At 38.1% G+C, this 72,089-nt stretch overlaps 1 protein-coding gene across 2 annotated transcripts; it reads right to left on the bottom strand.

The window, feature by feature from the left end:
• Positions 1-21,219: 21,219 nt before the first annotated feature.
• Positions 21,220-68,989, bottom strand: LOC306944847 (cadherin-6; the record flags this gene model as incomplete). 2 transcript variants are annotated; one of them, XM_079533470.1, is made up of 11 exons in its annotated part: positions 21,220-21,710; positions 26,043-26,294; positions 26,382-26,499; positions 27,284-27,405; positions 31,977-32,113; positions 38,381-38,634; positions 40,076-40,263; positions 41,796-41,963; positions 44,063-44,182; positions 45,728-46,022; positions 68,762-68,989. In XM_079533470.1, 11 exons carry the CDS (start codon positions 68,987-68,989, stop codon positions 21,220-21,222), a joined length of 2,373 nt encoding a protein of 790 aa, XP_079389596.1. The 2 variants fall into 2 exon arrangements, with proteins under 2 accessions (XP_079389596.1, XP_079389597.1); XM_079533471.1 differs by having other exon boundaries at positions 21,220-21,704.
• Positions 68,990-72,089: the final 3,100 nt, after the last annotated feature.

Here is a 72,089-nt window from a genome sequence, read left to right as displayed (position 1 = left end):
ACCGTACCATGCCTCGTCCTGTTCTCTAGTCTTGCATGACCACTCTCCTTCTTCAGCAGGCAATGCTTGGGCCATACTCCAGAGGTGGCTTCCCACATGTGGGCCCATGTGCATGAACCATACAGGTGTATGTATCTATGTGTGTGTATGGAATGAAACAGATGAGTGTGTAAAGAGGTCTGGGACTGTGCAAGTGTAGGAGTGAAGGAGGTTCAGGGAGACAGCTGCGTGACTCCTTCTCCTTCTAGGCAGGTCTGTCATTTCTGGCTATAGGAATGGTCTGTTTATTCCATTTAACAATACTGACCTTTGTGTGGAATAGGTTGGCTTGTTGCAAAGCTAGGATTTGTGGCCTTTTGAGACTTCTGTTATTCAGAAGACTGTGGATATTTTTCACTGCATCAGACCCAAAGAGAGAGACTTCTGATGACCCAGTTGCCCTTATAACTCGTTTGCCCTTTAACTTTTGTCAGTCTAAGTGACTTTAAATTTAGTCATATGTTAGAGACTCTAAATTTGAAGAAAGTTCTGAGGATAAAAGACATTTTATGGCAAAAAGAAACTGAGCAGTTTTGAAAGTTTCTGCCTTTGTATTGCCTGTATTTAATGACAGTCTTGAAGAGATGCTAATTTTAAATTTCTAATGCAAGTTTTAGAAATAACTTCTCTTGAGAAGTTAAAAATATTAGTATTTTGGATCTATTGGAAGACACATTGCCTCAAATTATATTTTCTTTCACAAGAGAGAAGATTTTATATATATTACTTATTATAAGATGTTGCTTAATCTGTTCCTGAAAGAGCAATGGGTTTCTTTGTTGCAGTGTAAGAAATTGTGCCCAAATCTTATTTGATTTTGTAACACTCAGTCTCGTTGCACAATTTATTTTAACTAAATAGAGAGTTAGTACAGGAGATGATCTGAACGATACTTACAGATAAATGCACTTATTTTTTTTGTCCCTAGGTTGTTCACTGGAATGGGTTGCCCAGAGAGGTGGTGGGTGCCCCATCCCTGGAGATATTCAGATCAGGCTGGACAGGGCTCTGAACAACATGGTGTAGCTGTAGGTGTCCCTTTTCACTGCAGGGCAGTTGGTCTAGATGGCCTTTAAGGGTCATTCCCAATTCAAATGATTCTATGAATGAAGTTGGCCTTTATGGATTCCTTCAACTCAAATGTTTCTATGATTCTGTGACTTGTGTTGGCCCTGATTCTGCAGTGCTTATACCTGCAGGTAATTTTAAGCATGCAAGTGTTTATGTTGAGTTGTGCACATTATCTGGATCTTGGGACTCAGGTTGTTTCAACTTGCACATCATCACTGGCATGAGCTCTGAAAGTTTTATTTGTACTTGCATATCTCCATTATCTGCAATGAGAATGTGACTAAAGCCATAATCTGGAGACACAGAGGCTGTGCAGGTGGCCCTATAATTGAGTGAATAGTTCTGTAAATACACAAGCTCCAAATCCCGTTTGCTTTCCCTTGGTTCTATTGACTCTAAAAAAATAAATGAATAAAAAGAGAGAATTTAGTACTTTTTATGGTAAGTTAAACAGTGCTCTTCTTGACTTCATGCAGGAAAGGGATTTGCTGAGTAAGAAAGTTCTAATTTCACATAGTTGATTTTCATGTAAAGCTACATGAAGTACCAAGCACGAGAACAATGAGAGCAATGAGAGCGTAGTTGCATTAATGAAAAATAGGTTGTGATAAATTATTCAAGTAGATGAAATTACTTTGGATTCAGATGAAGTTGAAACTTAAGGGCCAGATCCTTTTCTCATATAAAATGATTCAGTTTCATCATTTTCAGGAAAGCAGTGAGAACTTGTATTGTTCAGTTGAGAGAGTTGACTCCATAGTATTAACTATGATCGGCAGCATAAGCAGTCATTTAAAACTCTGTGGTACATATTTCATCTACTTTAGGTGACAGCCATAAGGTGAATCTTTTAAATTCTGACATGGCATAGCCTTTCTTTCGAGATCTGTGGTGTGATTTTAAAGCAGGTGAGATAAAAGCTGTGCGTCTCCAAAGGCACCTTTTCTCTGATATTACAGGAAACAATGTAAAAATGTGCCCACTAAATAAATCATCAGGGACTTTCAGAATAGATCACATCCTTCTGTCTTAAAACTTGTAATACAGCTCAAGATGTTCACCTGAACTCAGCTTCTTTTGTTCCGCAATTTTTCTGTACAAGGAGGCATATGTAAAGAAGGCAACTCTGGAGGAGACCCCCCATCGGATGCTCTGTGAAGACAGAGAAAAAAGCTCCTCTTGACTTGTGGTGTAGCTCTTTGAGAAGTTGAACCTTCACTGATTCCTCTCTCATCTTCAAGGAGGAGGAGGAGAGGAAAGAAAAGGAATGACTGAGAGCTGTTCCTTTGCTGAAGGTAATTACCAGCAAACTGTAAATGTAGCTGGCTTTGCAGTAGCTTCTGCATTTAAATACCATGGCCAACATATGTCTGTGGAGGAAATGTACGAGTCTGGCTTCTGCTTCTCTAGGATAAAAACTGAGTTACCTTTGTCTTTGGCTCAAGTGCAGGACAGCAGAGGGATGCATAGACTGGCGTAATGGGTTTTTAAGAACATTGCTGAAATGACATGGAACTATGACAAGTTACATCTATAGAAAACGTGCCCCAAAATGAAGAACTCCTGTCAAGATTGTCTGCAGTACGGAACTCTAATACCAAAACGTGTTCTATCAAGTAGCAGGTACTGAGGCCTACTGCGATAATGAATGGAGGGAGAAGGCAACCCCTCCAGAGGCTGGTTCATGGCTTAGGCAGGATGAGTCACCTAGATGTGCTTCTCTCTTGTCTGAGAACCAAAGGGTGACAGCTCCTTTATCTTTGTGATTAGTCCTGTGCCCATTGTTAGTTAAGCTGAATCTGGACTTTAAAAGTGTGGCGTATAGCTCTAATTAAGACACAAATGCTCAAATTGAGTCAGCCTGGCATAGCCATCTTAACACTTGTCCTAGTCCTTGCTGTGGGGATGATGCATCTTTATCCCCATATGATCCCCTCCGCCATCCCCTTATGTGCAGATGTGAGGAGGAGTGACAGTTTCTTCTAAGTGAGAGTGTATTCAAATGTCAAGAAACTTTATTTTTAATGTGTTAAACTATATAAAATCCCCTGATAATATACCTCATAAATGGTATGAGACTAATTAGTAGAAAGTTAATGAGAGTGCATTCACAGAGGTTATGTCCCAGGGGCTCATCAGTGCCCTGGAAAACATGGAAGAGGGGTAAAAGCTGCAGCCTGCATTGTTTCTCTAGCACTGGCCATTAATTAACGCAGGAAGGGCAAGTTTAGAATGACAAAATGAGGAGATAACTGTTAAGAGACTATGAACTTTGTCTTCCTTTTCAGCCCCTTCTGTCTCCCATCGATGTGCCTGGGCTGGCACATACTTTTTTACTGCTGCATCAGCCTGCCCTGGCATCAACAGCCATGCTATGGCTCCATCCAGCTTTCTCCAATTTATGTCTCCAGCATGCTGAGAAATTTGAGTTCTGATGGTTTTTCCAGGAAAGATGAAGGTCAACTGGAACAATATAAAAGTCCTTTTGACATGGGTCCTCGAGGTTATGTGGGCCCCCAAGTCCTTTCTACCGTAGGGTGTCAATTGCCCATCTGCAAAAGCAGCGAAGAGCACTTCTCTATTGATGGTACAATATTAGGAATGTAAGTCTGTTTTAGGCTTCTGAGTGCTGGTGTACAAAGGTATCGAGTGCTGTGATGGGGACTGAAGGGAGAACATTGAATTACATTACTATGATAGCTGAAGTGGAAGCTATTGTACTGACTACCTGCAAAGAGATCCAAATGGCAAATTTGTGTTCTGGGTTACTTAAACTTGAATAGGAGTGTTAAGCCTCATCTTAAATCTGAGTCATTAGGATCCTTCCCTTGACTTTAATAAATGTCTATATTGTGCTAGAAGTTGAACCTTGAAATGAAACCTTGGCATTTGAGTAACAGAGACTTTAAAAGTATGAATTTACAGTTCATCAAAATATCAAGGAGATAGAGCTGCTGAAACAACACCTATTCTGTGTACTAAATTATAATGTACTTAGTGAAACACAGATGCCTCTTGAAAGAAAGGAGCTATTGAAAGCCATCCCCATGTTGAACAAGGGTCATCCATTTGCACAGCTTTTAACAGGGGCCACTTACATCTGAACAACTATAGGCTCTCTCGCAACATGACAATTCAAAGTGTTTGGGGCAAATGCAACTGAAGGAACACAGAGTCAAATCAGAGTCAAATTAACGTTTGCTGCAAAAGAGGCTGTACTGATTGCAGGAGCTGGTTGGAAGAGAGTACAAAATGATCAGATGAGCCAAGGATTTGCAGTGACTGAAGTATAACTGATGAGAAGTCAAATAAGATTAAAAAAAAAAAAAGAAAAAAAAAGAAAAAGAATAGCACTGATGTCAGCTGTCACAAAGGAAAAAAGATTATGAACAAGCAGATGTAATGAAACAATAGGGATGTTGCAAGTAACAGAATTTGAACTCCATGCCAATCTGAAGTTGATCAGACCATTGTGAAGAAAAGTCATGGATGGAGTGCCAAGGAGGAAGGTGTTCTTCTTTCCTCTCAAATTTTACAGATCTCCTTCCCTTTCTTATTTGTCTAGTGTTCCTAAATGTAGCCATTAATTGTATCTCAGCTACCTTTGAATTTATTTCACTAGCCATATTACCCTTTGATTTTTGCTTATGCTTAGCCCAAACTTTTCCTTCCTTTGCTTACGGCCATTACTTCTTTTTCTGTTATCTTTTGAGACTTGGTGTGATTTCCTGCCTTCATTTACATTGTTACCTTGAAGGTATTTACAGGCTATGTTCATTTTCCTCCTGAGGTTTCACTTTTCCACTGTGCTGCTCTCTTTAGTTTCTTCTCTTTTTTTCTCCCATTGTTTCTCTAATTTGTTTCCTCCCCATCTTTTTTAATCACCAGTACAGCTTAGAATCTTGACTAATTTTATATGTGAACTTCTATCCTGTACATTTCAGGCTAATAGTAAGTAGCAGAACTTACCTTGAAAAGGTTTGAGGGGCATTTCCACAAAGTACAGCCTGATGTCACCACTTTGACATGCTGGCTTGTGCTTTTAGTGTCCATCAGAAGAAAATATCTTCTTTTGCTATGGCAACTGCTGCAGTGGTAAAAAAGATAAAATCTGTAGCCTTTTTTTTTTTTTTTTTAAATAGGACTTTATATTCTTATTGCTTTGATTCTTTACTGGCGTGTATCTACTTGCAATCAGCATGAGCTTGCATAGTCTGCAGAATTTACAGTCCCTGGCTGTGTCTGGTGTGTGCACTTAAACAAGCATGGAAAACCTGTGCTCTGCACTTAAAAATACAAGAGTGACATTCAGGTCACATTTTGTGCTTCAGATGCTTTTCCTTTCTGTTTTCCTATCAAGCGCTAGGCAAAGTTGCCAGCTGCATGTAAGCATGTAAAGGTTCTACCAAGATTTAAGTGACTTGGCTGGCTCAGCTTCTAATCCTTAAATTCTTGATTTGTAAGAGCTTATGCCCGAATTCCTTTGGCTACCTGCTACCTGGTTGAGTTAAACTTGCTGGGTGGAAGCTGCCCTTTTCCCCATGCAGCACTAGGAGTGGCGGGGCCCTGCTCTGCACCAGCCTGCAAATAGCCACAAAACAAGATTGAGGCAATACTAAGGAACTGTACAATGTGGATTGCATGCAAAAAAGGCCAAGCAAAACAGATATTGTGCAATCAGCTCATCTCATGAGGAAAGAGTGAATAACTGATAACCCACAACACCTAGCTAGTTGATCCAAGGTGATGCAAACAGTCCGAAAAAATATCATAGAATCATAGACTGGCTTGGGCTGAAAGGGACCTCAAGGATCATTAATCCCCAACCCCCCTGCCACATGCAGGGCCACCAGTCTCCATATCTCATACTAGATCAGGCTGCCCAGGGCTTCATCCAACCTGGCCTTGAACATCTTCAGGGACGGGCATTCGCAATCTCTCTGGGCCATATCCCCCAACAAAGTAATAGGATGGAACTATAAAGAGTGTAAGAATGCAGTAGTGCAATCTCTGGCCACGTATTTGTTCCCCGGTTAAAAAGATCATCTGATAGAGGGATAGCCACACTCTGAAAATGTGCCTGTATAGCAATGCGGGGCCAGAGAGGAGGAAGCTCAAGTTGATCAGGGAAATAACTGTGTGTGGCAGCCCTGAAACTGAAGGCAGTGCAGCTCCCAAGCCCCCCCTGTTGCTGTCATCTGCAGGGTTTGGTTTCAGTGTTGTGAGAAACCCTAGGCAATCTTGCACAAAGCAAGTGAGAAAATGACAGCCCTGTGATGATGCAGCCAGTTTTCCGGATCAGCGTGATTGTAGGAGAGCGCTGTACTTAGTTATATCGATTTGTCTCTGAGAGCTCTTTCAGCCATATAAATCTCATTGAAAATCTTTAAAGATCTTGCCCCAGAAGGCCACTATGTTTTCTTTCTCAGTGAAAAGAAGCAGAGCCAGGAATTCATTTCTCAGAGTTTCAACTAGAATGGTCCATTTATGAGGCAGGTCTGAATGCATCTCTATTTTACATTTCGAAACGTTTAAAAACGGTGCTGTACTTCATGATCAACCTTTACTTCTGAGCAGTACCACAATGAGCTGCATCTATCTCCTCTCCCTTTCTTTCTTACTTGAAGGAACCTGAATAAAGAAAATCACCTTTCTTTTGCGTGTGGGAATTCGAAGGAGCATTGTGCTTTTTGTAGCTCAGCCATTGAATAGGCACCGTGTTATAGAGGTACTGTTTGTGCCACTCTCGTTAAAAAGACTGGTAGTGTTTCCCCAGTTAAATTCTTGTTCTAGGGTAACTAAAATGGTTTTAAAAATAAGTATTTGGAATCAAGCATCAAGTTTTTCAGTTCAGCCAGAGATAAGGAAACCCAAAATACAAATACATAGTTATTCTCCATACAGCTGTCAACAAGTCTGAGTCATAAACTGTCTTTATGCTTGGCAGACTCGTTTGTTCTAGCATATAGAAGTAAATAAGAGAAAACACAGGAAGCATAACCTTTTTTGAAAACAAAAATAGCCCTTTGAAAAAATACATTATTGCATCAGGTTTATCTGTAGCATAGAAAGAACCTGCTTATGTAAACACCTCACGTGTGTGATTTTTAAACTGTTCAGGTACAGAACAGCTTGTATGCTCGGTCTTTAAATGTATCAGTAACACTAAATGTTTGATAACCTTATTACTTTTCCCCATTTGATAGCCTGGTAAAATATTCCCTGCCTTATTCTGTGCTCTGCACAGATGCAGCCGTCTGTCCACATGTGGTAATAGAAGACTGGGGACTTTGTTTCCTTCCTTTTTTCTTCTGAACAAACTAACTCCAGGACCTTTTACTACCAATACATACTAAAGTGTTATTTATTCACCTAAACTATGCAGCTCGAAGCAAATTAAATGTGATTACAATGCAGCAAACAAAGTTAACTTCATAAAATCAGGACATGGCAAAGAACATCTGTTTAGACAGCCTTCCCCATACAGGTGCAGAACCACTGGCAACAGCAGGAGAGCATTGCATTAATCCAGAATGCAATAGGAAATTAAGCAGGCCCTCATTTTGTCACTTATTCAGGGGAATTCCGGTACATTTGCACAGAGCCAATCTCAAAGAAGTGAGCACCGTCACAGTCCCTCCAAACGCAGCAAGTTTGTGGACAGGACATTAATTGTGTTAATGAACCCTGTCCTAGAGTATGCGCATATGTTGATGAGTTTACTCTCCAAAGGTTCTTTGCACAAGTATGCTTATACTGACTTCATTGTAAATGATGTGAAGCTGTTACACTAAATAGATGAGAAATCTAATGCAGAAAAGCAGCAAGGCTATGAGGACTGCAACTGACAATTCAGAACACCACAGGTGGTAATTTCATCATGAGAGTGAGCTCTCATACCTACAGCACATCAGCACTTACTCTGATATACCTGGTTCCAGTTATTTGCCCTGCACAACTTCATAACACTTTTCAGTGTGATATGAGTCATAAATGATTGGAAGAGACAATGGGAACTACAGATAACATTCTTTAGAAAGATTTTTCTGTTCTTCACAAGTGCAAAAGTATTTTCTCAAACAACTCTATTTGAATCCTTGTTCTGGAGCTGAAGGAAAAAAGGCACCAAAGTTGCCCAGACTTACGCATACTTTTCTTCTTATGCTTCAGGAATAGCCTTTAGCTTTGGTGAAGTGGCAAACTGAAATTAATTATGAAAGTAAAAATCAGACACCTTCTGAGCCCCCATTCTAGAAATAAATTCCATTTATTTTGGAACAGGCTTTGGGTTTCTGATTTTTCTTTGCTCAGTTCTTCTGTGCCTGAGCTATTAATGGTGCAGAGTTATAGGAGAAAAGTAAATACGTCCGCTGACAGTCCAACTTACATTTCTGTCAGGGACAGCATTTCTTCAACCTCCCTCAGCACTCCTTTATGTTTCCTGCATTTCTTTTTGGTGAGGCAAGCACAAGCTCTGTTCTGTTTCTGTGGTTGGTGCTGTGGGGCTCAGGGCCTGGGAAGAGTACTAGTTGATGGCTGTTTTCACCAGAGAAAAAGAGTTTCCAAAAGCTCCTTTCTGGACCATCTCTTCAGTGCTGCACTCAACGCCTGGTACCTGGTACATGCATAGCACCAGTGGCAGAGTGAGATATGAGCAGTCTGATAACACTGACAGAGGTGTCTGTGAGATGCAGCTATGCCTCCGGCAGGGCTTCAAAACAAGAGGTGGAAAGGATGATGAGACTATGCCATCATTCACAAAACAGCTTGATACGTGTATGGCTAATATATAGTGCACATTTATTAATGTATGTAGGCTACACAGCAGATAGAAGAAATGAGATGCCAAAACAAGAGACAAATGAAATCAATCTACAGTTCAGCTTTGGTCCAGTTACTGTAGCTGTTGAGTATGCAGGAGGAGCAGCCAGAGCCAGCTCAAAATTAGGACCATCTGCACTGGGGATGTGACCTGATGGCAGAGCAGGGCAACAGATGACATACAGTGAGTGGTTGGTTTTTTTTTGTTTTTGTTTTTGTTTTTTTTTGTTATTGCAAGGTAACTGTGAGTAACAAAATGAAATCTTCTTACAATGGTTTATATATTATGGTCTTTCTGCCGGATATCTTTCTTCACACACAGTGCCTTCATTTCATAGCCCTCAGGAACAACATCTATAATGTGAATCCCTCTGCTGCAGTTCCTCCTGGCCATCACACAGTTAACACGCATTGTCTTCCAGGCGTCCCATTTCACTCCTGCTAGAATCAATGATAAAATTCTGACTGTGCAAGCGATCGAGCCCATGGGCCAGATGGATATTTGGTATCAAAACATTTGAAAGGCTCTTACTGCAATAAAGAGCTATATGAAGTATTTGCTCTAAAGAAAAGTACCAATCTCTTTTCTCCAGGGCATCTGCAATCAATATTATATTACAGGTTGATTAAATACCAAGATATTAGAACGGTGAATCTCAAACTTTAGTTTTGACTTTCTTCTGTTACTCAAAAACAACTGTAAATGTTGTTTAGAGAAATGTTGACAATACCAGAGAACAACAGAATCAGAACATCACCATAGCTGCTACAGTTGAACGTTTGAGCTTTGCTAGGGGAAACAGTTGCTATTGGTTCTGTGCCTGGCAAATGCTGCAGGTGGGTGGAATGTTAGAACTTTGTGGGCAAAATGTTTTGCCCATTTACCCTGTGCTCTATGCATGTAGGTAGTGGAACAATTTCTGTGCAGAGCTTGTTAGTTTAGTATCCAGTGTGTGTATAAGAAGTGGGTGCCTTTGAAAAAGCTGGTGACAGCCATGGGGAGCCAAATAGAAAAGTAAAAATGCATTACGGTTCACAAATCTGAACTGAAAGGCTTGTCTAGTATTGGATTTTGTAGCTGTGATGCATTGGCACTGTGATAAATATGAATAAGCAAGAGACAGAAGGCCACATGAAGAGACATTGCTAATCCAGCCATCATATGGAGCAGTAACAGGTGGGTTTCCCCTCTTGCAACTTTTATTCCTTTTATTTCTTTAGGCTCTTTGTCTTTAATAACAGGTGTTAGGTTCGTGTACATCTGAACATGAGTGATGAAGGCTGGGACTGGAGTGAAGAGAAGGAGGCGGAAAGTACCTGGCTCTGTAGTTAAACTGTAAAGAAACTGGGCCATCAAAATGCCCAGCGGTGACAAAACAAAGATGCATCTGGATCAGTGTTTTGTTTGGTACATGGGGGAGAAAATCAAATGCAGTGAGGGACAGAGTGAAGAGCACACCTTCTGTGAGCCACCAGTATGCAGACTTGCAGGAACGAATGCAGCACCAGAGATTAAGCTGGACAATTAGACCCCACTGTATCCTGCCACTCCACCAGCTTCCAAAGTGCCTCACTCTTTCCCTTGCCAGAGCTCTTTCATTCACTCCATTTTTCAGTGTCTCGTTAGCAAAGCTTATGTTTGTTCTTTGGGATGTTTTTGGTCGTATTATATTTTATTAAAGGAGGTTTGAGAGTTTGTTTGTTCTAATAAGCTGGAGCTGTAATTGGGAAATGGGTTAAGCTTGCTTCCAATTAAGATAATTGACGTGAAAAACCCAGTTATGTCCTGAGAGAGAGAAAGAAATAAGTTCCCCAGCTGAGTTATAGAATAGAACAGCTTTGTTTAACATTGTAGGTAGAAGCAGATGTTTAGAAAAACATGTAAAAGCAATCAGAAGGGGTTTTATTCATTTGTTTATTAATTAAGATGCATGCATGAGCAGCCAGCCAGCTAAGTTCTGAGTTAAGAAAAGCAAAGTTCCAGCAAGGGGTACAAAGAAAGCTATGTATGGAGATTCGTGCCTTTTTATGTTTGAGGAACCACCCCAAAAGTTTTGGGTTTTTTATTTTTTGTTGAAGATTCAAGTCAGTGTGCCTCCTTGCATACAATCTTCCTGATTATGTTCTGATCATACTAAGTCTCTTCTCTTTTGCTTAAATGAAGTAAAATGCGTCATAATGTCGTATTAGGCTGCACCTATCTCCATAGCTTATGAAAGCATGCATGGGATTGTGCACTCTATGGACTGACATGATTGAAATATATACTGAGGTCTTGGGCAGATCTGAAGTAGACAGTGACTGAGAACTTCTGATGATGCTGAAGTTTGCTTTCTAATTTGTGGGGAATAAGGAAAGTAGAATAATCTTTTCTGACAACAGGGACAGAGCACCGTGAGGGTCAAACATAAGGAGGGCAGTGGCAGAGAACTTGTTGGTGGGTACATACTTGGTTTGGAAAAAAGACATTGTAGAGGGTTGGTGCTTGTTGACAGCCAGCTATGCTAAAATATGGAATGATGTAGTGCTATTAAGAGGGAACATTTCAAAGGCTTTGGATAAAGATGTAATTTTATTGATTTTATTAATTTTCATTCTTTTCTGTTTCTTTTTTTTTTCTTTTTCCTTTTATTTTATTTTTTTTATTTTTATAAGGTCTATACCTTATCGTATACAATGTCAAAAGTAACATCATGTCATATTTAAATTGGAAGGACAAACATTAAACTCACTTGGTTGCTCATATAAATGATCATTCCTGCAGCTCTGATGAGAAGATTAAAGACTTCGTGAAACATGTCACTATTTTCTTCGGTTTCCTTGTTTGAGCTATCTTTGAAATCCAGCAATTACTGGTAAAACTTTGGTTTTTAAAGACACTGTAGGCATTAATGGCTCATCTAGTTAACTTGTCTCTGTGATAACTTCAATAGTATTAACGAAAGTTGAACTTTTGGAGTGTTAGTGATTTGTGTGTTGCTTGTTGTGGGGGGAGGTATTTTACAGAGATAAAACTGGTAGGTGACTGTCTGAGAATCAGATATGTTTTCTAGCTGAAATACTAGCCTCTGGGTGACTATTCGTTCTCATTGATGTGCTCTCTGAGAATTCAAAGAAGAAACCTGTCAAATTCTCCTTTCCAGTAGAGAAAGGTAGGAGGGCCCCTCTGTTCTGTTCCTGGCACTCAGAGCTCCATGTACACATGCACGGCCTGGACAGGTGTTCTCTTTACTGGGTAAAAACAGGCTGGATGGACAGGCCCAGAGAGTGGTGGTGAATGGAGTTAAGCTCAGCTAGCAACTAGTTGCAAGTGGTGTTCCCCAGGGATCAATTCTTGGGCTGGCCATCTTTGATGTCTTCACTGATGATCTAATGAGGTTATTGAATGAACCCTCAGTAAGTTTGCTAATGATTCCGAGTTGGAAGAAAGCGCTGATCTACCTGGGGCTAGGATGGACTTTCAGAGGGACCTGGATAGGCTGGATCAATGGGCTGAGCCCAATTCTATGAGCTTTAACAAGACCAAATACTGGGTCTTGCACTCTGGTCGCAACAACCCCATGAAATGCTACTGGCTTGGAGCGAAATGGCTGGAAAACTGCACAGAGGAAAAGGATCTAGGGGTGTGAATTGACAACCACCTGCATGTGAGCCAGCAGGTGGCTAAGAAAGCCAGTGGCATCCTAGCTTGTATCAGAAATTGTGTAGCCAACAGGAGCAGGGAGGTGATATTCTCTTTGTACTCAGTTCTGGTGAGGCTGCAGCGGAAAGTACTGTGTTCACTTTGGGCCCCTGGGTACTAGAAGGACATTGAGACCCTGGTATATGCCCAGAGAAAGGCAACGGAGCTGTCAAGGGTCTGGAGCTTATGTGTCTTATGAAGAGTGTCTGAGTGAATTAGGATTGTTTAGAGTGGAGGAGGCTCATGTGAGAGCTTATCACTCTCTACAACATTCTAAAGGAGGTGGTGGTGAAGTGAAGGGTGTCAGCATCTTCTCCCACGTAACAGTGATAGGACTTAGAGGTAATGGCCTCAAGCTGCACCAGGGGAGCTTCAAGTTGGATATTAGGAAAAAAAAATTCTCCAAAGGAGTGGTAGGGCACTGGAACAGGCTGCTCAGGGCGGTGGTGAAGTCACCATCCCTGGAGGTATTAAGAAATGTGTAGATGTGGCACTGAGGGATGTGGTTTAGTGGGAATGGTAGGGATAGGTTGAAGGTTGGATTAGATGATCTTAGTGTTGTTTCTCAAATTAATTAATCAATGATTCCATGAACCAGGATTCCTTCTCCTGCTGCTGCTAACGTCTTAGCTTAAAAGAACTCAAGCTTATGTTTTTTTAAATCCTGTAGGGCTGCTCTAAGCACAACAAGCAGCAGAACCAAGAAACAGAACATCTGAAGCCTCTCTGTGTTGGCTCCTGTGTGACCTTACCACAGGGTGTGAGGGAAGGAGGGGTGTCCTCCACCTGCAAGGCTTTCTCTCTGCGGTTTGGTATTCAGGCAGTGAAATAAAAAGAAGTGAATGCTTTTAGTTACTATGTAGACCTGCATATTTATAGCTTTATGAACTACTGTTGAATGTTCAAAAAAGATGATTCAGGCTAATTATATGTAAGTTTTCTTCCTGAAGTCCACCAAAGATTGCAGGTGAATGTTTAAGCTAATTACTTTAGTTGGTTACAGGCATTTCTCAGTTCATTTACAAGCTACAGGTGGTTCTCACTGTTAAACTGGTTGTTCTTTTTGGCTAGTTTTAATACTTCTGGTGAAGTACTGCTTTGCTGTACTTCTCCCCTTCTTTTCTTTGTCCTTGTATTTAGAAAGAATTTTAAACACGATCAAATTTCCAGAGATGTAGGCAGATATTCAGATATTTCCTTTAGAAAATGTTAAATGAATAATTCTATCTGGAGGTTTTTCTACTTATGTAGAAAGACATTGCAAATGGCATTTGTCCTCTCCTTAAATGAACAAAGAGGTTTTTTTTGTTGTTTTTTTTTTTCTTGGACCTCATACAACGAAGGAAAAATAACAGTGCCATTTAAATTCTATGATCTTTACATCCTGCAAGAAAGGTATTCTACGTGCTTTATTCAGGTAAAGCTTCCTCTGGCTTCCAGGGAAGCCTGGGCTAGTTAAAATTTGGCTTGTGTTCATGGATTAATATCCTCCTGATAGTAAGCATCTCTAAATGATGTTTTCTGAAATTATATCGCTCTTTTGGGATGCCTCACTAAACATGGGCAGTGATCCTACTGCTTTTACAGCATGTTGCAAGCCAGACACTTACAAATTATGTTTGAAAGACTGAGCCAGTCTGTTGCTCTAATGCAATTGCAGAATCTTTCTGAAGGTATGGCGTTATGATGGTTGTGTAGATACAAACCATAGATTGAGAGAATTAGGGAGAAAAAAAAAAAAAGCAAGTTAGAAAAAAAAAACAATTTATTAAGTAGCATCATATAAATAACTTGTTACAAAAATCAATTTGCAAAAAGGCAAATTCACTCTGTTTGTGAGAAATTGTTGTTCAAATTGATTTCTCATTAAATCCTTAAACCCACTGCCCTCCACCCCCCAAAAAGAAGCCAGTACAGTGAACAAGAAATATAAGGGAGAGAGTGCACACTTGCCATCTGACCATAACAAACTGCCCATTCACGCTGCAGAAGAGGTGATGGTTCCAGCATGGATCCCTCTGTATTACAGGGAAGCTTCTAGGTGTAAATCTCTTGGGTGCCAAAAATATTATTGCCCGCAAATGTTTCTCCTTGATGACCAGGTCCATCTGATGTGAAGCTTCCCCTACAAGAGGGGATACATTGCGAGAGGCTGTGTAGCTGGGGCATACCAGCAAGTAAATCTTCCCAAGGTCGTGGCACTGGTTTCAATATATTCTCGGATGTATTTTTAATTAAAAAAAATCAATACCGAAAAGCATTTATTTTAAGGGTTTAAAAATCACAAATCGCAATAAGAGTTTGCCAGATTGATTTAGCTCAGTAACACAGTTAAGATGCACATAGCATTTATTATAAGGCCTTTTTTCTTTTTTTTTTTTTTTTTTAAGTTTAATTTTCAAAGCAATGAAAGTAATCACAGAATTGAAACAGTACAGTGATTCTGAAGAGTTTTTATATGTCAAAATCCAGAACAATTTCATGTTTGCACTGTTGTTTCTTTGTTCTGTTCACCTGAATGCTTAATAATACTATACATTTGTTCCTTTAATAAACACTAAGGTAATAGATTGTAGAAAACTAAAAGCTTATAGAAAGTGTCTCCAGGTATATTTACATAAATAGTGCAGTCTCATAGGAAAGGTCAAAAGCCCATGGGAGTGGAAAGGATTAATCTATGTGTGAGACTTACGCCTTCTTGGTCAAATTAACTTTGTGAAAGGAGAAATGTGAAGTTTGCAGCTCCTTTTTTTTTTTTTTTTTTTCCTCTTCCTTTTTAAAGAGAGAAGACATGCAGAAAAAAAATAAGAGCAACTTCTGTAAAAGCTCCTTTGAAATCTAGCAACTTTATGTATAATGTGACAGCTTTGTGGCTTTTAAGTGCCGTGGGCCTGCCTTGCATGTGAGTGATTGCCTCCCCCCAATTCCCACCCTGTGCAATTCATTTTCCGTTCTTCTGCCTCGGCTCTCTGACTCTTGAACTCCTTGTAACCCCAGAAAAGGCTTTTGGATACCTCCTGCTGAATTTATGAACTGTTCAGGGAAGTGTTTCATATATGATGAGGGCAGGTCTGGGCTGAAAAGTATAATATTGCAAAATGATGGGCAGGATCAAGATTGTCTCAGCTGTGCCTAAATAAAACTGCTGAGAGGAAAGAAAGACTGGCATTAAAGTGTGGAGTTGGCTGCTGTGTTTTTCCCCTCCCGGAGCAATGCGCAAGGCTGTAGGCATTAAATATACTTTTGTTCTTCATCTCTCTTAAATAGAGAAACAACCTCTAAGGAAACAAGTCTAATGAAAAAAAAAATCACGGAATCACTGAATGGTTGAGGTTGGCAGAGACCTCTGGGTACATCTGGTCCAACCCCCCAGCAGAGCCACACAGAGCTGGGTGCTCAGGACCATGTCCAGCTGGCTTTTGAAGATCTCCAAGGAGGAGACTCTACATAATCTCTGGGTAACTTGTGCCAGTGCTCTACTGCCTGCACAGTGCTCAGTTCTTCAGTTGTATCTCTGACATTTATTGTGGGAGGTTGCATTTTCACAGGTCTGGAGGGTTGGAAAAATACCCTGCCTTTCACAACTTACAAAACAGTTCATACTCATCAGAAATAGGATAACGATTGTGAATTTGTCAGCTCTTATTTGACAGAGGAGCTCAGACTGCAGTGTTAATTAAAACACAAATGAGCAGGGGATGGCAACACCCAGTTGGGATAGTGATTCTGTAAAACAGTTCAGTATTACTTATAGCCAAATGAAATGTGGAGAGGTTTAAAACAGATGGTGGCAGGAAGAGCTGATAGTGTCCACAGAAGTCACCTGCTTGGAATCACTGTCCATAAGCCACTGAAAAGAGTGTGGAAGACCATCAAGTTAGATCTGGTGCAGAAATTTAGAATGTTTTAGTAATCATCACGAGAAAGGGTCTGTCTTCTCTAGAAATTTGCATGGAAATAGCCTTGATTTAATTTGCTTTGTCTGAGAAAGATGGTGTCTGTCTTGCTATCCACGCAAATCAGCCTCTGGCTTCTATAGGCAATCTGGAAGCAGCAGAGTTACTGTGTGCTGTTGTCTCTGATCAACGTGGATAAATCAGACTTTGAAACATGTCTAGCTTCAAAATTTCATTCTCTCCTTTTTTATTCATACTGTGTACACACGTTCCAAAAGCTATCTCTCTCTGCTTTACTTCTTTGTGACTGTTGAATTTTTGTAGGATTAGAAATGTCCAGTTAATGTTTTTTTTTAGTTTATTTTTGTCAGAGAAATGGAAATATTATGCCTTGTAATGCAGCCTATTGCTTCCAAAACAGGATTGTTTGCAAGTTGCCTTTCCCATTCCCATTTAACAACTATGTAATACCTTTCCATAGAATGAACTAAGGCCTGGCAGCTAAAAAAGTATCAGAAAAAAAATATGTTGTTTAGGCCAAATATAGAAAATACTGGTGTTGGTACATGTGCAGTGTTTCTCTTCTGCTTGGGATTTTCTTAGACATCTTTTACAAGCAGTGTCTGGAATGCATAACTTCTTTTTTCTTTCCGTGATTAGATAGTGTATCCATCCATGTCAAGTCTGGGAAAACATTTCAGTCCTGTGGTACTGCCAGCTGAACTCTCAGGAAACCCCCAAATTCCCTTGTTCAGAGCTCACTGCAAGTTTCTGTTTTGTTCTCTTCCATAGGCTGGTCTACTAAGGGAGATGTCCTGGCACAACTGTGTTGGCAACATGTCTGGTAGCATCTGGTTTGCTGTATCTCCTTATACTGTTGCTGCTGTGGGATAGACTGATTCTTAACCTGAAACAATCATTATTCTGAGTAAAAATCCATTTTACAGAATACAGTAGCTGCTTTGGGAGTTGGGGTGGAATAGCTATACTAGAAACCTTATTCTATCTCAAGTGTAGAAATGTTATTATTCTGCAACAGAAGGGCTGGAAACATCCCCCATGTAAGCAGGTTTTTTTATGTTAACTCCACTGAGTTCCCTGGTACCTTTTAATAGCTCCCCTGTTGTTAGAACAGATACTTTTCCAAGTGAAAAGCCAACTTTATTATTTATCTCTGCCTGGCTTGGCTAAATTTGCTTATAATATTTATTCTCTTCAAATGGGTGTGGTTCTTAGAGCAGCAGGCTTATAACAGCCTTGAAATTCACTTCATAGCCCCTAATCTAACACTTGCTGATCTATAAATGACAATTCTAGCACTGTGTGAAAGTACTGTTAAATACTCATTTCTATCATCTAGCACACCAACATGCAACAAGGTGCAAAGAAACACTACTGCAAAGTTTTGTATTCACTGCAATATGGCACTTTCAATATTTAATATGCTGTACTGACTTTATAAATTGCACTTTGTGGTACTGCCAAGCAAGAAGAAAAGACAGAATTGAGTTTTTCTTGTGAGAGATGCTAAGTCTGTCTAAGTTGCAGGAAAAAAAATAGACCTTAAGACCTAGATGCATAGTAAAGAATTTGGATGTGAGTTTGCCTTGAGTTTTCCTAGGAGAATCCATTTGCTATTGAGACAGCATATCTGTGGTGACATTACATGATTTTATATATTATACATTTACACAACAGGCATGAGCAGCCTCTCTATTATATATTGGGACACTCCATGGACAAGATAGAGCCAGCTTTCAACAGGAAAAGGGAAAAGAAAAAAAAAAAGAAAAAAAAAAGGAGGAGAGGGAAAAAAAACCAAATCACCAGGTCAGACCAAGTCACTGTACTGACCTGGTGGAGGCTGTGTTAGCTCCCTCAAGAGCTGACACAGGCAGTATTCATAGGGGATCACTCCTGTCCCAGCTGCAGACATGTGACAGCAGTCCCCTCTAAACAGTGAGTAGAGGGTGGTTAGAGAGGCTTTTGAACTGCAGGCCTGTAAGACTTGGCAGCCATCTTTGCTGTCCCCAATGGTCTGAGGAGGGTTAGGATTCACTGACTGGCTCTCAGCATCCAGCTCTACTCTGAGCTTGTGATTTGCTGCAGGCAGCCCTATGCAGAGGTGGGCAAGGAGCAGGTCTGTGGCAAAAAGGTCCCCTGAAGGGTGCAGCATCTGCAGCAGCTGTACGAGGAGAGTGGCTCGCACTGACGAGCCTGTGGCAGGTGCTGCTGAGCTTCTGCTTCTCCTCCCACATGTCTGAAAGCCATTGAGGAACCAGGCAGTTCTTCTCCTGTGCCAGAACCAGGTTTTGGGCAGATTGCCTACAGGATGCTCTGATTTCCAGGAGGCCACAAAGGGACAGGCTTTCAAAGGCTTTCATAATCTCAAATTGTGAAGGAGAACTGAGGAGAAAAGGAGAGTACGAGAAGGGCTTAGCTGTGTCACTGTCATCACGTGGGCACACCAGACTCAGCCCCACCATGCATTGGAGCACCTAACCCGTGGGATGCAGGATGGGGGCTCAGCTCCCTCTTAAATCTTGCACTTCTGTGCTCTGAAAACCCATCTGAGCAACAATGTGGGCACTTACAAAGCACCAGCTGCCTTTCCCTACGCCTGAAGACATGTAGTGCCTTCCACTGCAGAAGTGTCCTTCCCAACACTGCTGGACACTGCAAAGCAATTCACTCCTCTGAGCTGCAAGTGGGCCCACAAAATCAGAATTTCTGTCATCGTGCTTGGATGTGTCTAAAACTCTGGAATCTTACCACTCTCTTTATTTATTTCCCTGAAAGTAATGAATTCCAGGGATTAATTTTTAATCCCTTTTAATTTTCTGTTTAGTAACTTTTTTCCCTCATCTTTTATTTTTAGAGTAAATTGGAGCTGTTTAAGATTCACTAAAGATTTGAAGGGGGAGAAGAAAGGAAATAGATCCATGCCTGCAATTCTAGTATTAAATACTGTTTTAAAACTAAGTACACGAGATCAGTTATTTATGAGGTGCATTAAAAAAAAAAAAAAAGAAAAAAATCCATCTTCCCTCAGCGCTCTGCTTTAGGCCATGTCCCTGTTTTGGGACTCAGGAGGGCTTTCAGCTCCTGGAATTGGATATGTCTGATGGCTACCCGTTTGGGTTTTTTCCATCTAGCCTCTCCTAGATGACTTGGTATAAAGAACAGCCATAGGACAGGTTTGACAAACCAGCAGAAAGAGCAAATGGTACACAAGCTGTAGAGGAAATTGTTCTGGCTTGAGACTATGACATCTCCCCCCGCTCCCACCGCTGGACAAAAATTACTTAGCTTGGCAAAGCAGATAAGCACACCCACTGAGAGACTTCTGATTAAAATGTCACCTTCTGGTGAAGTCTTTAGCAACGTTGGCTGAGTAGTTTATTAAAAGAAAAAGAAAAAAAAAAAAAAAAAAAACCACCAAAGTTATATACCCTGCTTTTCAGTCCACTAGAATGACAATTGATTTTTGCTTATTTGTGCATTCAGGGTTTGAATCTGAAGGGGGAAGAAAAAAAATGCAAAAAAAGCATAAGAAATTACTTCCTCTGGTAGAGTGCCAGCCTTTTCCATCTGTAAAGCATTTTCTGAGTGACTTATCTAATTCTTGCAACATCCTGATGAGGTAGGCATTATTTCCCTACTTTACAGCAAAACTGGGGAGAGAGTCAGTGGAACCGTGGCTGCCACCAGGGGAGCTCAGGACATAGAAGTTCTCCTCCCTCCTTTGCAGTTTCTTCTTTTGACTCAACGGTCGGTGATGACCTTGGAGCTACAACAGCCCTCCTACACTTTGGAACAGGCAGAAGTAGAGAAGCCTGAGTCCTGCCTCCCCAGCACAGTGGCCTTTAACACTGGCATGCATGTGGAAGCCATCGCAAATACAAAGAAAAGCACAGTTACTTTCTATTCCTTCCTCCAAGTCATGGTCTAATATGGAGTCTAGGTTCCTAGAAGCCATCTAAAAACAAGGTACTGGGGCTACTGACTGCACACACATGCATGCACTCACATCTCTCCAGCAATGCTAGGTCAGAAGAATATATACATAGCAGTCAATGAACTATATATATGTGTGTTAATACAATTCAGTGCATTGGGGGCAATGGCAAGTTCTGGAAAAACACTTAGATTTAAATGACCATTAGGCCTCTCTAACTTCCTCATGAGTAAAATGTGTTGGATGTTTTTTCTCAGCTGACTCTACTTTGTATAATAAACCTTCATTCCTTCACCACTACTTTTGACTATAATACATAGGTTAAACTAGGGTACCTCATTACATTGGGATGTGCAATACACAATCAACAGAGCAGTTGTCTGAGCTGAATAATCTGAATACAAGTAAAAAGAGCAAGTGAGCTTAAACAGTAATATACTCCAATTTACAATATAAGCAGAACAAGTAAAAATATTGCTCCCCATCTGATCATTTTTTTTCCCCTCCACCACTGCTGTGCCTGTAAGGTTGGCTTGATAAACTTGGATGCCCTAAAAAATAAGAACTTTGCCTCTTGGAAGCTCATAAAATGATACTAGAAAAAGTTTTCTGACAGCTGCAGTCATTAGACAACTGGAACCGTTCGAACAGAGAACCCTTTCACAGAGCTGTGGAGAAATAGAAAGAAATAGCCACTTCACGTATCTCAATGCTGTTTCTGAAAATGAAGGAGGGAAAAAAAAGGCAACATATTAAGAGTCTTTGTCACTGTCCATTGAGCCATACATATCTGCCAGCTTTTTAAACCGCGGCCCCCAGTCACTGAGGTAATCATAGTCCTGGTCTCCATCTGTGGTCACCGACTCCAAGGAGCTGAGGGACTCTGCCACAGAACCATTACCTTCGTATGCGTAGGTCGCTAACGAGTCATACGGGGGGGCTGCTGGGTCTGTATCATTCTCCTTTAACCTTTGGTTAATGAAATCTCTGACATCCGTGTTATCTCGGGCTGTTGCAGTCCGCCGTGGCATAAAAAGTGTTTCTGGCACAATGTCTCTGCGTAATTTATTATCATCTATGGCTTCGGGGTTCCTCAGCGTGCCGATATCAAATGCCTGGGTGTCTTCCTCTCCACCACCTTCATCATTATAACTGACAATGTTGTCTCTGATGTCTTCTTTGGAAATAATCAAAGGCTCTTTTTTCCTTTGCCGTCTCAGTGCTGCAAACAACACCACTGTAACTGGAAACATAAACAGGGGAGAGAGGAAGAGAAACGTTAATCCCCCAGCTCCATTAAAACCCAGATGAAGTGCTGAGCTAGGGCTTAAGTTCTAAGCTTGAAAAGATGTTTTGCAAAACTGCAAATGTGCATGTCAAGTTTTTAGACTGTGCTTCTTCTGCTTGTGAGCACTGTGAGAGATGTTGTGGCATGAGTTTGCAGCAGACAAAGGAGATGTCAAGCTAGTAAGAAGCTGAGCAGTGCCTTCTTGTCAGCAGGCCTATTTTTACCCAGAATTATATAGCAACTCTGTTGCTTGGAGAACAGAAGTAGTTCCATGAGAGCTGGAAAGGGAGAAAGACCTGCACCAAAACTCATTATATATGTGTTATATACCTTGAACATCTGGGATGAGATGAAACTTATGCTAAGGACAAAACTAGCGTCCACTGGGCTTAACAAAAGTTTAGCAAAGGTGTACTTCAAATCCTTCCTTCTCTGGAATAATTTAAGATATGGCATGGATTCTCAACTCACTCCAAGTCCAAGTTTATTAACTTTCCTGGCATGCTTTTACAATGGATACTGTGTTTTAAAGTGTATAGCTTTGCCTTATAAAGCCTGTGAAATATGAGATATTGCCGTATGGCAATGGCTTTATTAATCTGCCAAAGGATTATGTTTCTTGAAAGGTATTTTATACTTTTCATTCTAAGGTGGATGTATATATATATATAATCTATTCAGAAGTCAGGAATTGTTTCAAAGGCCCTGGTCCAAACCTAAATAATTTTACACAATAACAATCACTGGAGAAGTATGCACAGAGGGTAGGAGGTGATATGTTAAACATTTTATTTCTTTTAGAAGTTGATTTCGTATTTCTTAGCCAGATTCTACTTTGAGATGGTAAATCACCAAATATTTGCAAATGAACAGCAGTAAGGAGCAGGGATGTATTATTGCTTGGTAGTTTGAAGTCCACAGTGCCCAATATTTCAGTTCTGCTGTGCAAACTTGGAGAAAAAAAGACAGATCTTGTGGTCTTTCAGAGTTCTTTCAGAGCAAAGCAAAACAAATCAGAAAATGCCTAAGCTCACTGATATGAGACTATAAGGTAGATCCACATTCATCATTAATGTCAGCTGTATTTCTAAAACTGTATTTGTAAAATGGTGTGTGAATCAAAGCACAGTAACAGACTTCTCTTTTTTTCAGTCCCTTCCTTGATTGTAACCCTGTTAAGAGCAATACCAAGGACTCAGAACATTTCCAAAACAAAATTTTAGTCCATTGAAATTTGGTGTCTCTTGACAGACAATAATCTGCTTTTTGTTGTCCTTGTTTGTTTGTGGTTTTTAGTTGTTGTTTGTTTATTTGTTTTTAACGATTGGCTTCCATGGAGAATGGCTTAGAGCTAGATGCTGTCTGTAGGTGCGCTGAAGCATTACTTTTTCTCTCTTTTTGACTGTAGAGAGATTCCAGTACGATAGTTTAAAGCAGGAAAATATGCTAATTTTTATTGTATATTTACCATAGGAATAGTGTGAGTAAGAAAGAACATTTATTAATAGAAGTCAAAAAAAAATAAGTAAGGTGGAAAAATTGAAGGAGGGAGAATGGTTCAGACGGCAAAAACTTCGGGTTCATATCCCAGTGATGATTTATTTCATAGAATCATAGAATCATAGAATCATAGAATCACCAAGGTTGGAAAAGACCTAAGAGATCATCCAGTCCAACCGTTCACCTATTCCCAATAGCTCCCACTAAACCATGTCCCTCAACACAACATCCAGTCTTTCCTTGAACACCCCCAGGCTCGGTGACTCCACCACCTCCCTGGGCAGTCCATTCCAGTGCCTAACCACCCTTTCTGAAAAGTAATACTTCCTAATGTCCAGCCTGAATCTCCCCTGCCGTAGCTTGAAGCCATTCCCTCTGGTCCTATCACTAATGACACGAGAGAAGAGGCCGACCCCCAGCTCACTACAACCTCCCTTCAGGAAGTTATAGAGAGCAATAAGGTCTCCCCTGAGCCTCCTCTTCTCCAGGCTGAACATTCCCAGCTCCTTCAGCCTCTCCTCATATGGCCTGTGTTCCAGACCCCTCACCAGCTTTGTTGCCCTCCTCTGAACACGTTCCAGGGCCTCAATATCTTTCTTGCAGTGAGGGGCCCAAAACTGGACACAGTACTCGAGGTGCGGCCTCACTAGTGCTGAATATAGGGGAATTTCTGGTGTCACATAAAGACCCTAGTTTGAGTGATGCTTATTTGTGCAGCTGTGTTATAACGGAGAACTCTTGTCCTTATGAGCATTAAGCTGTGATACTATAAAAGAGGGCTAGGAAAAGGTCTATCTTAGAGAACAGAGATAGCTGGAGTAAATTTTGGAGAACTTGAAAAATAGAGTCAATTCTGAATGTTCTTCTATTATAGGGCTGTCAGAATTATCCGAGAAAGCATAGGATTGATAGTTTTTACATGGAAGAGTTTCTGAAGTATTTCATTTACAACAAAAAATGTGTTATACAGAATATTCTTCTTATTTTGCACTGAACTTGTAGGCAAAAAAAACCCAAAAAACAACAATAACAAAGAGAAAACAACTCAACATTAGATGTTATACATTAAAGTACATCACCCTTATATGCATGTCAGTTTTTAGGAATATCTGTGGCCTTCTGATAAGCCACTAGACCTACTCAGTCTGAAAATAAACCTAGCACTTTACAGGCACTTTTTGTTGCTGCTAAACTTTAAGCTGTGGCTCAGGTCTGCCCAGAGTATTGTTTTTCACTCAGTAGTGATTGCACATGCAAACCTTGCAACCAGCCTGAAAATAGAAAATTATATAGCTGAGTTAATTGAAAATCTGCTTATGGTGCATGGTGGTGTGAGCAGTAATTGACATAAAGTGCTGCTTAGCACACAGAATCAATTATTTTCGATTGACATAAAACAGGAAATCGTTTAATGTCAGATTGATATTAATGAGCACAGTTGTATTAACTAGTGCAAGACTATCTGCAGCATTAGATTGATTTCTTTTTCTGGAAAGGAACTTGATACAAAGTGAGCTCAACCCTTAAAGGCCATGATATCATGTTTTGAAAAATAAATTTAATGGCAAATTAAGGTTGAGATTGTTTTTCTAGGAATTTTTTTTCTGAAGAGATGATAGCGCTTATCTGGGCAAGCCATGATTACATTGTTGAAGTTTGAGTGTCACTATCTGGTCTTGGATTCATCATTGGAAGGAGAAATCATTTGTCAACTGTAATGCTCACAGTGATGAGCATATGGTGATGAGTATGTCTGAGGAAGATACAAGCGTAGTAAAAACAAGTGGAATCCCTAGGGAATATCTTCTCCCCTTCTTGACCCTAGTGCTATGACATTGGTCTGATTCCCTTCTTTTCTGGTCAGATGCTAATCGTGACTAATAAAGTCGATTTTGTGTGTTGTACAATTCTCCACAGACTAATAGATTATATCTAATGGCTGATGGACACATCTCAATTTTACTGAACAAGAGGAGTGGAATCTGCATGAGAGGGTTGTGGGAGATGTTGCAAACTTGCCTTATTTTTCAACTAATAAACAAAAAGATGACCACCTGCAAATGCTGTAGCCAGAGATCTGCACATCCTCAAGATGTTAGAATGCTTTAGTAGCCACCCCATTTCAGCATCCTTTTCCAGTGGAACAGAAGCCCCAAGTGTGACTTTTTTGCCCCTAGGTTAGACATGGGAACATAACTGTTTAAAACTAAGTTATCTGAACCCCTTCTGAGATCAACAGGAAGAGATAGATTCACTCTGCAGAGTGTGGATAGTCTAATCGACCTCAAATACTAGTAAGGGGATTGGATGGATGGCTTTCTGGAGGTGCCCGTTTCTTTCCATTGAGCAAAGGGTGTAGCCCTGCTGTCTCATCTTGCTTGGACGTCTCTAGCTTTTAGACAGCTGAGATTAGGTAGGATGTATTCCGTACGCCATATCACCAGCATCCCTCACAGGAGGAAATACAATAATATAAATGTCAGATAAGACATGGATGCTTCTGCTTTGTTCTTTTTCTAGCCTTGGTATAACAACTTGCAGCAGTAGAAAATAAGCCACTGACATCTATGATACTGACTGCTTTGATCTGAAAGTTTTAACCCCTTGCACCATTTGTTTTGTGGTAAGCCTTTTGGATTTCTTAACTGTTCTGAAAGTATTAAGAAGAGAAACTTTCCATGTGGTTTGGTGGGGTTTTTGTTGTTGTTGTTGTTGTTTGTGTGTGTGTTTGAAATGCTGAAAACCAATTCAACCGCGTCAAGAACAGAATACCTCTGAGGCACTTACCAAGTAATATAATGATACAGAGAAGAATGGCAATAAGAGCCCCAGTGCTAAGACCTGTAGGATGAATCAAGGCTTCTGCATTACAGGACAGCATCTTTCCTCGATGGTCGCAAGCGCATACCCGAATAGTCACCGTTTCAGTGCTGCTCTGGATAGGGTAGTCATTGTCTGATATTACCACTGGCAAAAAGTAGGTACTCATTTCATGCCGGTTATATCTGGTTTTTCGGGTGAAAATCCCCGCTGTGTTGTCTGCAATCATAAAGCACACATTTTATCTTCACCTGAGGACTGAAAGCAAGAGTGAGATCAATAAGAAAAATCCTTCTAGAAATTCACCTCGGTTGTCCTGGAGTGTAAAGTTTGAGCTGCTGGCTGCCTCTGGAGCTATGGAGAATGAAAACTGGTGTCCACTGTAAGAGTCATCTTTATCAACAGCACTCAACGTTTGTATCAGCTGAAACAACGAAACAATAAGAACACAATTATCTTCAATGTCAGTGAACCTTATGCTTATGTATGATTTTACTGTGGTTTTTTTTTTCTTTCTTTCTTTTCCTGCTTTAACGTAGCTGATGCTGCTATCATATGCATAACAAAAGCAATGCATGTGCTACTGATGCTGCTTCGGATCACCATGCTATCGTTTCCCATACCATTAGCCAATAACAAAATGAATTTGAAGGTTGGCAGGAAAATCACATAGACTTTGAGAGCAGGTTTGGGTTGACGCCACTCCAGCTGGGTAGAAAGCTTTGCATGTGACAGGCAGCAGAAATGAAAGATGAGACAGTCCAGTCTGGCTACATATTCATCTAACCAAATCCCATGTAACTAGAATTGTTTGGCTGACTCTTCCAAATTATGTGCTACTTTGAACCATTTAGTAATAGCTCTGGTAGAGTGAGAGTTATCTGGCAGAAAATAATTATCTCACAGACAGGACTGTAATAGTTTTTGAAGGAGACAGTGAAGGTGCCTGAATATAGCAGAAAATCACAGAGGGAAAATGAATCAGAGATAACAAGGCACAGTATAGAAAACAAGTGTAAAACATAGTATCATATTAGCTACAAGAATACTAAGGGTAATCAGATGCTGTGCAGCCACTGTTTAGTTCAATCTTGCCAAACTGACACTCTGATGCAGTGCAAGGTATATATCTCTTGATGAGGTGGTGCAAGAGAAGTAGCAAACTCAATTCGTTTTGAATACTTTTTTAGTACAAGCACACAACACACCTGTTCTGCCTTTGCATTTTCACAGACAAAGGTCTCATAAAACATGGCAAACTCTGGAGCGTTGTCATTTACATCCAAAACCTTAATGAACACTGGGACACGGCTGCTTTGTTTTGGGTTGTCTGAAATGATAAAACCAGAAAAAAACAGAGATTTTATTTAGCCCAGCTACTGACCCAGTATAGAAGAAAAGGACAGATTTAGGGGCTCAGTGCCTTCATTCCTTTCTCATTCATTATTTTCTGTTAATTCCTGGGAAATACATTAGGAGATAAATTTACAAAACTGTGCTGTATTATCATACTCTGATTCTGTGTAAATATTACAGTTAATATTGGGTAGGAGTTCAAGGTTTACCTTTGCCTTTGGACATTCTGAACATGATTGCGAATGTATGTACAATATCTATAAAAACACAATGCCAGAATTAAATGAAATCTATTTATTAGCCTGCTTGATTGTAACAGTGTTCTCAGAACATATTCACTTCCTTAACTCTGAAACAGGAAGACTGAATATTCATGCAGATGGGGTTGCGGGCTTTTTTCTCTCCCCCCTATAAGAGGCAATATTCCCTCCCCTGCAAGTCTCGTGACAGAGTTCCTTAAGCTACCATGATTACCATTGCTATACATAAATAATAACCACTGCTGTGATCACAGGCATTTTCTAATCTTCTGTGGATTGATTTGATTTGGCTAATATTCTAGAGTTGATTTTAAAACATATCAGCTGAAGAACACCAGCACTGTATAAAATCTGCAGATTCCTGTATGTAAGCTTTTTTTTTTTTTTTTTTTTCTTTAAGGACTTGGTAGGATCAAGAGATTGGATTTGACAATTTGAAAAGGATATTACTGAGCATAAAGTACTGATAAAAACATTGTTATCCTCATAGACAAAAATTTAAAAAATTATTGGAAATGTAGCACATTGTGCAGACCATTTCTTTTCCTGTTGGATTACAAAAGAGACAGATCTTCATCAGAAAGATACTCAAAGTGGGAAAGAAAGGCAATGTGCAGCAACCTTGCCTGAGAGGCATGAAGGAAGAAACAGGCAAGACTCTGAGTCAAAAGGACGCATCATAATTACCATCAGCTCCTAAGTTGTATAAGACCCCTGAGCAAATTTGTCATCACTAATCAAGAGTAAACCAAGACATTTCCAGACTTGATCAGTGCTCCATGTCCTCCATATGATGCAAAAATGATCCAGGACAGCTCACCTAGGCATATCCACTGTAGTACTTGGGAGTGTGTGGGAGTGTGAGAATGAAATCTATCAGGGAATGAATGGGACTGAAATGACATTTATTTAAAATAAATCCCCACCTCCTCCCATTCATGAGGACTCGCACTGTGTTTTTCTACATTAATTTCCAACCCATATAAATATAGTTTATTAATACACTTTAATCTATGTTCCAAGTAAAAAAAAAACAAAAACAAAACAAAACAGGGGAATAAAATACAGATCTATGAGTTTGCAAGCTTCTACAGGCATTCATTATAGTAGTTTGTTGAGTTAAGCTTTAATAAAAGCCCTATTACTGTATTTATCAAACTTTTATAAATTTGAAAATGCATTCTCCAAAATTGGCACCGTATATTCGTATTACAGAGCTCAGTCATTTGGACAAAATACTGCACTTTAAAGCTCCACAGTCCCATTGAAGTTAATATGATTCCATTAGGCATAAAACACTTCCTAATATAAACCACTGGGCTGAATTCATTCAACGTATAAAATATCTATGTACAATGTAGACTAGGCTGAATTTTATGCTAAAATACATCAATACAAATGTTGAATTTTTATAATAGGCAGAAATCAAATTACTCATTTGAATTTGCAGGGCTACTTGTAAGACTATTTATAACAGCATAGCTTTCTAAAAAATGCATTCAAATATATTGCCTTTTTTTTTTTTTCTCTCCAAAATTACAATTGTTTTCTTTCCTGCTTTTTTGAGCTATTAACTACATATTTTCATTTTACTTCAAGGTACTTAAGATCTTCACAATTTAAAATGAGAGTATAATAAATAGAAGCTATATAAAAAGCAATATATTCAATGGATGGGGGCCTTTTTTTCTGATTTTATGGAAATATGAGTTGAAATACATTTGTACATCATAAAAACCCTTTTTGTCTTCTTTCAAATGAATTGGAATAGTTGGGTTTGTTTGTTTGTTTGTTTCTTTTTTGTATTATTCTTTAATTACTACTGAGCTCCACCTCTAAAGAAAAAGTTCCACCATATAAAACAGACCTATCTGCTTAAAATCCATCTCTGTAGTAGTATGTTTTATGTTTACCTATCAACTGCTAAACATTTTTTTTTCTGAATGCTGCTCCAATGTCCTGACAATGTTGATTTACCTTTAAGAGTTAAGTAAAGGATATTTATTTTAAAACACCCTCAGAACTGTCTCTGGTGAGCTGTGATTCTGCAGGTGTGAGTCAGGAGCGCTGTGTACTGAGCTTCATTATCAGTTTGCCTCTGACTGTGGCAGATGTAGCGATCCTGTGTTTCATGAAGTAATTGTTTGCAACATTCAGAGCAACATTCAGGACTGCTGAGTAACTGCAGCTTATACAAATACAAACAGGAGAACATTAGAAAATGCAGCTATCTACACTTACTGATAATTTTAGAAAATTCAAGGCAAAACAACTTCTGTATTTCCATTTGTTTTATACCATAAAACAAAGCTGTGAACAGTCATCACTGGAAGTTGTTTCTCTTTACGACTTTACCACTTTTTTTTTTTTTTTTTTTTTTTGCATTCATCTTTTTGTGTGTGTCCTGCCTGTAACTGGCATGGATCCTTCCTTTAGTTTATTTCTTTAGTAATCTAAATTAGTGATCTTGTGTTACTGAGAGCAGCTAATGTTAGTAGAATGGAATTCAGTAAGCCTTGCTAGAAATGTCAAGTTTTAGCCATAAGCATTAAGCAGTGGTGTTTTCCAGTTTAGTCTCTTGAGGCTAAAATTAGTGAGGTAGCCTGGATCAGACTAAGCCTTGTTTCAGTAGTAGCTGCTTTTCAGCCAAGAAAATTGCCTTTGGAAGGCATATACCCTAGTTATGCCAAATTTGGTCTAGGCTCAGAGATGCACAGCCTGGGAAGACAGTTGCAGCTTGCAATGTTTCATAGTAAAGAAGAATTGTAATTAAGGAAGAAATTTGTTTCAGACTCAGAAGGTTTAACTGAGAGCATTTGGCCCAGTAGAAGCTCTGCCCTGAGGGAAGGAGGAAAGGACTGAAATGAGTATTTCATATGGATACGAACTTGGTTTTCAGATACTACACAGTTTGCTGCAGTGCATGTTATTTCAGTTCCACTGGGATCGAAGTAAGTGTGCTTCTTGGTATTCTTTCCTTTTTAGGTGTTTATTTTTTCCCTCCTCTCCTATCCAGGAGCACTGTCTCTAGTGTACAACTCTTGACCCTAGACCACTCCTTTAAAGACTTTACAGAAACACAAACATCTGGCTAACAGCTAGATGTCAGTGTTTGGTATGCAGAAACCACATACCTGGCATAAAAAGGTGCAAGCTTAAGAGAGAGAAAAAACTATTTTAAAAAAATATAATTCCTGTAGGCCCTAGTGCACTGGTCTTCTGTGCACAAGGCCATCTGTTTGCCTCACTAGTACCACATGTATCACAACAGTTTTCAGCTTCAAAAAAACAAAAAAACAAACAAACAAACAAAAAAAAAACAAACAAAAAACCACCAAAACAAACAAGCAAAAACTCTGCAGAGTAAAGAAAACTGGAGTCAAGTACCTCTTAGTTACATTCTTCTCAGCATTCAGCAGCTGAGTGAGCCATACACAAACATACACTCAAAATGAGAAAGTAGAACTTGTATTTCTCTCAGATCACATTTTTGAAAAAAATGCCATTTAACCTCTGGGACAGTCCCAGAACTGATAATACTAGATCAGTCTACCATTCTGTCATGCTTCATTGTCATAGGCACAGGGAGTCTGCAAAGGTGAATGGGATTGTATTCTGTAATATGCCATATGTTTATAGGTGGAACTTTAAAATAAAGAGGCTCATTAAGGCTGCTTAGCATACATGGCTTTATCTAGATCCCTGGCACGTCAGTTCATAAAATAAACATGACTACCGTAACCACAAGATTACTTTTTCTGACCAGTCCTAAACTAAGATTGTATAATGATGTACAAACTAAGACAAGTTTGTAACCAGGTATTCTGAATTAAAGAAAATAAATGCAGAAGTTAGAAATTGAAAAAATAAAAAAGCTGATTAAGACTTGGGCACCTACCTCAGCCCAGCCACCTCATCCTTAACTGAAAACATCCTGCCATTCAGTCTGGATCAGAACAAAATCACTCAAGGAATGCCATTCAACCATAAGCCATTTCATTTGCTGCATACCACTGTTTGGAACTCATAGAGTCATTGTGACAATTACTGATCAGAAAATATAGAATTCTTGCTTTCCTCCCTTCTCAGCTGTTACCTCTTCATGCACTGCATCCTGAGTAAACATAAAACCGTAGACCATTTTTTCAGAGTTACCACTTCTTCATTAGTATTGAGCGGTCTATCCATATAACCTGACATCTGTCCAGCCGTGCTTTCCACACTCTCAGTTAGAAGGCTAAGTTCATTACATCAGGGACAGCAGTGGTATTTAGGTTTGACTTACTGATCTCTGCTGCTATTACTGTAATGTTGTGCCATAGCAATGTTTCCCGGTCAAGAGTTTTTGAAGTAAATATTGAACCATTTCCTGAGTTGATGTTGAATACTCTGTCCATATCAGTGTGTCGATCTACAGAATACCTGCAAATGCAGAGAGAGGAGTTAGAAGATTGTTTTCCATTTATTTTCTATGTACTTAAACCATTTTCTAAGACTAGACATCAAACACCCATTAAATGGGGTTGCCTTTTGTTTTCAGTGCAGGCTTCGGTGTCTTTATATATTCACACAAAGAGCTTTTTCTGAGCTTCTGGATAATGACACACTGGAGGTTTGATTTAGAAGGTGGGGCATTGTCATTGAATGAATGGATTACTGTGGAATTTACATACCTCTGAGAATCATCAAAGCTTTGTTTTTAGTGAGAAATGTGAAGTCTGTGTCCTGAAAGATATGAAATTTTTTTTGAGGCTGAGTTGGCTTTCCCATTATCAAATCCTATTTTAATGGCTTTATATCCTAACTGTTCCAAATAATTTTTGGTAGCAAATTTGAAGGCCAGGAGGCATTTCTGCCTTTCACTTTCCAGGGTTAAAAAAGATTGCCCCCAAAATAACAGGTTGGTGTGGGACAGAGATTCATTATTCCACAATGTATATCACATAAAGGTTTCCTGTAATTCATTAAAACTAACATGCACAGCCCTACTTCTTGGTATCCAAATGTGAAAACAAATGCTAACAAGCTCATAGTCTAAATACCGGAACAATTTTTCAATCTGATCTTACTCTTTCTTTTCCTGCTGATCTGAATCCAACTTTAAAAGCGAAACTCTCCAGTGTCAGTGTTCAGCTGTCCTAATCCAAATGTTTTATCTCTCATGAAGAAAAATAATTGTAAATGATGAAGATTTTGACAGAAATGTGTTTCTGATGTTTCTAAAACAAGAATGCAATTGTATTATTCTGCTCTTGTTGCAGGTTGAGTGTGTACTGGGGTACAATCCAGAACAGAAACTCATGAAGCCCAGTGTCCTTTCTTGGTCTCCGTATCAGTGGAGGCAAGAAAGCTACTGCTATGTCTAGGCAAAGATAAAACTGAGATACAGCTGAGGTAGCATGCAATCAGAAAACTGGGCCAGGAGAATGACTGGCTGAGTTCATTTTCAAGAATTGAAGGGAATGCAGAGGATGAAGAAAAAAATTCATTCTCTTCTCCGCTGTAGGCACAGCTCTGTGAGATGTCCTCTATTCTGCGCAGATTTCCCAGGGCCTGTGCAGTTTCTTAACTTCTGAGAATGATCTCGCACACAGATAGGAATAGATGGAAGAGCCTAGCTCAAAAATGGTTTTAAGAAAGGTTTAAGTTGAAAACACTAACCTACTAATTATTTTGTAACTTCATGGTTTCTCTTTTCAACTGAAAAAAAAAAATGGGATATGATATCCACAGCAAGTTAAACTAGTCTTATTTTAAATGAAAATTTAGTGGAAAGTACCTTCCTAAAATTGTAGTAAGCATTAATTATTTTGAATAATTACTTTTCATTTTACACATTCAATTTCTATGGAAACAACCAAATTACATTCAAAGATACTCAGAGAGCAAGCTAATTTGGTAGTATTTGCATAGGCATACCCTCCTAGTTTTTCAAGATCTGATTTAGTCCTTGTTCTTCACTGTCAGTTGACTAAGAATACAAAAATTTTATCTGTGTGAAGACAACTTTGGTGTCACTAGCCTAGTTCCTCAGTGCACCATTATAGCATTACTGACAGCTTGAACAAAGTATGCACGAAGGTATGGAACAGGCAGCACTGAGTGACAGGACAGCTTCAGCAAACCATGTAGTTTTGTCCAAATGTAAATATTACACATGAATTTGTTGACTTAGCTGAAATGTTTGATGGAAACAAGTTTATACCAAGCAGTCTGACTCTCGTATATTTTGACAAAGTAAGTATTTGATATGGTAAACATTTCATTTTAACTTTCATTCATTCAGGCTTTTATACGATATTATGTTGGTATTTTGTGAATTCAGTCATTTTTCAGACATTCTGCAGCTCATTTCCATATCTTTCAGCTGAAATACTTCAGTATTTCCATTTCACAGTACATCTAGATTTTTCATTCTTGTTTGAAATGAAAATACCAGGATTTTCCATAGATTAGCTATTCTGGCCAGCTCTAATAGTATGTTTCAGTCTCTTATTCAGCAAGATATTTAAGAAAGTATCTAGCTGTAGGCATGAGTTGTCCGTTGTTCTTTTTTTCTTCAGTTATGCCTTCACACGTGCTTCATATTATGAATGGACTTAACATATCTTACAGCCTTAGCATATTTTAATGCCTTGACATATTGTAATCACTATCATTACTTTCTAAGATTGCCCAGACTCAATCGCATCTGTGATACAGTATCTGAGTGAAATGAAAGAAAATGTTCTGGAGCTTTATACATTGAAGACTTCTTCTCAAAACATTAAGAATTTAAAAATGTAAATCCTAGTAAAACCAAATGTATGTTCAGTTGTTTGTGCAGAGGAAAGTTAAACTGAGAAAAAAGCAAAAAAAAAAATAACCAGAGAACAGCTTCTTAATGAAATGTTAATTTTATTTCTTCATATTCAAGGGAAAATACAAACAAGGTCAATGCAGCTAAACCATATTCTAATTATATCATTAACCCTACACTAGAAAGATTATTTTAATAAGCCAGAGTGTCACTTCTGTTTCTCAGTTTGTATAATCCAGTCTCTTTTGGTCAAGGACTGTTAATTATTCAGAACTGGTGGTGATTCTGACTTATGATCATAATACAGTAAGAATTAAGCAGACAACATCCAACTCAGTTTTACATTTATTTAATAAAATTACTGGTGCGTATTTGTCAGATTTCAGGATCTCATCACTTTCAAACCTCAAGGAATTGACAAGCTAGACAGTTAAAAGGTATCTATATATATTCCATTCTCTCCTTGTACATAACAGGAAGAAGGGGCAAGTGAAAGAGAGAATCTAACACATGCAAATATGTTGTCATTAAAATACACAAACAAAATTAAGCCTTACATTTGTTTGCGGATCATTTTAATCTAGGAAACTTTTGTAAATCAAATCACAGCAGGGAGACAGCTCCAGTGACTGATGAACTTCATTATGACTCTAAGGAGGTATTATAGCAAAAAAAACCTCAACTAGCAATTTACAGAGATCTGATGTACAATACAGCAATGCCAATTGCAGCTTTTTTTTTTTTTCCTTCACTATGCAGAGGTTCATAACATCATTTCTGTTTAGATCAAGGAGAAGCAGAATGCAAAACTTTTTTCATAGCACAGCTGGACAGCGGAATATTAACCAGGAGTGTATGAACATTGCTATGCATGGATGGTTATTTAAACATATAGCCACACATTTATTGGTGTATTTTTATAATTCCTTAATGTTACATAGCAGAAAAGCTAATTTATAAGAGCTGGACTGATGCTCTACTGATACATAGGTCACAGACAACGATGCACTCTTCAACCAGGGCAGATATCCACTTCATATTTGTCTATTGCTTCATTGTCTCCTGACGCCCAGCAGCTTGCTGTCTAATGCAACCGCAAGTCAGGAAGATTTGTGGGTCAGGAAGGGATGTGCGTGTGAATTTTTCATAATGCATTTTCATAATGATATTGTGAAGGTTTCCTTTAATGGAAGATCAAAGGGGCTTTCATCTAACAGAGTTAGGACTCGGTTTGTTTAAAAAGAGAAATCTTCACTCAAGTAGAGGAGAAAATGAAGGGTTTTCATTGTAATATCAAGTATCTAAAGATTTTATTTTTAACTGTCAAGGAAAATTGACAAGCAAGTGACAAGCCATATATATACAGTCTAATTGCATCTTCCCTGAAGCTCAGAGCGAAAATCAGATTTAACACCTCCATTGCATGATGGAAAAAAATCACCCTGTCAAAAAAATGCAGACTCAACCTCTGACCCTAAATTCTAGGAGATATCCAATGCATTAGCACCATAAAATTATGAGGGCTGCTCCAAAAGTAATGCCACCTATTTTATTATGTTGGCCCATTGTATCAGAGGTATGGCAGTAAAGGCTGAACCTTCCCATCGAGATTCTTTTACATTTTGTTGCCATGTGACAGATGGCAGCAGAAGGGCTATCTGATATGGAAGTGCATATGAAACAAAGGTGTGTTATTGAATTCCTCCATGAGGAAAAGATTGCAGTCATTGACATTCATCAATACTTGCTAAATATTTATGGAGACTGAACAGTAAGCAGAGTGAGGCAGTGGGTGGTGTGTTTTGGCAATGGACACAACAACAGCAATGAGTCATCTTCACTGGTGCAGATTTTTATGAATACAGAATGCAGGCTTTTGTTCATTGCTGGTGAAAATGCATAGCTGATAGTGGTGACTGTGTTGAAAAACAGTGTTTTGTAGCTGAGAATGTGCTCTCTTAAATAGCATTATTATGCTCTTTATATCTGCTCTAGTTTCCATGGAAATAAATAAGAAGCATTACTTTTGGAACAACCTACGTGCATTTATTGTCTCACAGGCTGCTGCTCTCTGCTGAGTTCCTTTCCCTCTTACTGGTTTTCCTATTTATTGTTTCTATGTTTGCTTCTGTTACTCTAACCTCTTCCTCATTTTTATTTTTCTTCTCTTTTCTTTCTTATTGTTTCATATTACTAGTGTGTAAAGAAAACAGGTTTTCTGCTGTTCTGCATCAATTTTGACATTTTGACTCAAATTTGTTCAGTAATTATATTTTAATATGCAGAGTACCTGTACAGTGCTTAATAACTGCCCTTTGAATGATAGATAAATTTTATCACACACATTCAATTAATAGAAAAGAGCCAATAGGTGAAACTCAGTGTACAGTATAATCCCTATCCACTGTAAAATGCTTAACAATTAAGAGGTGGTGCTGGTGTGAAATTCAAGTGGTTATAGTTATCACAACAGGGGAGCAGAGGGAATCAGAGAAGCATTCCCCTCATTCTCTAGTGCCATTAGATATGAAAAAGTATGTTTATATGAGGACTGGAAGGGTTCTGCCTGGGTTTCACCTCAAGCAATTTTTCATCATCATGCTAGCATACCCATGAAGACACACTATAGATGGTATTTATTCTTTCCCTGAAACTCACCACAGTCAGCAAAACCCTATGTTGCCCTTCAAGTCACTATACTCTTTCTTCTAATCCAGAACTTCCTACAATTGTTGCATGCCAATTTCATAAATGAAAGCAAACCTTAATTAAAATTTAAAGGCTTAGTCTTAAACAAGAATTCACGTGCAGGGCAAGGCATTCAAACAGAGAGTGTTTCTGCCAGATAGTTTCTTCTAGGAAATTAAGATAGCAGTATTTACCCATCTCACAAGATGAGCTGAGAGCTTAAAACTTACACATGCTTCATAAGCACTGCAAGACATCTTGATGAAAGATAGCTGTTTGCAGATGTACAAAGTATTGACAGATTGGATTTTTATTAAACCTGTATTGTTCTATCTTTGATCTAAACACACTATTGCATTTCCTAACATGCCTAAACCAGAGACATGCTAAAAATTGACCTGGATTTAATATTGCTGTATTTTTTCATTTCCTCCTCTTCCTGCCTTGTCAGCAGCAATGAACTCTAATTAAAACACACAGAATATGAAAGAATTTCTAAATATCCATCTAATATAATTTAAGTACTTCACTACTCCAGTTTTCAGACGGACTCAGACCTTTTAATTTACAAAAAATAAAAATGAAGGCTTAGGTTTTGCTACACCAACCTTAGCATTTACTCCATTTCCTCTAAGACTAATTTACTGAGTCATAGCAACTGTAATTTATGAAGTCCATGAGCCTGATTTGTATCTTACTAACCTTACACTGATATAAGTGAGAACAGAATCTGTGTGTGAAACAAGTGCTTTTAAGGCATTTATGTTAGTGGTATGTAGAAGATAAATGTGACCTCTGATAAACAGACATGAATGGGAGAAGTTGCTGAATCACTTCCCTGTCATATAGCCAAAAGGATGCACCACAGTGCACTGGAAAATGTTGGAGGTGAAAGGAGAACACTAGCATCATCATGGTGTTCCTTCCCAGTAAACTCTTCCATAGTAAAAATAACCACAAACATTATTTGCTGAAGAGGCTAGGATATAATTCGAGATGCAAGTGCCATGCAAACACAATCACACATGCGCAGATATGCTCAAGTAAGAGAGATCATTTGCCAGCTATGCTACTCCATATATAAGCATACCCGAACAGTTTCATTCTCAAAACGGATTTCTCTGTGTGTACTCACATGAAAAAAAAAGAGCAAAATCAAAGCAGTAAAAGAATTTCAGAGTGAGCTAAAAGTCTGTGCTTACTTGACAGGGTTCTTGGCAGCATCTGGATCCTGTGCTGTTACTGTTCCTATTACACTGTTTATTGGAACATCTTCTTTCACTTCAATTATATATGCTGGTCTGCTGAACACAGGGGGTTCATCTACATCTTCCACTTGAATTCTGATTGTGGCTGAATCCTTGAATGGCCCCAAGTAGAGGAATCGAGGGTCCACGTGAGTATTGGTGGCTTCCACCTTCAGAATATACAAGTTTTTATTTTCAAAATCCAGTGCCTGGGAAGAGAAACAAACAAACAAAAAAATTTGAGAAGTCTGTGGGGATAGCTGTGCCGAGCAGACAAGGGTATCTAAATGAATTGGGTGATGGAAGCCTGTGCTTGCTTACAAGAGCCTGAACTGGAATTAACATGCCAGAAGAGAGAAGAAAGTTGGGGCTCTTTGTGCTGATGGTAAGTTATAGAAAAACAAAACAAAACAAAAATAAAAACAAAAAAACATTGGCAGGGAATTCTGTGCCAAGAACTTCCAAATTCATACGAACTGTACCTTCTTAAATAGCCTCAACTCTTCACGCTTTTTATCCTGTTGGTTTTGAAATTTTGTTGCTTTCTGGACTCTTGACCTTAAGCACCATACACTAAAGGGGGATTCTCTAGGAGCTCCTTTCTAACATGTTGACATTCCATCACTTAAATGAATCACTGTGTTATTTGGTGTCAGAAGACATTCAGGGCCACCCACATAATTTTATGATAGGCTATGACCGTATCACACTGATAAAATATGATGAAGAAGAATTTAGGAACCATTTCTTACATTCCTTAGAGTAATGTGGGGAGAGACTAGTTATCACACTTTTCTGTTAGGCTGTAGAAGATTCACAGCTTCAGTCACCAAGAGACAGAAATGCAAACAGAGCTAGACTGATATCATAATCAGCCCCTTAAAGGCATCTCTTAAAAAACAAGTAATGACAGGTGTTGTACTGATATCAAATGCAAGTTATGTTTAGAAAATCTACACCATGTCTATTTAGCAATGACTGAACTTGAACTGATGGAGGATGATATCTGTAACCTTATCAAGCTTGCATGATAGCCCACTGTAAACAATATTTCTCAAACCTTTTCTGACAGCCAACATGCAGCCTAGTAGATGGTGTCCACTGTGATCCAACACAGCACTGTTTTTTGTTTTGTTTTTTTGTTTTGTTTTCTGAAGGAAAAGCATGCTAATGGGTTTATTAATTGTATCTTTATAGCATGAGACAAATAAATTTGTTTTTGTACTTTGATATGTTATAGCTATACAATTCAATATCTTTTGATGGTGCAAAGCAGGCTGTGTGACACTGAATATTACTGTGGTTTTAACACAGCACATTTCTAAGAAGTGAACAAATCCTGTATGCATGATAGAAACAATGTCACGGTTGGGTGACTCCTTGAGTTGTCCTGTAGACACGTTCAGACAGAATTTTCTCAGTTCTATCCCACTTCATAGATTATGTACTCTCAAATTATGTGTGTTATTTTTGTAAAGGAGAAAGCATCCTAATTGTATAAAAGAAAATTTATATAGGTAATATTGCAGAGATAGATAGCAATTTAATAAACTACATGCTGCACTAAAAATGGAAAGCAATGGAAAATGTGGTAGATACATTTTTTCCTGGTATTTTTGAGGTTGGTATGAAGTGTGTTAGGGTGTGTACCTTTTTGACAGTTATAATTCCTTCCTGTGTGTCCTTGTCTGTGGTAATTCCAAACATGTCATATCCATCACCCTCAGTGATGCTGTATTCAATCTCTGCGTTTTCATCCACATCTGCATCGTTAGCTTTAATCCTGCCAATTGGTGAGTCAGGTGGTGTAGACTCAGGAGCTCTGAATTGGTAGGTGCCTACAGTAGATGGAGGAGGAAACTTTTGTCAGTCAGACTCATGGTATTTTGGACACTATTTCTGAACACACTGTCCTGTTGGGCATGAACAGATGAGTTGCTGAGTGGCTTTGTCTTTGTACTTTCCTGGTGCAAAAGCATTCAGCCTCTGCCTAACTTTCATAGGGATAAAAGTAACTTATTCTTCTACCCTTTTTTTTTTTCTAGTATGAAGGAATTTTTTTTTCCTACGTATATGCAACTTTAGCAACATATGTCCTTTCCTAGATACTATCAGTCTGTGTTAACAGTAACAAAACACTATATGAAAAATGTTTTGAGGTCAAAAGACAAATAAAATATTAAGACCTGCCAGAGGCCAATGCAGTTTAGTATCACTAAAAGCCCACTAAAAGCAAATCTGGCTCAAATGCCTATTACTAATATGCTGCACTGAATTTGTCCCCTGAGAAAAAACTGCTTGGGGAATGTTGGCATTATGAGGCTTTATCTTTGGCTTTTATACTGAAGACACTCATGTCCAGAGATGTATAATTAACTCATTGGAGGCAGAGTGCTATATTTCCTCTTAACTTGTTTAAATTTAAATGGAAACATTTTGCCCACAGCTAAGAACAGACTTTGAACTTAAATGACAAGTTGCTTCCAATAGCATTCCCAGTGACTTAACTGCCAAAGCTTGGTGATTTGTCTGATAGTATCTGCAATTATTTTCTTGAACAGCTGCTCTTGACTTTGACACACACTGACACTCTGATACACACATATACACACAGAGCAGTGTAAGATGAAGCAAAGATGAAGGAGGGAAAAAGAGAGAGGAAGAAAAGTGAATGAACACTGAATCACATTGAATCACTTATGGCAATGAACAATCATTAATAAAAATGGCTTTCTAAAAGATCTGACTCAACTGTTTCCTTTAAATATTACACAGCTGTCTAAATGATCTGAGGCAAGAGGAGGACAATAGGCAGAAATATCTGGTATATTTATATATGTGCCTTTGTTTCTGCTTGCAATGAATATAGGAGAACCCACTGAGGCAAGTGTTTCCTAGGTAAAAACGCTCATTTTGATAGAGTTACTCCGGGGATCATTTTACATTCTTAATTAAATACTTCAAAAGTTAAATATGTTAGACTAGAATAGACTCCTTAAAATGCAGTTGACCACAAGGTCTTTTATAAAAACAATATTGATCAGAAAATATAGATTGTATCAGTCAAAGCTTATAGTTTAATAGATAAGTTTATAGGTAGCAAAAAATAGAAGTTGTTTCTGTTTGTTAATTCACTTCTCGGACTACTTATTGCAAATGTAGTAAAAATATTAAAGGTAAGTTTCCAAATGATTGTAATTAACCTTAGCAAGATCCTACTTCTTGCTTGTGTATTCCCTTTTTCCTTCTCAAGTGAAGTCGTACTCTCTAAATTCATGACAGCAGAAACTTGACTTAAAAAAAAAAAATACAAAAATACTGAATTCTTGTTTATTTTACTGTAAAGACTTAGAATATAAATATTCCATACTCTGGGGGAACCGAGGAGGATTGTCATTTACGTCGGTCAGCGTGATGTTCACAGTGGTGGTTCCTGATAATCCGCCCATCTGGCCTCCCATGTCCTTAGCCTGGATGACCACTTGATATTGCTCCCTGTTTTCACGATCCATGTTTAGCAAAGCAGTTTTAATAATACCTAAAATGTGAAAATTAAAAAGTAAACTTCACAAGTAATGTATTAACTTCGATGAAACCTGTTATTAAAAAAAAACCCACATCCTAAGGAACAAAGCAATCTCTGTGTAACGAGTAAACTTTGCCCAGTACAAATATTTACTGTTATGAGATGGCACATTAAATTACAGACCTCTCATATCACCTCTCATGCTGCTGTCTAGGTGACAGACACAACAGTAATGACATTCCCGGAAAGATGTTCTACCTATCTGTGAGCAGTGTTATTTTACATAACATCTACACCCTTTCAGTTCCATGCTAAAGTCTCTCACTGAACTGGAAGAAGGCTCATTGTTTGTTATAATGCGCTCCATCTTTTCTCTCCTGTTCTGTCAGTATTTTCATTTTGACAAAAAGGAAGGAAGGAAGGAAGGAAGGAAGGAAGGAAGGAAGGAAGGAAGGAAGGAAGGAAGGAAGGAAGGAAGGAAGGAAGGAAGGAAGGAAGGAAGGAAGGAAGGAAGGAAGGAAGGAAGGAAGGAAGGAAGGAAGGAAGGAAGGAAGGAAGGAAGGAAGGAAGGAAGGAAGGAAGGAAGGAAGGAAGGAAGGAAGGAAGGAAGGAAGGAAGGAAGGAAGGAAGGAAGGAAGGAAGGAAGGAAGGAAGAAATGATTTTGCCAGTCTGTTCCTTCTTCAAAGGTACAAAGTCATTTTTAAGCCCAACTCCTATTGAAATTCAGTCATTTAGATTTACCACGAAGCAAAATGCTTGTGTTCTGGCTGGGTATCTTAAGGCTAAGAACTGACTCCTTTGTAGACAAAAGGGATGAAATCCAAGCACTGAAATCCATGGGAAAATTCATAACAGCTTCAAGAATGACTTATTTGACTCCAGGAGTTTTGCAATTGATTTCCATGTGAGCACGACCAAGTCTGTGGTTTACCTTGCTTCCCTTCCATTCCTCATACAACCTTCTTGCTAAAAGGTTATTACTGCTAAACTCCTGGGTGCATTATCTATGTTATAACTCTAAGAACAGATATTGTACTTTCCAAGTGAGAATGCATGCATCAGTGCAGAAATCCTCTTTCTTGTACTATCTAATACCTCATGCTCCCTTTGATATTGGCTTCCCTTTTTTTCATATGTATTTTTTTTCATCTCACATTTTTCTCTGACATCTCATCTTTACCTTGCCCAAGTCTCTAAGATTTAGATAAGAAACAATTTTAAAACCAGATTAATTGTCTGGAATGCCATTCTTTTCCTGTAAGGATGTTGAGGACAACCATTATCTCTAGCTTCAAGCAAACTATCAGAATGGATATTCCTATTTAAGGAGCCTCTTGAAATGTTTTATTACTTGCACAAGTTTGACATAAGTCCTGAGATTATCTGTGTAGTGGGATAGTGTAGTAGTACAGCAGATTTGATCAGTCAGAATTCACATGTTTTATACACACAGGCTGCAAAGCAGTCTGTTATTCAGCCCATAAAAAATTCTAGTCACTGTGTATAATTTAAATATATTCCAAAAACAGAACTCAGAAGTTTGCAATTCGTGATCTGCTACTGTAGCTCAACAGCCAGTTTTACCTCTTCTATCATTCTTAATTAAGATTTCTTTCATAAAATTAGCATTAAAGTGATATGTTGCAGATGTACAAAAATTATAATTACTTTAAACAAGTTTTGAAGAAGCAGGAGGAAAAAAAAAAAAAAAACAAACCCAAGCAAACCCTCAGTCTTAATTTAGCCATTATGAAGATATATGAGGATTAAGCACTTTTTTTGCACACCCACCTGTTTTCTCATTTTCTTCTAAAAGCCAACCTATTTGGTTTAATTTAAGCATCTACAGCAGTCTCTGTACCACTGCTTGTTAAAAATGATTGAAAACTGTTTCACATTCAGTAGTAATGGTATTTATTAGATTTTGCTTTTAGATTAAAATATTGTAGGTGTCATGTTTACAGATGTATCGCTCAATTAAGTTTGTCAGATTTTGCACTGAATAAGATAAAATCTCTTTGAAGTTTTTGACTAATATGTCCTAGCTTGGCTTAGCACGTCATTTTAAATTGCAGACATTGTCACAGAACGACAGACAAGGTCTTCTGACCTGTCTCGGATTCTACGGAGAAATATGGTTGTCCCTGGAGAATGCTGTAGACAACTTTAGCGCTGTTCCCATATGTAGGATCATCGGCATCAGTTGCAGTGACTTGTACAACAAAGGTACCTGCAATGATAAAAGAAAATAAAAATCTTTTCTTTTTTTTTTCTTCTTTTTTTCTTTCTCATGGCTGAGACAGTTTATGATAAAGAAAAGCATAGCTGAGGTTCAAGTCAAACATGTGGCAAAAAGTAGAGATGTGCTTATTTAGTAGGAGTTATTCTGCTCTCCAGTTTCCAAACTAAAATAATAGCTGGATTTTTCTCAGTTCATTAAACTGCAGTTATCAATTGGATACATAAATCCTTTATCATAAGTTTTAGGAACAAATCAGAAACCCAGCTTTCATTAGATATGGAAGATGTTTAGAGTTTGAATGTGGCTCAAGAGCATACTTTCACAAATTTACTCATGCTTGTAACAGGTTAAATTAAAATTTACAGTCGGAACAATATTAGACTTTAAGGTGTTCGACATCAGAATGTAAATCTGTTTTTTTTACATATCTTTTAGAGAAATGAATGTTTTTGAATCCTGGTCAAAGTGTTAACAAATGTGATAAATGAGCTTAAGTTTAAAGATTTTAAGCAGATTTGTGAATAAAGCATTCAACTTCACATACTAAAATGTGAATATTAGTTTCTGTCTTCACCAGGTGAGGTTACATCTGTGTGACAAGTCCCATGAATGAGAGAATATGCCCTAAAGTCTTTATTTTCATATTGCTTGAGCTTTATTTTAATCTCATTCTTGATTGTGATTAATTAATATTTCTGTCTCTGGGTATTTTTTCAGATTAGAACTATGCCTCTTGCCATTCAATCATCCATTTTTCTCTGACAAAAAATCAAAATGACCTTCCTAAGAATCTGAGAGAAAAATTCAAAACCTGTGAACTTCCCTGAAAAAGATCCAACCATAAGTCATATTTCAAGGAATTATCTCTCCCTCTTTTTTATTTTAATTCATTCTGATGGCTTGATATCTTTGAACAAACAAATGGAAAGATTTAAATGGACATCAGTTGACTTTGTAGCTCAGTTTTTTTTTGCCTAATAAAAGCAACAAAATTAATAGGAAAGTAATGACATATCTTAGAATTAACGATGAGCTGACTTGGCTCACAGTTTTCTTTCCTGAAGTGTGTACAGTCACTTCTGCATCTCTCCTTTTGCACTTCTTTTTTATGTTCTTGAACTAAACAACGTTAGCTGAATAGTTCTAGGGATGGTGTTGACCCATGTAGGCGATCATATCTTAACTACTATTACACTGCAACTAAATCATGTTATCAGTGTATGCTAAACTCTTTGAAGGTGTCCTGTAACAGAGGTCAGCTCAGCTTACTTGCACTGTGAACTAAACAAGAATGCATTAACTTACTTTTCCTGTGGCACAACAGAAGAAGCGTATTTTACTCATCTGATACTTTTGTTTTCAGCAAACTATTGTCACTAATTCCACTGGACACAGATTTTTGTTATTGGCTCAATTACTTCTACTCATCGCAAACAGCAGATGTCTGCATTCATTACCTTTCAGTTTGGGGCCCTTAATGAAATCTACAGAAAGAATTCAGATCAGATACAGAAATTAACTGTTAGCACCTACCAACATCTGACATTTCTGGAATGCTGGCATTGTAAACATCCTTTGTAAACATTGGCTCATTGTCATTGATATCATGGATCTTGATGATGAACTCAGATTCTGGTTCCACTGGTCTTCCAGTTCTTCGATTTATAGCCTGGGCACGAAGTATGTATACAGGCTTCTCTTCTCTGTCCAGTCTCTTTGTGGCTTGGATGTCACCAGTGTTTTCATTGATAATGAAAAGGTCTCCTGCTCCATCTCCAGAAAGGATATACTTAAGTGATCCATCTCCTTTATCCTGGTCTGAATGCAGCTGGTGGTGAAATGAGAATAATCAAGAAGGGGGGAAAATAAATAATTGAGACACAATTCTACATATTTCATCTCATTATCATGATGCAGGTTTGTTAATACCTAGCCAAAAGGCTGTACACTTCTTTCAGGAAATAAGATGATACCTCAGCAGGAGGACTGAATGGATGGAGTGGTATCTTGATGTTGGATTTGAAGTTGTTTTCAGTATTATAAAAAAAATCTCTGGGGAAACCTAGGAACTGGAGTTGCAGATGACTTTCCAAAGCTGAGCATATATCAATCAAATCTAAATAATAGAGGTTTAAGTGTTATTCTGTGAATATATAGGATAGTAATCTCCAACAGTTGGAAAATCTGCAGAATCATGAATTGTAGTCAAAGAAAGAAAAAGTAGCCAGGGCAGTCACTTCTTGAGTTCAAATTCTGTGTGCTGTGCTTTTATGACTCTGGACTACATACAAATAAGAGTGAAAATACACAAATTCACAAATGCAGCAAATAAGAAGCAGAGGCAGCACATGTACAAGGCCATTCCAGCACTGGCAATGAAGATACCAGTCACCTTATCCAAAGGGACATCGACCAAACTAAAACAAGGTGAGTGCAAGGGAAAGTAGAGAATAATGGTAGTTAACATACAGCACCTGAGCTTTCCCAGGAGATTTCCCTTGCTACTGAAAGTCTGCTTAATGCACATACAAGGTACAACAGATTAAATACTACTCTGAAGGTTGTTCCTTTGGTAAAGGTATATTTATTCCTTTGGCCTTAAAATAAATGTTAATCAAGTGTATTTTATTTTCGTGTTACATGAAATAAAAAAATATATTAAAGTGACTTCTAAGTTTGGGGAATCAGTGACAAAATTCATAGGAGAAAAGCAGCAGATTCCTTCAAATTGTTGTTTTCATAGCAGATGTTTATGAGTAAGAAGAGTTGAATTTTCTCAATGAACTCTTTGCTTCTCTTTCTGCATGCAAATATGAAATATATATATAAATGTAGCTGAATGTGTGGTGAAGTACTTAGCATTGCTGGATAGAATTCTTTGTAGAAGAGAAAGGTGTGTACGCTGAAAGAATATAGAGTATTATGATCTTTACAGGTTTTACCACTGCTTGGCTATTCCCCAGGCACACTGGAAGGGCAGCCTCCAGTGTGACTGTATAGCCAATGTTTTGGGTTTCCTCCAACCTTCTGTCCAGACCAGTGCAATGCTGGAAGCCTATTGACAGCCACCTGGTGGCATGGTGCTCCCTCATGGGTACCTATGCCTGTGGTCCCTATAGAAAGCATGATCAATGCAACAAGTCCATTTTATAAGGGTGAAACTCTTTGTTTTTATAAAAAAATGTTTTTATATAACGTTTTTTCACAAAGGTTTTTATATAAATGTTTTTATACAAAACATAATTAAAAAAAAAGTGTTAAATAGAACAAAATACATGAACTGTAGAACAGCAAATCATTACCAGACATGCCGAGGCATATCTCCTTCAGGGAGAAAATGGGCATTCAGTGTAATTTTGCACAGAGCCTTCCTCTTGAAAATAAGAATATCGATAGCTAGCTTGTATGCAACATTTCATCAGGAGATTTCAAAACACTTCACAAAAGCAGTCAATCACATTTGCTTTGTTTTTTTGAATAGCAAAGTGTAGAAACTTGGAATTTCCAAAAAGACTGTCTTGGAACTCGGAATACAATTCAGATCTCCTGAGTCCTAGTCAATTGGCCATCAAACCTACAGAAATGATATGATTTACCAGATACAGCTTAAGCCTCTGAAGAATATCGGTGAGATCTGCCTGTTAAGAAGTCAGTCTATAAGTCTACTGTGGAAAGTAATTGTAATTGGATATTTGAGTATAATTTTCTCAAAGGCAATTTGCAAAAAAAAGGCATAAAAATAACTCTTATTTAAAAATATGTATTTTTTTTATGACTGTCTCACATCCAGATACTCAATTTTTGTTTGCCTTGAAAGCCGCTTTAATTTTTTCTGTATCATAGTGGGAGAAAAACAGCCCTTGGTAACAGACTATCATTAATTCACACAAATCATGGAATAGTGCTGTTGTGAGACTTGTTATAGGATGAACTCCCAAACTCATTTTTATCACCATTTTAATTAAAACCGGTTTCAAGGAACAAAGTAGCAAAAAAGGTCAAGCTAGAAGGGGTGTTGGAACCATTGGGAATTGTCTTCCCTAGTATTCTTTAAGGAGTCCAGATACCTGCAGAGCTAAAAATGAAAATTTGTGTGATTTTTCAGTCAATTGTTTATGAAATTTCCACTCTTCTCCCATAACTAACCTATCAGTGTAAGATGAACTGTGGCTCTTGAATATCAAGACAATGTACATCTCAATGTACCTACTCACTAACGTTATAAATGAAGCGATTTTCATGGAAGGTTCAATCTCTAGCTTTTCTGCAAAAGCAGTAACTTCTGAAAATAAACATTTCCTATCACAATGTTCTTTCCAAATCTAATATTCTAATACCTTCAACTTTCCTACTTTCCTAAGACATTACAGAACAGAGTAAGTGCTCACCTGGCCAGAAAGTAAGTGGCTTATCTGCTTAAAAGTCAGATCTAGGGAAGGTCATGTCCCGTGTATGTTATATAGAGTTAAGGCTGTCTGAGCATCTACTCATCAGTCCCAACAGTGACCTTCCAGTGTGCCATCATGTGTGGCCTGAAGAACATATTTCATAAAAATTCTTCATAAAAGTATAATACTTAAGTAAATTATGATAGTTATTTAACCACTGAACATCAGGGTTGTTTTGTTTTGTTTTCTGTTTTGTTATGTGTTTGTTTTTGTGGAATAGGACAAAATCACAACACCAGCATGAACTGCTTAATAGCTAGGCCAAAGTAGTTTGAATTTTGTTCCTTTCTTTTTCAGAAAACAAAATGTTGTTTTTATATGTTAGAATAAACAAACAGATCTCCAGGAAAGTTTCTCATGGATGATAAATTTGCAACATTTACCTCAGAGGAAAATATCTAGAAAAACAATTTATTATTACAGATTATATTATCTGTGCTTGACTGTTTGCTTGTATAAAATTTTACTCAGGCAAAACCATTCAGCTTTATTTTTTTAAGTGTCAATTTATCTTGAAAGCAATATTTTGCTTGTGTGAGCTATATGAAGTGAGAGATTGCTACTCCAACCATGTTAAAAAAAATAATTAGGAATAAAATTTAAAGGAGGAACAAATGGTGCGAGATTAGACCAAAAGAAGGGCCTGGAGGAGAGATGCACTTAAAAATGCAGCTGATGGTTTTGTATATAAAGTCTAATACAGCTGTTATGAGGATAAAATGAGTAGTGGAAACATCCCCACTTTCCTTTGCAGTTGATGGTATTTTTGCTACCCAGACCCTTCATTTCACAGGAAGTTTGCTGTAATGAAATATGCATAGAAAGTATATTCCAAGTACTTTCAGCAGGACAGATACGAGACATCATAGTTTCACTCTTTCTATTAACTCATGTTGCAAAAGAGTGTCTATTATCCTCTGCATAAAGTTATTCATGGGCCAGATAAATGGACCATGGCAGGTAATCATGAGATAGAATAAAATATTGTGGGATACAATATTCATGTCAGCTGGGTTGTACTACATTACTGCTCCTCGATACAAATTTACTATGGCCAAAAGTTTTAAGGCTCTACTTAAAGTTAGATTTTTTTATTTCTAGAGGAACTCGGTGTTACTCAACAGCATTCATCTAATTTGGTGACAGAACTGAGCAATACCCCAAAGGTAAGCAAAATTGAGAAGTAGTAAGTTGCAATAAAAAGCAAATGCTTCTGCAATTGAACTATATTAATATTATAGTAAATTGATTCACTCAGAATGTTCTCTGGACACTTTTGTGAAATCACCTATCAATCACTGGCTAAGGCTGAGGATGAACGACAAATTAAAGATTTTATTATGCCCTAGGCATACTTTCACTCATTTTACTTTAATGCCACTGTTACATGAACCATCTTCTTTGTTTTTAATGATTTACAGTAAGATAAAAACCATCCAGTCTTTTTCTCTCTTCTCTCCTTGGGAATATTCTGACCCAAGACATTCAAACATGGCTGCCAGAAAGAAAGTAGGGCCTCATTGCTCTGGTAACAAATATACAGCTGTTTAAAAAGACTGCAGGACTACAGCATTAGCTACCTGTATTTGACTTTGTACTCATTGTTACCTACATAATTAATTTAAAAGGAAAACTTCTTATTTATTACAAGGAGTCCCAATCTGAAGCAGCCTTGCTCTCCCCAGTGTCACTGACAGAAGCCCCCAGAAGCATCAAGGGTGGTGACAGAGGTGTCTTCTCAGCATGGAGAGGTATGTGAAAGCTGTGCTCAAAGTATTTGTGCTGTGAACACCTTTTTTTATTATTATTATTATTTTTTTGGAGTGAGTTTGTTTACAGCATTTGCGTTCATCTCCAACACGCGGTATTGCTCAACTTCAAAGGAACTCCAGAAAAATTTTACTAGGGTTTCAAAAATTGAATCAGGCCTATGCTACAGAAATAAGAATTATTTGAGCAAAGTGTGGGAAAAAATTAAGGGTGACTTTCATGTAATTTTGTAAAAAGATTATAAATTGAAATGGCATGAAAGCAGCAGATCAAATTGGCTTAAGTAGTGCAATTCATTAGTGTTTGTCCTTGGTATTCTATGCTACAAGAGCTGTGCTCTAAAATGTCAGAGCGTGCACAACAGAAGCAGTGTCAGTGTGCTTCAGTGCTGGCGAGGGCCAGGGGCTCCCCGGGTGGGCCAGGAGGCACCAGGTAGGCAGGGCCTCACCAAGAGTAGGGTACCAGGGGTACCAAGCATCATCCTCAGGGCAAGGCTGTGCTGTAGACCTGCAGGTGGCCTCTCTGGGCAGGGCTGTGAGGAACTGGAGCCCAGCTGTTCAGCAGTCTTGCCGGCCCAATTACAAATCGTGCTAAATTCACCTTGGTATGAAGCTATATGAAACTGCAGTACTAAAACTTGATAATGAAGGTGAGACCTCCTGTATTATAATAGGTTAAAATTAAGCTCTGATTTTTATTTTGTGTGTGTGTGTGTGCGTTATAATGGAATGCATTAGACAGAGGCAGCTTTCCAGCACACATATTTGTAATGAGGTTTTACTGAGAATGTACTTTTATAGCTTTGGTAATTAAATTCCAAAAAAAATTGAAATTACAGGCCATGGATATTCTCCAGAATGAAATAACATCCCTCCTCTACCTCGCTCTGTAACACTGATTTAAACAGCATAGTTAATCTCATTCATGAAATGGCTTTAGGTTGTGTAAGACAGCTGTAAATTGCAATTTAGCTCCCACTAATGTCGTATTGCTGGTTATGATAACTGGAAATTCTGTGGGTAAGGTGGTTTCCATCCATCCTACAAATCAAGTTCCAATTTCTGTTGTGAATACAGCCCCCTGCTCCCTCAGTTTGAATGCAGTGCCTAAACCTCTACAATCACACAAGCCAATTGACCTTGGGATGTACATACTAAATCATCAACCTACAATTATCCAGAAATAAGCTGCCTCATGTCTTATTGTTTGTTTGTATTTATAAAAGGAACTTGCTATTCTGGGACTGCTGTGGCCACGTTTTTGTTTCCTACCACCACAATGAAATAGAGAGCAATTATTAAAGTGGCAAGTGGGCAGTTGGTATGCAGTTAACATAAAGAATCAGTGGCTTACGCTTGGCAGTATTCATAGCAATGATTTCACTCCAAATTGAATAGATCCAAGCAGCAAAGCTCTGTCAAGTAATGAACAAATTCAACCACATGTGTTGCTTGAGGTCACACAGTGTGATGCTACAGTAAAACACTAAAAATACTATGATGTTATAATATTGCACAGTTTCTCTTTCAGAGTAATAACTTTCTTGAAATCTTCCCTACCTATCCCTATAAAATCAACAAACATTGTCAATTAGTATAATAATTAACACCATTAGTATCATAAAATAATCATGCCTAAAGCTTTTGCTGAGCTTAGTGACTCAGTGTTTAAAGGAAAAAGATATTTTTTGTTCATTAGATAATAAGTACTTAAGTATATATTGCTGAAACTTAAGTAGATCTTTATTTGCTTCTTAAAATACTCCCAAATCATTATTTGTACTTCACATACCTATATAGGCATTCACTGTGTCATGTGTTACTGGGACAAATACTTACAGAAATAAGTTATTTCAAGCCACGAAAGAGCCTTTCTTTTAAGAAGATAACCCACAAGATCCACTGGAAGATTCAGCGTCACAGAAATAACAAATTTACTATGGATGTATGTGCCGTGTTCTTATGGCATCAATTATGGAAAGCACCATCTCCTTTCCTGGTCCACATAACCTTTCTATCTGACTCATACTAGTGCAAAATTACCATTACATGCTATTTCATACTTCTTGCTCTATCCACTTCCTCAGAACCTCTTAGCAAAATGCTAAGCTCCTTCTCATGTCTCATAAATCCTGACTGGAAAAAAAGACAGAATATGCTGAGGTCAGTGGTGGCTTGGTTTATATGCATATTTGCAGCACGGCCAGCTGAGCAGTCGTGACAAAATGTAGGTTTCTTTACCTTATGCAGCTACTGTTCTTCCAAACTGTAATGAAATGAGTGTTTTCAACACCTTTATTCCTCTATAAAATTTAATTAGAAGTGGTTAATGGACTTAAAAATCAATTTGAGAGGCCAATGGACAGAGTACAGAGCATTGAGCTTAGTTATCTGCTCGGGTCACATACTTGGAAGGTTAATTTAAGATACAGGTACCTACCCTTTCACTGTTTTGTTACTTCAAAAATTTAGCTCAATTTTCTGGTAAATGGGAGAACTCTAAAAAAGGATTCAGAAGAAATGGGAGAAATGTGCTACAGTACTTGCAAATTTTCTTAGAGTTTAGAGAAACTAAGGGTTGATTCCTTTCTATTCTTATGTAAAGCAATTTGAAATTTATATGAAGATTTATACTCTACAGCCTCAAAATAGGATTTTGTCGTTTCCATAGAGAGTAAATAAACAACAGGAAAAAAAGTATTGACAAGATGAAAAGAAAAATGCTAAGAGACTCTACCAGGGCACAGCACCATAATTCCAAACGTACAGCTGCCAGAAACAGCACTTCCATACAGGGGCTTTATTCAAACTATTATGACAGGTGCTTAAAATTAAATACCCTCTTTTTCACATCTCCCCACTAACCAAAGATTAGTTTACTTCAACGATTAGTTTACTTCAGTGATTAATTTACTATAGTTAGTATAGTTACTTTACTGCAGTTGATAGTGTAAGCCTGAATATGTTCAGTATGACCAATTCCTAAGTATTTGAATTTAAGACAATTTTAATTTCTTGCACCAAGATTGTTTTTCTGTTTCAAGAACCTCCTCCCACTTGCTTATATTCTTTCTCTTCCAACATCTATGAATAATGATATATACTCTCAGTATTTTTCTTTGCAAGGCTGCCAGCCTACATGCATTCTGCCTGTGTAAAATGGTCACTTTTCAGTCCTCAAATAGAATTCTGTTTAAAATGCTAGTCGTTCATTTTTTTCAGTTCAGTAGATTCCAAAAGAATTCCATGAAGAGAAGGCCAGATATGTTGTTTCTAGTAGTTCCATGTAGTTTTCCTTGATTGGTCCATTTCAGTTGGCCTTTATTTCTGTATGATTACATACAGGTCTTGAATAGCAATGTTAGTATTTTTCTATATCTTTTAGAAATAAGTAGATACATTTGTCATTTTTGTTGCCATGTTTAAGTAGCTTCTTCCTGATATCCCAGGACTGACATCAAGGCTTTTCTAATATACGACCATTCATAGTGTACCAGAATATATTTTTTTTTGTTGGTAACTCCTATTTTATCCTGTTTCCTTTCCTTCTTTCTTCCTGCAAGGTATTCTGGAAACAGTTATAGCAGAAATGCTAAATCAGGGCTTGACCCAGTGATTGAGCACGTGGTGGGAAAAGCAAGGCCAATCCAGGGGAGCTCAGGTGCAAGCACTGCGCCTTAGTGACCAGAAGGGGCAGAGCCAGGATGCATCCTTTCCTGGACCTCACTGAAGGGTTGGCAATGGAAGCAAGGGTATTTCACTGCAGGCTACCTGCCTGGTGGCTTCTAAAAGTAAGTATGTTTTGTTTTTTTCTCTCTTTTATTTCTATGCCTGTGGCTGCTTTCATTGAGCAAATCCTTACTTGTTGTAGCCTAGGACTTAGCTATCCCACTGTCATTGCTGTGTTTTCCATTGCATAACAACAATAAGAGGTATGATAAGAGTACTGAAATCAAGCATGAAATACTGAAGTAATATCTTAATGATACAGAGAACTGAAGAGTTACTAAGGATAAATACAATCTATGTGAATGGTTAGAGTTATTGGAATTTTTCTTTAATCTGTAAGGGGTTCCAGGATGATGGAATAAAAACGAAGTAGAATAAGAAATAGAGCAGAAAGGACACTGAAATAAGAGTTTAACATTTGACCAGGGTCAGGAGACAAAGTGCTTTTTTATTTGACCCCTCCAGGCTTGTGTTCTCCAGGTAGGCTGGAAGGCTCTTCTTATTCTTTTGTGACAGTTATAGGTGAGACTGTATGGTCTGAGGTAGATCTTCACAATTACTTGTCTGATACTGTGATTCTGGGGATGTGGGACAGGCTGCCCAAAGAGTAGCCAGGAACTTGCTGTCCTATTTAAAATGTCGAAAACTAAGAATAAACACCCATACTCTGCTGACTCACACCTTTGTTACACACCCTTCAAGATCACAAATGGTTTTCTATCCTGAAGTGCAAATATGCAGCCACAGCTAATCAGCTTTGCAAAAAATCAATTGAGAAGTGTCAATCCTTTCAACATTGCCTAGGGCCTATCAACTCTTATCCCTCTTGGGTTCCACAACTGCTGCTGCTCTTCAATTTGATTAAATAGGGACAATGGCATAAGAGCTTTTTGTCCTGAACTGCAGTATATCAAGCTGGAAAGATCCGTTATTTTGTTGCTCCCTCACTCTAGGGGGTAACTTTCCATCAGATCTTAAGGATTATTGAACAAAGCTGCAAACTAAGTAAAGGTGTCTCCATGTACTCCTGGGCTGAAAGATGCTCAGCCCTTCTTTGGTAATGCAGTCTTATTTGTCCCTTTTGCTATTATCTCTAAACACAATTATAACAGGAATTCACTAAGTTACAACAGACAAATAGGTCTTTAATTTATAAAGCACAATACACTTCTGTGTCATGTCTGATCATCTCTATTCATAAGGGTCCTTGACTTTCACTTTCTTTTATCAAAATTCTTGCTTTCTTTGAACTACTACATAACCACAAGAAAGAGACCCAATCTCACTTTGCAGCTATTAAAGAACTGCAAGCCATTATGCTTCTGAGTACTGATTTCTCTCACTTAAAAAAGAATATACATATGTTGTAAAATGATTTCTACAGCTTTGCTTACTGTTTGGTTCATCAAGCTATTGCCTGAAAGATTACAGAGCCCTGTTCACCTAAACTGTGGTGGTCATAACAAAATAGCATTGTACAGACTTCTAGAATTACCTTCACAAAAGCTTGGAGATCTGTTTTTTATTCAGTTTTCAATTCCTTATGAACAGACGAAGCTGTTTAAACAATCTGCTTTTCAGTTCATCTATTTCAGCATCTGGCATTTCTCTGTTGTAGTGACCACCACTCTTTTTTTTTTTTTTTTTTGTTTTCAAACTGTTTGTTAGAAACAGTACCTGGGAGACAGGAGGCTTATTTTATCTGAGTCATCAGTACCCGGTGACTGAAAGGCATAAAGGGCTTAGCCACCCTAGACTTGTCATAGCTTAGCTGAGGCACTAAGAATACTTTCTTGCATGTAAATCTGAGCAGAAGATTAGCAGAGATTAAAAATTGTTTTATTAACTGATGTGTGCACTTCAGTGGTCAGCAATGAAAATTCAATCCATTGAAGCTTTGAAAGCCATAAAGAGGTGTATAAGTCATTTTATTTCAGGAGACGGATTATCATTACTCCATGTTTCCTACCATAACTGGATTGTCAGTCATTGGTTTCAAATATGAGTCTTAAGGACTAAATGAAAAGTTGAGTTTGACACATAACTAATGACTTCCTTGGCATAAAAAAAAACAAAAAAACAAAAAAAAACACTAAAACAAATGAGTGAAGCTTGTTTAAGTGCACCTCTGTGCACTTAAGTGTCACTTAAGTGACAAAGGACAAGGTATGCAGTGGAAAAGTAGGCTTGTATTTGGAAATGCAGAACTTACTGATTTTAATATTGTCTCTTTCAAAGTCTTACTGGCTGACCTTATATCACTATTTGATGCATTCTATGCATTGTATTCTAATGTGATTTGAATCTTAGGTGTAATTTGTTCTATGCTAGCTTGTGGAAAAGATTGTTTAAGTCAAAGCAAAGAAGATTCTGTAATGCTAGAAAATATAATTGCTCTTGTGTTTATTATCTACCTGCTGAAGGTCACTGTCACTATATTAACTAGAAGAAGAGATAGATGGGGGAATTTCTGCACTCTGGACTGGTTATATTAGCTCAATAGCATCTGGAGGTATTTTAAACTTATGACTTTGTACTAAAATAAATATGTGTTTTCTGTCAGGTGAGCTGTGGAGTTATGGAAAGTTAAATGCCTAATTTGTAACAACTTTCAGTGGGAGTGCAATGAGCCTCTAAAGAAAAGCACGCTTCCCTGGAAATCTCTTCCCTAAATCCCCATTTTTCAATGGGAGTTGTGAAAACAATTCAAGAGCACCTGCTTCCCTCGCAGCTTTTTTTTTTAAAGTCAGAACAAAATTGTTCCTTTATCCTGACATTCTTTTATATCTCAAAGAAAGGTATGTGCACGGGAGCAGATGTCTACAGCACAGTTAATGTGTCTTTACTCTTTAAGTTTATTTAACATACTAACTGTGTCCATTTTCAAGAAAAGATGCTCACTGATCCCAGAGGCTAACACAGACATGTTGTGTTTTAAAAATTACATGAGAATTACAAGAGAAGGTATCATATGAGTCTGTACATGCACATAGCCATTTAATGGCAGAATACTTTCATGGGTCGATCTACATATCTTTGAGGGTTTCCAATGACTTTAATGGGACTTCTATCATGTACTGCATTACTCAGTCAAAAAAAAGGAACTCAAATAATAGTAGCTGGCAGCAGACATTTACTGAGATTAGGAGTTTTTTGGTTGTTCTTGTTTTGTTGCTTTACTTCTTTTTCCCCCCAAAAAAGACTACATGCACTTTTGTAACTAATAGGCTGTCTTAGCATACATTCCTTAATCTTTAATTTGCCTGATTAGTATAGTTAATAAAATCAATCTGTGTTACATATCCAGCTTTAATTGCTTTTATCATCTTAGGAAATTTACCCAGGGTCAATTGCTTACTCTTTAGGAGAGATCTGAATTATCCATTTCACTGAAAATTTCTTAGACTCATGAACTTAAAAAAATTTTTTTTTTTTTTTTTTAAATCTTCAAATCATCCCACAGCAGCTTGAATTTAATATTACATCAGCATTGTTCTTTCTTTGTAGATATAATGCAGATTCATAAAGCTAGATGAAGAAATGCATTTTTAATTTAGTAAAAACCTCTACTCCTTGAGTGGGAAGAAGGGTAGGGGAGATATTCCTTAATGGTGAACTAGGAGGAAAAAAAAATTGCTTGGCCTAATATCCAGAAATGTTTTTTATTGGGATACGGTTGAATAAAACATCAGGCTTCTTCAGTAACAGCTTTTTTTCTGTTCCCTGATGGATGTGCTTGAAAGCAAATGCTCATCCTTTCCTTACTGACAAAGGTGATCCCTTGATATTCTGAGCTGCACTTGATGCTGACAATCAAATCCAGAGGTATGTGTATGAATTTTATATGCTGTATAAAATTGTGTGGCAGGGTGGAAAGTAGGGATTGGAGAAGTGAGGCTATAGAGAAACATTCAAACAAATGGGGAACTATATTCTGATTTAAATTAACATTTAACAAAAATGAAATAAATTCATAACCACAAGTAGAGTCTTCAATCTGTTTGCCTACCTGGCTTGTCTAGTTCTGTGATTCAGAAAGTGAGGAAAGGAAAAATATCTCTGCACTGTCACGCTTCCCAAATTTATTTCTAAAAGTTTCTGTTGCGTAAAGAGATAACTAGAAAACTGTGTGAGGCAATAGTTACAATTGAAAAGGCCACATATATAAGTCTTAACCGTGTTCTCTCTGGAAAGCTGCTCAGCTAAAAAATTCTTTGTGGGAAAACTTGGCCAAGGCTGCCATTGAGTAAGTTTTTCTTTCAAAAGAGCATTCTTCAAAATATCAGCCTGGATGAAGGAATGGGTCACGTGGCTCAAATGTTGAGATAAACAGGTGTTAGAACTTCAGGAGGGCAGGGGAGTGGATTAGCAAAAGATCAGCTCAGGTAGATGTAGCTTTGCTTTGGAACAGGTGACAAATCAGTCAAGAGCTTGCAGATAAAGGACAGATCAACATGAGTGATATCGTGGTACACATCCACTACAGACTGCCTGCTCAAAGAAATGAAGTACTTGAAGCCTTTGTTAGACAGATGGAGGAAGGAAGCTGTGCAACTGAAGGCTATGGTACTCATGAAGGACTTCAATCATTCTGATGTCTGCTGGAAGAGCAATATGGCTGTATGCAAGCAACCCAGGTTTCTACAAAGTGCCATAAGAAAATTTCACACAAGTGATTGATGAGTTGACCAAAGGATGTATTATATTAGATGGATGTGAATGTAAAATTTCCCCTCAGATCTCAAAGGTCCTTGAGCCTACCAGCAAATTCTAGCATTATTCACAGCAGACAAAGCAAGCAAGCAAAAAAAAGCACTACAGAAATGTAGGGACTTGTTTTTTTAACAGTTTGGGTGAACTCAGGTCCATATTCAGAGTGGGATGCATTAAAAAAAAAAAAAAAAAAGGTGACAAAATGTTTTCTTGCTATGGTATTTGACAAGCTATTGAGGAAGGTTCCTAGTCTCTGAGAACAGGAACAGCCACAGGCAAGATGGATCTGGGAACTAAAGACTGGCTAGGTATACCTCAATCCCAAGCTGTGGAGCAAATCTACCTGGAAGGTAAATCTAGGTGCAAGCAAAGAAAACCAAGGTGATGGAAACAGCATGGGTTTAACAATGGCAAATTGCTTAACCAACCTGATTGCCTTTCATGGCACTGTGAAAAAGCAGAGAGGACTACTGCATGACCTTGGGAAGGCTTTTGATGTAAAATCTGGATAGACAAATTGGTGAGATATGGACCACAAAAATGGTTGGTGAAATGTGTGGAAAATTTCATGGATGGAAAAAACAATGGGTTATGATCTGTGGTTAGATATCCCACTGGTGGTTGATTACTTGTCATGTTCCTCAGGCATTGATATTGGGGGTTAATACTGCTTAATATCTTTATTAATTATTCAAATGATGGAATGCACTCTCAACAATGTTTTTAAGTCATTAATAAAAAAAGAGTGGAGGTGGTTTGCATAGCGAGCTTTCAATATTGAGAAGGTAGAGTTATCTGGTAGTCATCAGCAGCTTGGAGAAATGGACTGATGAAATTCAGCACTGGCAAATCTAAGTTTCTGTATCTGTGCTGGAATACAGTCTGGATGGAGGAATAGTTTTGTGCTGAAAGATCGGGATGTTTCACTTCAATAAGCTAAAAATGTCCTTGCTGAGAAGAAAGTCAACTGAACACTGGTTTCTTTTAGCAATAGTGTAGCCTACTCTCAGAGGCTCAGATCATTCTCCTCTATTCATAGCTTGTGAGAATGGAAGTAGAGCACTGTATTTAGTTTTATCCCTCTTCTGTACAAGAAAGACATTGACATACAGCGTTAAGTCTACTGAGGGGTTGCCAAAAGGGTTAGGGGGCTGGAGCGTATGGTGTATGTGGAGAAGAGAAAAACGTTTTTATTTAGATTTCAGAAAAGAAGGTTTATTGTTGTTTACAACTACCTAATGGCAAAGAGTAGATAAAGACAGAGAAGACAGCGAAAACATGAAAGACAGTAGTTAGGAATTGCTTTAGGGGAAATTCTGATTAGATATTTGAAGGAAAAAAAATAATCAGAGATTTTTTTTCTCTGCTAATAATCAGAGATTTTTTTTCTCAGTGCTTAAGCACTGAGTTAAGCACTGAGAGAACTGCCCAAGAAGGCGTGGATTTCTGAACTTGGAGGTAGAACTTGATTGAGTCCTGAGCAATGTGCTCTTAAATGGACCTGCTTTGAGCAGAGGAGACAAGATGCCTCTAAGAATTTCTTCCAGCCTAAATTATTCTGTGCTTCTATTTGTAGGGAGTAATATTCAGTGCTGGACGGTTCAAGATTCAACACTGCTTGTCTAGGAATGAGGGTTAATTTTGACTGGAGAGACTGGAATTCTTTTGGTGAGAATATTTTTCTCCAAATTATTATCTAGTATTTGTGGAATAAAAAAAAATGTATTTCTGGAGAACATGTTATGGATATATCAAATATATCAAATCAGTATAAATAATCTGAAAGGAGTTTTCCAGAAAACACTTTCTGCAGGTAAAATCATAAATATTTTCATGAAGTGGGTTAATGGGGTGAGTTGTTTAGATCCTGGCAGGCTGCGTTACCTGGAAGTAGCACAAGGCTCACACTCTTGTATTAATTCTCTGGCTCAAACCCCCTTGGAGGTTGTTATTCCCTATGTCTACTAGAAATTCTCTGAGGAATTTTAGCAGTTATGAGTTGCATTAACTCTCCTTTAAGCAACTGACCTGAAATGTGTAAAACCACAGAAAGAGCATCAGCTGGAAAGAATCTATGAATGCTCTGACACCTCTGTTTGCATGGCCTTTAAATCTAGTGCCTGAGTCAGCTTGATTGCAGGGCCTGCTATGTAGAAGCATGTCACGGAGCCATAGATACAGTTATACTCTTCAGTTCTGTCTTTCAGGGAGAATTTGACCTCTTGATAACATAATGCAAACACAAAATTTACATGTTCCGTGACTTGAGTAGATGTAGCCTGCCAACATTAAGATACAAGTATGCATAAAGCTGCCAAACACACTAAATAGGATGATAGTAAGGAAGCAGCGCAGGGAAGTAAAACCTTCTTTATTACAGTAGATGATTAACAGTGAAACAGCATTTCACAAAGAAGTAAGAAATAGTGCTGGGTAAACAGTATCTGTATGCAAAAGGACCACTCCAGCTAGGCCTTTGTATAGTTCTTCTCCATTCAACATGGCAGACTTCAGCTGGGGATAGAAGGGCTGCAGTCTGAGTGATATGCCTCCCAAGTAAACAACTCCGAAAAGAAAACACTAGGAATTATAGTTTCAGAATAAACTTTTGCTGATATGTTTTTCCCCTTCTGTAAAGTACAGTTTAGCTCCCAACTCACCTAGCATTTTATTTCTCTACAAATTTTATTGTTCTTGATGTCTTTGTGTGTGTGTGTGTGAAATTAGAAAAAGAAAGAAATAAATGATATTTTTCCTTTCTCTCTTTCTTTCAGAGGGCAATTCTTACCTTTCCTTCATCTGCCACCTCAGGCTTTCACAGTGAGTACAAGCTTCACTGAACCCTGAAGTATTTGCAAGTGCATGCTAAGGTTTGCTTCACCCTATTAATGGTGAAAGCAAGCCACAGTCTGCATTAGCACATACAGATCAGTGGTAGCTATTCACATCACAACACATTTTCAGTTTGTTTTTGAAATGCTATGCTGACTGGCCACAGCTCTCAATCTGCTGCTGCCCCACTGTGAACCTATGTTCACTAGTGAGAGAAACAACAGCAAAAGCAAGGCGAGTCAGAGGATAAGTTTCATTTAAAATAAAGATTTCTGTAAGCTTTACAGTTTAATATTTTTGATGAGCCAACTGTAAATAGCAAATGGCAGAATAGCAATGGTTCTTTATCATAAGCCTGATAGAGGGATTTTTTTCTAGCTCTTAGCCTGCACATTCTATATTCACAACACTGCTTTATAGAGAAGACTTTACTTTGTTATACAAATAGGAAAATGGTAATCACAGCTCCAAAGATCAGTAATTTAAGTAACCCAAAATAAACCATGAATTTCACCTGTCATTTCTCCCTGGGGAGAAAAAATAAATGCGTTAAGCTATTTTTGCATAGCTAGAAGTCTAAGGGCACGCAGTCCAAGAAGACAGGCAGATTGCTGACGAAGGGAGGACAGGATGATCTGTGGAAAGATGTGGCCCAAAATGTAAGCACTGGTATGAGTGGGTTGTTAGTATATGGAAATAAAAACTGTAGTTCAGGGCACAAAAAAAAAAAAAAAAATCAAGAATTTTTCATTTCATTTCTCAAGCCAGAGAGAAATACTGTCTTGGGAGTTTTAGAATTTGCTTGCCTTGACTTCTCTAGGTAGAATGAGAAGAAGTGGAGGAGGTTATGTTCCATTGCATTTTAAGTACCGTCATGTACCATAAAGGAGATGTGGAATGTGAGAGACAGATGGTTGTAAGGTTCTATTATTGTGTAATATATTTGGGTGTAAGAACGATGCCAAGTAGATTCACAATTATGAGAATCGTAAATGTTAAACATGCTTTGTTTCCAGCCTTTCATTTTCTGAATGTCATTCTTGCCCATCCCACCCATTTCTCATTATCTCCTTTCTTAGCCCCCATATGATTTAAAATCTGCAGCCTGTTTTTGGATTCGTGTCCTGGGCCTTTAACCTCTCAGTTGTCCCTTGTTTCAGTTATCTCTATTCCACAGAGACCAACAGTATAGAGGGTTTCTATCAGCATCAGTAAATCTTTCAAAGAGGAATATAAGACAACTGTGTGTATGTGTGTGCAATTCAGTATAAGAATGAAGGGCAGTTGGGAAAGTCAAGTGGTACAACATAAAATATGAATGATGGATGAGGAATAAAGGCAGTGCACACATGCCATGGCATTTGTTCTACTTTTTACAAGAATGACATGTATTCAGCCCGTTGAAGCAATAGGCAGGTGGAAGCTAAGAACTCTGATTTTTTTTTTTTTTTTTTTTCAGTATTATTTTATTCATTTGTGGTTTAGAAATTTCTGATTTTTAGCTCTGATTATGTCATTTAACCTCCCTGTACATCAGACTTCTCTCCTATAAAAGGCTTGTGATAATGCTTCTTTCACCTCAGTGTTAAACATATCATTGCAATTAACTAATATTGGTACTCATAAAGGACCCTGTGACTTTCTTGTCAATAGCAAGGGCAGGAATGTCACAAACACAAAGCTCTATGCTCTGCTAAGAGAAAAGAGACACTATAGCATACTGCTGGTAGCTTTCCAAGGATACTGGCACCCTCACACAGGTGGAGGGAGAGGGCATCTGGAAAGGTACAAGGCTTTACTTCTCCTCCATCTGTGTGGTGATGGGTGTGGTATCATCTGAGAGGTACATCATGGAGTCACATTTTCTGTGCACATTTGGCTGTGAAAGAAGAATGCTGAAGAATTGCCAGGGATGGGGGTCCAGCCCTGAGGCCTGTGTACACTGTGGGTAGTGCTACAGTTAGCATGACTAAAGCAACCAATGAATAACTGGTGGCTCTCTTCAGTTTTGCTGCAAGCCACTCAAGGACCAGAAATTGCTCAGGACAAAGTCATTGCGAGACATGAAGTCTGGGTCTTGGGTTGCATTTCTCTTGGAAAATCAGAAAGTAGAATCTATTCCTAAAGAAATGATATTCTGAATGCCAAAAGAAATTGAAAGCTCTTTTGAGTAGACTCATTGAAGAAATCACAAATGTGACTTTTAATTTTAGGCTTCATGAAGAAAGTAAATGGTCACTTTTTTTGGAATAGGAAACTGAAGGCATCATGAGGCTATCAGAGCATTAGTTACAAGGTAAAGAAAAACAATATTTGCCAGTAGAATTGTATAAGGAATGCTAAAAGCCCAGATGCTAATAATCATTTTAGTTTGACTTTACACATCTTGACTTTTTTGGAAAACAAGTTTTGGTGATAAGTACAGAGTACTAGCATATTAAAGATCTGAGAGAAAGGGGAAGTTTTTCTTGCTAAATGCACTGTTGTCCAATTAAGATGTCCTAAATTTTTCACATTGGAGTGTGCAACCCATTGCTGATCAAAATGTGGAAAATGTGTAGACTGTATTACAGAACAGTAATTTTTATTCTTTAAATAGCCCCTCATGTCAGAGCTATACATTTCTCTCTCAGAATGTGACTTAATCCTACTACTTGCAATGCTTTGGAGGTGTTCTCTTTGATTTGGTGATACTTGCCTTTAAAACAGTTGTAGCTGCAAGTAAAGTCAGGGAAAAGGAATCAAAATATTACTGGAAACATATTGCAATACTGTTCATTTTATCACATCCTCCCTAAAAGCAGGATTGATGGTACCTGAACCATTCCTTACAGAGGGTAAGGAATCTTTCAATTTTATTTATTTATTTAATTTTTTAAATATCAAGCAGAAGGATTCTACTTTTGCCTAGGTGCAGTATCCTTTCTGCTTTGCCAAGACACATAGCAGCAGAACTTTGACTTTTATCTTCCTTGAAAAATTGAGTTGTCAGCAGAGGATGATTGTTTATAATGGGTGGTACAGGTAGAAACATCAGATAGCTTCCAGGCAAGCATAAAGCTTGAATTATTTGAGCATCAATAAGACACAGAAAAAATGAAAAGTACGTCTGGAAGTTTCCTTTCACTATCGGACAGACAGTGAGACAAAACCATTCTGCCTGTTGTTATCAGGAAAGCAAGTTGCTTCTTTCTACTGCAGGCTGCCAGAAGCTGTTTCCAGGTTAATGAGTAAGATTTAAGTCTTGTTCAGAACTTTCTTTAGTCTAAAAGAAAGAGGCATCCTATCCCTTTATATAACGATGACTTGTAGGTTTGTGCTGACAAGACCACTCAGTGATGGATGCCAGTACATGGATTTCATGCAGCCAATGGGATAGCTGTGTAAAGACACCAGATGCATACAAATGATTACCGTACCTTTGAGTCTACTATTGTAATGACAGCTTTTTTTCCCTCTGTTGCTCAGAAATATCTGATAGACCTCTGAGGAATACAGCATATATTTCTATATACAGCTACAGTACCACTGTATTTTTTACCTGTGACTTAGGGCTCATGTGAACACCTCTCTTTAAAATTTTACTAAACAGCCATTGGTACAAGTAGGTAATTTTTAAAAACCTAATTCAGATGTTGCAGATTTTTCTGGATTGTAGTATTGGGAACTTCTCCACTTTGATACTCATGTAATCCTTTTATTTTATTTTTGGATTGAGTCTCTGGCAAGTGTTGTAATTTCTGAACCAGAAGAAAAGATATCTTCAGGTTAAAATGTCACTGTGCCCATCAATCACACTTCAATGAATAGCTGTAGCTCACAAGTTATTCAACAGTGCAATGAATAATTCCAGTCTAGAACTTTTATACCAGTTCCTTATATTACTGAGCCTAACCAGGACTAGAGGGCATGTATTTCTATTCTTTTTCAAAGGATTTATTTTGTGAATATATAAGAATGAAAGTTAGGAATAGAAGTGGATGATAAAATGGTGGATCTGATGTCAGTGCCACAGCATACAATCAATTTGTGTTGATAACGCCGAGAGATTCGTGGCAGATGCATATTCTTGTCTAAGATACAGCAGCATATTTGACTTGATAGTAAAATCCGTAGTAAACAAAACTGGAGGACCTGTTTTCTAATAGTTCATGGTACCAATGCCTACCAGAAAAAGACTACTTTGTTTTATACATGCTCAGGAGTGCTTAGACAATTATCTCCTAAAGGATGGAAGCATTTGGGTTTGCTGGAGATAAAGTACACAGAGCATATAGCATTGTAGTGCTCTGGCCCGTGACTCATGACACTTCAGCGTTGCCTTCAGTACTGCCCTGAGTTCTACTGCTGTTTGATATCTTCAGAGAGATTATCTTTTTTATTATCTCAAACCTGAATATGTTCCTCTTCACTTTTCCTCCTCTTCTCTCCAAAACTATTATGATATAAACATGGTTTCTGTAGCACAAACAGTTACAGGTTTTTATGACTGTAATATGGGCGGTTATAAAAACAATGCTGTTAGAATATTTTACAGCCAACTTGTGATGTCTAATCTTTTCATACAGGTGTTTGAACTAAACATGTTAACAATGAACAGAAAAAAACATAAACAAAAGCAGATTAAAAGATTTTTTTTAGAAGATTTTTTTTTTTATGATTCTGATGTTAATGCCCACTAGCTTCAACTATTGAACACAAAAAGCAAAAAAGCTATATATGACTGCCTATGCAGTAAAAAGAAAGCACAATTCCCCTTTACATGCATATATCGCTATTGTTTTCAAAGAATTTCCTATGCATGTTTCCTTATGATATAAGGGAATAAAAAGATGATAACCAAAAACTCTTATCATTTTCAGTTCGTATTTAAGGTTAACATTCTGTCCTCTGAGACAAAATATGCTTCATAAACATGTTCATTATCCTCATTTGCCCACTCCAATCAAGTTTAATTGCTCAGCTAAATTGCCTGGTTACCTCAATTTGGAGACATTCAGCTGTTTCTATCACTTATCCTCACACCAATATTCAACTTTCTCTAATAATAAATGGCTGCTGTTCCATGCCTTTTGGCTAATTGTTAAATTACAAGGGTGTGAGCAGTTCTGGCATTTGAAAGACATGTGAAAGGCCACTTGTGAACAAGCCCAGGGACACAGAATCAATGACATTTATACATTATGTGTTACTTCTATGCTTTGTAATAGTAAACGTATTAAAGTACAAATAAACTGGAGAATAACTTAAAAATACCAACCACATTTTTTTTTCTTTCTGTGATTCCACTTCAAACTTTCTTGGCTTTTTTTGGTCCAACTAGATCATTTTTAGTTGTCTCACTGCAAAAACATCCTGAAGGAATATTTGCTCCCCTAACAATCCCTCTGTAGTCAATAGCTTCTACTTGAATTCTGCAGTGTGGAGAATGGGAGACTTGGGACTGAGAAGGTTTAATGTCAGAATTTGCAGTGAAAATGACAGGCTGCTGAAAGAGCTCCCTACCTCGACCCCCACAAGTATTCTGTAAAACAAGAGTGTGTGTGGAGAACTGCTATCTTCCAATTTGTGTTCTTTCTTTTTCCTTGGCTCTGTACTTCTTCTCTGTTTGATTTGTTTAGATATTTTTTTTTGTTTGGTTTTCCTTTATTCTCTCATCTTCTGTTTTTATTGTGTTCTCTTTAGGTAACCTTATTTTCCTGAATTCTATTCTCTACTCCTATTTGATTTGTTTCCCTCCCTCGATCTTGATTCCTCTTTGTAAAGTTTCCTCTCCACCCACCTCTGTCTTTCTAGTTCTCCTCTCTTACTCTTCTCTGGCTTTTTTTCTTACCCTCTTATCTTTCCCTCTGCTTCTCTCTGAGGACTCTCTGCCTTTGGCATTTTCCTGTAGATTGGGTTCAGTGGTACTCTTCGTGAATGCTGATTATCTTGGTTGGAGCTCTATGAGTATTACACCAGCTGAGTAGCTCTTCATTTGAATCATGCCTTGCAGCCATTTAGTAGGAAAGGAGTGTCACATCCAACTTTGAGTGACAGCTGATTGGCAGGCAAGAAAAGCAGTCACCATCTCTCATGGGAATGCTCAGAAGCTTGAAGAGGGAGATAAAATGTCAAACCACTGTGATCTGCAGCCTCTGCTGCGAGGCCTGAAAGATCAAGCTAGATCAGACACAATCCTATTTGAGTTTAGAGAACTAAGCTATATTGTTTTTACTTTGAATGTCATCATCAGTAGCATAATTTTTGCATTCTGCAAGAGAGACTTCTATAGATTATGACACCTTGGGCAGTGTAGGTTCCTTCTAAATAAACAACAAATGCATTAGCTCTATAGTTTACCTGAGGAATTGTTACCTACGTAGGGGCCTGCCACTCTAGGAGGTGGATATTCTCAGAATTGAGATGTAATTTTTATTTTCTAAAGACCCTTTTCTAACTGTTGGCATTCTTTGAGCTTAGTACTTTTTACCTGATTGTTACTTAGCACATAAGCACAGTATTCTTCAACTCTTTGTAATAGCATGGCTTGCGTATCATGGTCATGTCACAAAGTCTTCCATGGCGCCACAAAACCTCATCATAAAATGGCTGCAGCACTGGTATGTGCAGTGGAGAATAAGCAATGAAATGGCTGCCTTCTGTGGGATAGGGGGAATCCTCACAAAAGTATAGGCATTGTGAATCTTACCTTGGAATAAACCCTCTTCAAGTATATACAGTTTGACTCTATATAGTTAAAGAATGTGGAGGAAAACACATTTTAAGTATAAAAAGTGAGCTAGACTATCCTATAATTGAACTGCATCGTATCAATTAAATAATTTTAAAAACCAGAATCTTTTAAAGATTTGGGCATGATTGACCCTGGGACTTGCAAGTTAAACTAGGAACTCTTCATAGTTGATTACAATTTGAAGCTTAATTATACTAACCTTTCTAGTGAATTACTCCTCAGCTGAAGCAGGGCAGCCAGGAATGAGAACTGAGAACTGTAGCAGGCATCATTCTTACCTACTTGTTTTTGCTGGCTATCTAACTCTTCTAAAATCAAAACATATCTAAAGGAATCTTACCTTGCCAACGTATTGATAGTCAGTTCCTGTATATTCCTCCAATAAAAAGAACTGATTCCACATCCAACTCCTTTTGGAACGACTGAGGTCTCTCCTGCTGTTTCCAGACAATACCAAAACCTTTTCCTTTTCTGGAAAGCCACTAGTCCTTTTGGACAGCAAAGTTAAGAAACTTTGTTGGGGCTGGCCAGCCCAAAACAGCAACCAGAAGCAATGGTAAGTTCTCATCACGGCAACAAGAGAAGATCTAAATAGCAACTGTTTTTCTTATCCTCAAGCTAACCTATTTTAGTGCATCAAATCCAATCTCATGCCGTCTTCGTTCTTTAAGTAGTCTTTGCAGTCTCAGAGAATCTCTGAAAAGAAAAGTAGTAATGTTATAAGTATTTTCAAAAGTATTAACAGTCATCATTACAGCAAGTAAATAAAAAAACTAAAAGAGCAATCAAAAATTAGAAGAGATTGTTGAAAAGCTGTTCCTGGTTCAAAACATTGCAAGCAGTCCTTTAAATAATTGGAGTGAATGTATATTGAGTAGAAGGAGGTAGTCCTGATGTGTTTTGATGTTGGTGGTGTCTTTTTTCCTTCACCTCCATTTACCTTCATTCATGAACTAAAGCAAAAAAAAAGTATTTACATTTTTATAGCCTGGACTTTGCTATATAGCTGATTAATTTCTGACTGGGGATCTTGATGTGGTTACTTTATTGCACTCAAGAAAGATTAGCAAGAGTGCATACTGTCATCTCAAGGACATTCAATTGCTACAGTTATGGGCTGAAAAGCCTGAAATTTTCAGGATTTTACCTTCAAATTTTAGGAATTTCTATTTAACTTCATTTAGGAAGGGTCAAGTAAACAGGTTAGTGAAGTAGATGTATGTATTTGCCAATATCTCCTACACTCTGGACCTCCTTGACACTTGAAGTTCAGTGGAAGTCATTGGGTTTTTTTTGTTAACTGTTGCTTGAGTTACGTGCTGAGTTTTGAAACTTTAAATGAATAGTTATATATGTAAGTATTTTTATTATTAATTAAAAGTATAGCAGTTATCTAGTTAATCTCTGCCTCTGGGCTCCTACTAGATACTAGTTCCTATTTTTAATATTAAATATCTGTAGACCTTCAAAACAATTATGAAAATGATTCCTATATCACTGAAGATTGCACAACTTTCATCGTGGAGAATATCATGTGTTCAGTACTATAGCTTGGTGTTGACAGTTCATCTGTTTTAAAGAAGTTGAAAGCTTTTATTAAGTACGAAGAAATGACATAAGGAGCCAAATGCCTAATGAACAGCTTTGGAACAATTTGTTATCTGAAGAAATTAGTTGACAGAAAAACTTCCACACAAATATTCCTATATATAGGAATATTTTTCATAAACATTTTTTTGTTTGTGTGGTTTTGTTTGTTTGTTTGTTTTGTTCAAACAGATCCACTCTTAAAGTTTATTTGCTTGATTTTCATTTTGTTTTGCACAGATGCTCTTTGGATAAGTTATTTTTTTCGATATTCTTATCAGAAGCTATAAATCATTCTGAACCAGCTCAAAATTCAACAAGACAGCTCTCAGTGTTTGTAAATAAAATTGTTGAATGGTAATCTGACTTTATACTAAATCCAAAAGAGATTTTATTTTATTTTCTAGACATTTCATGTATCACTATTTGGATCATACTGTACATCAAAGATCATTTTTTCCCCTTTAATTTATGTTGGGTTTGTCAAGGTGCAAATCAGGCAGAATTTAACCTTTGAGGTACATTCATGCAGTTAGAACATTTCCAATGCCTCCTTTTAGCCACTCTGCTGGTTGTCACTGTTCTTAGTAATACACTGTATAAAATAACCTCAAGTCTCTTGTAGTTCCTCTTAGTAAATCATTTTCCATTAAAAAAAAATTCCACTTAACTTTTAGATGGATGGTAATGGAAAAGGGCTGTTCAAACTATATCATTTTACAACTTCACTAGGTAAAATACCATAAGAAGGTAGCTTCTGGGTGAGAAGTCCGTTTTTTAACATTAAGAGGAAGGGTGGAAAAGATGCAATTAATTCTGAAATGATGTTGTTTCCTCTGGAGAAAAGGAAAGGTTCCCAGTTAGATCTCATTAAGACCAGTAAACCTTCTGTAGGCAAAAACTCCTCCATCCTGCAGGGCTTGGGAGATGTGCCTACATAAACATTTGAGCATTGTGAGGCAGGCTCAGACCTACAGGTTTACACTCATCTGAACATACAGGAGCCACAGTAAGAACAGACGCACTGCCCACAGCAAGGTGGCCTTCACAGGAAAGTGGGGAAGTGTGAGAGAAACAGAAAAAGCTAAATGTGAGTAGACTTGAAGTGTTTGGTAGATTCAGGCACCAGGCAAGAGAGAGCTGAGGTAGCTTCAGCTTTCTGCCTGTTTCTATGGCATGTTATCTTCATCCTATGCCCTTCTGACTTGCTCAGGCTCTCATTTAAGGCTCTGCCAATATCCCTCTTTGTTACCCCTCAGCTCTGAGTCTCTGCACTCTGATAAGACACAAAAGGGGAAATGATGTCGCACATGGTGCTTCTGACTCCCACACTATTGCCCATCTGCTCTGCAGGGAGGTTGCTGGCTGCCTGGGTGAGTTAATGAGTGCCGTGGGCAGCTGCAGCCCTGGCAAGCTGCCCTTTAACTGCATACCTGTTGTGAAGCTAACTTGGAGTGAAGATGGGAAAAGGCAGGAGAATTAATTTCTGGCTGTGTGCATGTGGCTCACCTTGCTGGGGAGGAAGGGTCTGAGATAGGGAGTACAGCATATAAGCAAACATATTATTTTGCTATTAGTGAAGTCTGCATGGCATAAGGGAGTGAAAATCATCACTCCACAGGCTCCACCAGCACTCATCTCATTGCCCCCACAGCTAAATCCCACAGTGAGCTTGTGTACCTCTGCTCCTATACTTAATGTTTCCTGAGCAGTGCTGCCTGGAGCAGAACTGCCTGACAGGATTTGTGCCAGCCTCTTAAAGGATCAGTCCTTCAAATGCCAATTGCCAGGAAACAATTATTCCTACAGGGGAATTTTCTGCACTTGAAGTCAGCTATATTTCACAGCTCTGATGTCATGGGAGAGGTTTTATAGTGGCTCAAGCTGAAATATAGCTCATGAGAATGATATCATAGCTGTGAAATATAGCCTTTTATTCTTCTTCGCAGAGATGTGTCCAAAAAGCTGAAATAGGGGCATGATCCCATAATGTCCCTCTTGACTAGGTGGTCTTCATGCAGAAGCTGAGCAGCTGAGCCACAGCAAATTCTGTGTGTATGGCAAGAGAGCAGACATGTTTT

This window comes from Tetrao urogallus (assembly GCF_951394365.1).
Source record: "Tetrao urogallus genome assembly, chromosome: 3".
NCBI classification, from domain to species: domain Eukaryota; kingdom Metazoa; phylum Chordata; class Aves; order Galliformes; family Phasianidae; genus Tetrao; species Tetrao urogallus.
The sequence above is the reverse complement of the archived record's forward strand: the minus strand, read 5'-3'. Positions and strand labels throughout refer to the sequence as shown.